This window comes from Tubulanus polymorphus, chromosome 6 (assembly GCF_964204645.1).
Source record: "Tubulanus polymorphus chromosome 6, tnTubPoly1.2, whole genome shotgun sequence".
Classification (NCBI taxonomy): Eukaryota; Metazoa; Nemertea; class Palaeonemertea; order Tubulaniformes; family Tubulanidae; genus Tubulanus; species Tubulanus polymorphus.
Window position 1 is genome coordinate 15,396,485 of NC_134030.1, and position 72,089 is coordinate 15,468,573.

At 37.0% G+C, this 72,089-nt stretch overlaps 2 protein-coding genes across 4 annotated transcripts; one reads left to right on the forward strand and one right to left on the reverse strand.

Moving 5' to 3' along the window:
• The first annotated feature begins 21,442 nt into the window (after nucleotides 1-21,442).
• LOC141907572 (uncharacterized) lies at nucleotides 21,443-24,160 on the forward strand. 3 transcript variants are annotated; one of them, XM_074797252.1, is made up of 9 exons: nucleotides 21,497-21,518; nucleotides 21,783-21,891; nucleotides 21,986-22,276; nucleotides 22,355-22,560; nucleotides 22,636-23,218; nucleotides 23,305-23,491; nucleotides 23,568-23,758; nucleotides 23,843-23,994; nucleotides 24,075-24,160. In XM_074797252.1, the coding sequence occupies exons 3-7, from the start codon at nucleotides 21,989-21,991 to the stop codon at nucleotides 23,642-23,644; spliced, it is 1,341 nt and encodes a 446-aa protein (XP_074653353.1). In that variant the 5' UTR covers nucleotides 21,497-21,518; nucleotides 21,783-21,891; nucleotides 21,986-21,988; the 3' UTR covers nucleotides 23,645-23,758; nucleotides 23,843-23,994; nucleotides 24,075-24,160. The 3 variants fall into 3 exon arrangements, with proteins under 3 accessions (XP_074653354.1, XP_074653353.1, XP_074653355.1); XM_074797254.1 differs by having other exon boundaries at nucleotides 21,986-22,132; XM_074797253.1 differs by lacking the exon at nucleotides 21,783-21,891 and having other exon boundaries at nucleotides 21,443-21,518.
• A 145-nt stretch (nucleotides 24,161-24,305) lies between these two features.
• Nucleotides 24,306-25,360, reverse strand: LOC141907770 (P2X purinoceptor 7-like). The gene is made up of 3 exons (XM_074797512.1): nucleotides 25,094-25,360; nucleotides 24,655-24,897; nucleotides 24,306-24,477 (listed from the first exon to the last, which is right to left on the reverse strand). The coding sequence occupies exons 1-3, from the start codon at nucleotides 25,327-25,329 to the stop codon at nucleotides 24,306-24,308; spliced, it is 651 nt and encodes a 216-aa protein (XP_074653613.1). The 5' UTR covers nucleotides 25,330-25,360.
• Nucleotides 25,361-72,089: the final 46,729 nt, after the last annotated feature.

Genomic DNA, 72,089 nt, shown 5'->3' on the forward strand with positions numbered 1-72,089 from the left:
GGGAAATATAATTGGTTATAATAATCTAATTAAAACTGCAACAATAAATAATTCATTTGGATTGAATGATATAGATAAAAAGATAATTACTGCTCCAAAATTAATGGAAGGTGAAAAAAATTAAAAACATATTCAATCAACTGAAACTAAAACTAATAATATTAAATTAAATAATGATTCTAAAATAAAAGATTATAATACATCAGAAGATATTAAAACTGATATTATTCAACATGATATGATTAAAACTAATGATGATAATAAATCCCATGAAAATGCTAAATTAGCTTTAACTTGTATAGGAATTGTTATAGGAGGAATATTATATTTTAAATTTTAATTTTTTTATTATATAAATGGATGTAGAAGGTGGAGAAGATATTGGAATGGATAATTTTGATGAACCTGGTATAACTGATGAACAACCACCTGATTTTGATGAAACAAGTTTTAATGATGGTAATGAGCCAGAATATAATAATAATTTGAATATACCTGATTATATTAAAAATGCGGAATCACAATTAAATCCTGAAAATTTAGACCCAGATTTAGTAAAACAAGATTTAGATAATTTAAACAAAATACCTAAATTAGAAGATTTAATTGAAAAATCTAAACTTAACATAAATGATGAAGACGTTGGACTTTTAGCAGATCAATTAAAATTTTTAGATAATGGTAAATGTTATTATCGTTTGAAAGATGATTATTATATTGATATCACTTATTAAAAAAAAATAATAACAAAATGAACTTTGAGAAAATTAGATCCAGATAGAATTAAAAGAATAAGTAATAGTAATGTAATAACTGATGTTATAAAACAAGAATTAACTGATAATGATATAGACGTATTTAAACAAAGAATTAATGAATTATTTGAAATAATCAAAAAGAAATCAGAAACAGAAACAAGTTCTGAACAGAATATAACTTCCAAAACTAGTAAACTTAAATCAAATAAAGTTTCAATTGAAAAACTTTTACCGAATGGATTAATTGATGCAACAGATCAACAATTAGAAGATTTAAATAATATATTTTCTGTTGAAGCAATTAGAGAAATTAAAAGTATAAGGCTTGCATCTGATGAAATTGCGCATGATAAAAGTATAAGAGATTTAAAAGTTAGAACTTTAGAAGATGAATTATTTAAATCAAGAAAAGAATCGGAACAACTAAAATTAGATTGAAGTTATTGAAGAAATTGAATTTAAAAAAAGAAATGCATATTTAGAAAAAGATGTTGATGATTTTAGAATATAACATAGAATTACAAAAAGAAGAAATTAAATTATTATTAAAATCATATGATTATAATATTAATAGATTAAAAGTTATTTTTAAAGATTTATTGATAAAACCAAATTCTAAAATATCATTGAAAGATAGAATAAAGTTATTATTTAAATTAGAAGGAATAACAATTCTTTCAATTCTAACAGCTGTAACTATGTTATTTACAACAATTGGTTTAGCAATATCAAATGCTTTTAAATCTACTCCTACTCTAAATAAACCGGATAAACCCCCGAATGATAATAATTCTATACAAGATAAAGTTAAAGATGGTTTAAAGAAATTAGCAAAATATTTATGGGAACTATCTAAAAATTATCTGCTGCAGCTTCACCAGGAATTATTGCATCAATTGTTGGTTTTATATTGAAATCTGCTGGGAATATTCTTAACTTTGCTGCTGAACATATTATTTTATTTTTAATTACAGTTGTAAGTGCTATTATTTTTGGGTTAGTGAATATGATATCAAAAAATATCAAGTAAACATGATTAAAAATAAATAATTAATTTTTTTGTTAAATAAATGAGTGGGAGTTATATAAGTCCTTCTAAGATTTCTAGAATATCTAATGCTATTAAAGCAGAAAGATCACATCATATTATTACTCATAATCCTTCAAATATTAATCCCGATGAAACTTTATATGTTAGAATCCCTCGATTAACACAAAATACTTTTTATGTTCCAAATAGTATTTATTTATCAGCTGATATAAAAGTAATTGGTCATGATAATAATTATGTTGTTGATAATGTTGGAAGATATTTGATTAAAAAATTAACTATAAAGATTGGTCCAGAAACAGTTTTCTCATTAGATGATTATAATTTATTTATGCATTATAAAGATTTATGGTTAACTAAAGAAAATAGAAATAATATGATATTTCAGGGTATTCAATCGGAAAACCATAATAAATTAAGATCAGGAGCTAATGACGCAATAGTAACTCGTGCCACAGATAATTTGATTAAAAAGATTTATGGAAGCAAATATAAAATTCCATTAGATTTTGAATTGATAAAAAATAATGCACCTTTATATAAATACGCAATTCAAGAAGATATTATATTTGAGATAACATTTGCTCCTGTAAATGAAATTGTATTATCTAGCGTTGTTAAAGATATGGGTTATAAATTATCGAATATATGTTTAGAATATGACACAGTAACTAATGAAAATATTGCTAGCACAATTCAAACTCAATACAATCAAGGATTTTCATTATTATATGATTATATTGATAAATTTAAAACTGTAACTATTAATGCAAATGATGAAATCATTAATGAGAATATTAACTTCCCAAGAAGATCTATTAAAGGTATATTAATATTTTTTACCATTGCAACATATTCTAATGGCGCAATAAAGGTAGATAATTATTATAATCCTGAAATAACAAAAGTAGAAATAACCATTGAAGGAATAGCAAATAAAATATTTTGTCAAGGAATGAGATTGATAGATCAGTGGCCAGAAATTAGAAAACATTTTATGAATGAAAAAGTAAAATCATTTGAAAATTGTAATATTAATCAAATTGATTATTATACCGGCAATAAATATGCATTATGGTTAGATTTTAGAACAACAGAGGATAATTCATTACATGGTTCTGGGAAAAAACTACAGAACACTAAAGATGGAATACAATTATTCATGAAAAAGAAAAGAGGAGACAAAAATTTTAAAATGCATATTTATATTATATCTGATGCACAATTAAATATTGTAAATTCACAATTAGATAGTATTCAATATTAGAAATATAAAGTTAAAATTAAGGATATATAAATGGGTGGTAAAAAAAACTCCTAATACTAAAGAACAATATTTAAGAAATTTATATTACAACCCTGAGAGTTCGGTTGCTTATTCTTCTACCAAAAATATATGGCGTCAAGTGAAACAAGATAAATTAGATAAGATAATCCCACAAAATTTAGTTAAATATAAAGATATAAATGAATTTAAGTTAGAACAACCAACATACACAACACATAAAAAAATTGTTAGAAAATATAAAACTCGTAAAACTATGGTAAGTTATGTAGATCAACAGTGGCAAGGAGATTTAATTGATATGAAAAATGTTAAGAAAGATAATGATGATTATTGGTGGTTATTGAATATAATTGATATTTCAGTCGTTATGTATGGAGTTTCCCACTTTATAGAAAAGATGCTGTACAAACATCAAATGTTTTAAGAAAATTTCTTTCGGATGATAAACTAAAACCAGAAAAAAATACAATTTGATGATGGAAAAGAGTTTGATAATTCACTTGTTCATGAACTCTTAGGTAATCATAATATTAAATATTTTTCAACAAAATCGGATAAAAAAGCAGCAGTTGTTGAACGATTTAATAGAACATTAAGAACAAGAATGTGGAAATATTTTACAGCAAATAATACTTTTAAATGGATTGATGTTTTACCAAAATTGATAGAAGGATATGATAATTCTTATCATTCTTCTATTGGAATGAAACCTATTGATGCTAGAAAACCTGAAAATGCTGAAATTGTTTGGAATAATTTATATGGTGCATTTCTTGTAGATGATTTTGGTGAACCTAAATTTAAAGTTGGTCAAAATGTTAGAATATCTAAGTATAAAAAGATATTTGACAAAGGATACGATCGAAATTTTACTAGGGAAATATATAAAATAAAAAAGGTAATAACAACAAAACCATATGTCTATAAATTAGAAGATTTAGATGGTGAAGAAGTTGATGGCTACTTTTACGAAGAAGAATTAAGTTTAACTACTGAAAATCTAGAACAAGAATATAAAATTGAAAAAGTATTAAAAACAAAAACTATTAAAAGAAAAAAATATTCTTTAGTAAAATGGGTTGGATGGCCAGATAAATTTAATGAATGGATATTATCGAGTAAAATTAAAAATATATAAATGAATAAGGAATTATTTATATTTGAGCCTCATAATATGTTAATATCTGGCGTAACAAATTTTGGAAAAACTTATTTTATATTAAATTTATTAGAAACTGTTTATGAAAACTATTTTGATAATATAGTATTATTTTGCCCAACATATGAATTTAATCAAACTTATGATAGAAATATTACTAGAAATAATAAATTTATTATATTAGATCCTAAAACAGTAAAAGAAAATTTAGATAATTGTATAAAAATAGCAATTGATATTTATAAAGGATCAAATACATAATTTATCATAGATGATTGCGCAAATTTACATGATTCAAAGAGAAAGTGAGTTATGTTATCTAGCTTTCTCTGGGAGACATTTTGGGATAACAACATGGGTTTTAAATCAAAAATATAATTCAATTGTTAAAGACTTTAGAGAAAACATTAGATTTCTAGTTTTATTCGACAATAAAGATAGAAAATCGATGAAAAATGCACTTGAGGAAAATGATATTATTCCACATGATTTACATAATGAATATATGGATAAGTTGAAAAATATTAAAAGATCAAAATTACTATTTAGATTACAACACCCATTTAAATATGAATTTATTTAAATTCAACTAGCTTGTTAATCTAGTTGAATTCTAGTTACATTCTAGTTGAATTCTAGTTATTGGTAGTTGTAACAAAAATCAACTAGATTTAACAATATTTTAACTAGCTTGTTAATCTAGTTTAATTCTAGTTACATTCTAGTTGAATTCTAGTTGTTAGTAGTTGAAACAAAAATCAGCTAGATTTAACAAGAAATAAACAAAAACAACAATATTTCAACTAGCTTGTTAATCTAGTTGAATTCTAGTTACATTCTAGTTGAATTCTAGTTGCAACATCACAACTAATTTTTTTGTTATATAAATGGTAGGTGAAAAGAAAGTAAAAACTAAAAATGGTGATGTTCCAATTGAAAAAACTTAAGATGATTTAGGAATAACAGAAACAAAATTAACTCCAGATGATGGTGCTTTAAATAATGTTACAACAAATAATAATTATGAATATTATCTTTATTGTAAACATCAATTAGAAATATTAATAGCATCTGGAAAATGTAAAAATTTTGTCGGTAAAAATTTAACTTATAATGAATTAGATACAATGAAATCAGATGAAATTATTAGATTATTTAAGATTTATGAAGCCGCGAGAACAGCTAGAATTAATGACGCGATATCAGAAAATGTAGTAAAAGGTTATAGTAAATTATGTAATTATACTACCAATTGAAGATGAAAATAGATTATATTCCGATTTAAAAATGATTATTTAGTTATGACTGAATTAAATAAATGGATTGGATATTTATCATTTCAATTAGGTGGATTTATGACATTATTATCAACTGGGGTTATAACATTTTCAAATATTGAAAGTAAAAATATTTCTATAATAAATGAGCGAGGTGGAAGAAGTGAAGAAAAAACCGAGATCACAGAAACAAATTGAATGGTCTCGGCAATTAGGAATTAAATCACAAGAATATGAAAAAGCTGTAAAAGAAAAAATAAGTAATAAAAATGTTAATAAAAATGGTGAAAATATTGTTATTTCTACTCCTTCTAATAATAGAATATTTGATAAATGTCTATATTTTACAGTTGGATTTGTAATTGTATTCATTTTGAGTGGGTGTAATTGGTATAAGAAATCAAATAAAATTCATGATATTAATAATTCTGAAACAACTGCTATCAAAAATGAAAATAATTCTGAAATTCCAAAATTGACAATTAAAAAAATGGATTAATATTTTAGAAAAAAAGCAAAAAAATAATTTTTTTTTAATTAATTGAATATTAATTGAATATCTCACTACATTTGTCTATCTATGCGGAGCAATTAAATTGTCCAGATAAGTTATTTCGGATTCTTAATATTCATTATTTTTATTAATTTATTTTTTTTAAATTAATCAACAATTTCTAAATCATGATGGCCATCTTCATGGCAATCTTTTAATTCCTCTGTACTCAATGAAACCCATTTATCAGGTAAAAATACTTTAAATTCTCGCGATGTACTAACATTACAGTAGCTTGAATTAGCTGATACTTTCTCTCCATATTTAGTTTTTATCTTTTCTAATTTCAATATTTTATGTTCAATTTCTTTTGTAACATCAACTAACTTTTTTATTTCAAATTGTTTTTTTGCTGGTTTTATTCTGTTATTTATTGTTGCTAAGAATGCTTTTCTATCTCCCATTTATTAGGAAAATAAATTACTTGTGGTGATGAGTGGTGTCTCGCCCTCTCGCCCTCTGATCTGAAACCCCACTTTTCCAATTACTTATATATGAATTATTTCAATCATACTTTACTAACACTTTTAATGTTTAAAAATCTAACTCGTACAAATATAAATATTGAAATAATGTTTAAAATATATCTATATATCTATTCTATAAGAGCTCGTTAATTACTGGTTACTTTTAGATCGAATAATCTATCAATTTATATGTTATTCATGTAAATTATGTTTATTTATGAATATTTTAAGAGTAATAGGGGTAATGGGCTTTCAGGTTAAAGGTTGAGAGGTTGAGAAATTTTCCAAATGTGAAATAATAATAATTTCTACTTGAATTAGGAGTGTACGCGACTAATTCAAATAGAAATTATTGTTATTTTCACATTTGGAAAATTTCTCGACCGTTCGACCTTTGACCTGAAAGCCCATTACCCCTATTACTCGCGTTAACTAAACATTTTTGAACAGAACGGTTGAAGATGAGTGTATAGATCAATAGAATGCATCATATTTTGAAATAAAATGAAAAAGTGTCAGTTACCCTTTAAGTTTCCATATCCCGAAAAGGCAGTTAATGCCATGCTGGCCTTAGGGGAGTCGCTGTTTCAGATAGGGTCCTTCCAGGATACGTGTTTGATAGCGATGCATGGAGAGCTGGAGGCGGTCAAGGACTCGGTTTCACAGGATAATCCCGATTTGGATCACATGGCAGATCGGATCGCTACTTTGGAGCGACTGCTGCAGGCTATGAGCCGGGCTGTCTGCCATCAGGCTCCTCTGGCTATTTGGCTTCAGGCAAATTTAGCCCTGTCGGTCAGGCATAGAATACCGGGAACTAGCGAATCTGATTTTTTATTAGATTATAAAGGCATACTAGAAAAAATAAATCATGAAAGAAAAGATATAATCATTGGGATGGACCAAAACTTGGACCTCTTCAAAACTGAAACCCACAGAAACACTGCTAGATTCCTTGATTTGAACCTCTCCTATGAAGTAATAGTTATCAATAATTAACTGAAGTTATTCCTATCCAGAGAGGTGATGATAAATCCCAAGCAACTAACTACAGGCCTGTCTTACTTTTACCCGTAATATCTAAAATACTAGAAAAAATAGTTCACAACAGGCTATATAACTTTTTTATTACGAACAACTTACTCTACAGCAGCCAATATGGGTGCAGAGAAAATCATTCAACTGCTCAAGCAATACTTGAATTACGTGGAAATATAATTAGTAGCTTCGACAATGGTAATAATACAATTGTAGTCTTCCTTGATCTGTCTAAAGCGTTTGACTCGCTCGATATCCCAACGTTAATATACGAATTAGATAAGTATGGAATAAGAGGAATTCCATTGCAATGGTTGAAAAGTTACCTCAGTGAGAATGTTTGTAAAGGTCAACGGAATTAAATCAAATCCAGCTTAAGTCGAATACGGAATTCCTCAAGGCTCTATACTCGGACCACTGCTTATTCTCATATATGTTAACGATACCCATCAAGTTTTAAAATCCTGTAAAAGTATATTATTCGCAGACGACACTAGCATATATATTATCGGAAAGAATCTTAACACTATTTTAAATCTTTTGAAAGATGACCTATCTACGCTGATCGATTGGTTCCACGCTAACAAATTAACAGTCAATTTCAAGAAAACTAATTGCATGATTTTTAGGCCCAGAAGTAAAAGTTTCCAAACAGATTTTAAATCTTCTGAAAGATGACCTATCTACGCTGATCGATTGGTTCCATGCTAACAAATTAACAGTCAATTTCAAGAAAACTAATTGCATGATTTTTAGGCCCAGAAGTAAAAGTTTCCAAACAGATATAGATCTCATATTCGGCACTGAGATCACTAAGATCAGTAAAACAGTGTAAATTTCTAGGAGTACTTATTGATGAAAATCTATTTTGTGAACAACAATTCAAACAAACCTGTTCAAAAATCAAAAGAAACTTGTATTTATTACGAAGAATAAAAAAATTTATACCTGCTTGGAGTAAGAAACTGCTGTATTATGGCTATATACATACACATTTATCCTATGCAGTGACATCATGGGGCATTCTTCTCTCATAAAAGCAAATAGACAACATTTTCAAATTGCTAAAAAGGGCAATCAGATATATCGATAACAGCCGCTATAATGCCCCCACATCACATTTACATTCAAATTTAGACCTCGCAAAAATTGGCTACAAATACTTCGAAGGAAAATTTCCCACGCCGATAAGAGCATTGTTCCAATATAACCAAGTAAACCACACACATAACACAAGATCAAGAAATTTTCCACAATCTGCCCGTCACAAAACGAATATGTTCAATAAATTGTTTCTTAACAAAGTTCCAGTCTTTTGGCAAACAATCGATAACACAATCAGAAAATCTCCATCAATTCATTCATTCACCAGGCTCTACAAAAAACAGCTCATCAATAGATATTGAATATTCATCCCGTCCCCCTAAAATATTCTATCATGGTATGTTTATGTCATATAATAGTTATTGTAGTATTACCATTATATGTTGTATGTTGTCTTGAAAATAGCTTACCATAGATAAGCCCTATAATATTGACATTTGTATCATTGTCATCATCCATTTCATAGTCACCGGGGCTCGTCCACTCTGTCCAGAGCTACATCCTTCAGGCTCTGGACGAGTCCTTCATAGTTCATTGTGGTATTTTGTAACTACCCGATTGATTAAGACATGTCTCTATAGGGCTCCATTAGGAACCTCGGATCGCTTATTCTCGGGATGAGGTTCGAAAGCCTTCGAGCATGTCCAAAAAATGGAGGAATCTAGGGCTAAGCCCAATTTCAGGATTCCGAAAAAGAGTGTATCCAACAATAATACCCAGCGAGTAGGCCTCCCTTCGACAGGGGAACTACCCAGGGCGCAGTTTAGGAGACCAGGCTGGTCTGGGTCCGACTCTAAGAATACAAAAGGGCAACGAATTCGGTCTCGTGGTAAAGGGAAAGGGTGTCGAATGACAAGTTTTTTAATCAATGCGAGAGACAATTGACTATTGGCGATTTGAAACATTCAGTACTATGGTTCCGTTTTAATGTTGATAAGTATTTTCTTAGTAGTACTATGTACATGTATGACAAAAATTGATAAATCAGGTGAAGTGGATTTTAGTAGTGTTCTGTTTCGTTCCGCAAATTACAGTTACCCCCTAGTGAAACTGTATTTCCCGGAACGGAACGGAACGAAGAAAATTAAATTATGTTCATGTATCAAGTATTAATAATTATCAATAGTATTAATAAATCGTCATCATTTGTGGGTATGACAGCAAATAAAGACATTTCTGATCCGATTACATTTTTACTTAACATGTATTTCATAGACGTTGTCGACATGTCCGGTTTTTTCCGTCAATTAACGTTCTCTCTACTTGGTGCTTACGACTTTATTTCGTCAATATTAGATATATTATAATAATTTACTTGTAAAAACTGAATTTCTTTCGTCACTTTCCATACATTAAATGGTACGTAGGTAAGCCGTAAGGCAAGAATGGTTAGGTTGATCACGTTGCAGATGTGGAAATTGGAAATATCCAAACTTGCATATTCTCTTTATTCGTATCAAAATCGCCGGCCCTCAAATAATAATAATAATAATAATTAGTGCTTATATAGCGCCTTTCCAATGAATGCTCAAAGCGCTGTCACTCAATTATTACCCAGCTTCTGTTACCAATCCAGTACATTCTTACTCTCCCTGGGGAGATGCAACACCGATACGCTGCAGAGCGATCAAGGCGTCGTCAGCCAGTAGCAATTGTGAATTAATGCCTTGCCTAAGGACACTACAGCACAGTCGGGGTTCGAACACACAACCTCCCGATTGGGGGGCGAGCACTCTACCACTAAGCCACACTGCTCCACAAAGATGCGAATTAAGTAGAGTTAGTGTAGAGTAGAGAGTTAAAAGTAGAGACTGTAATAAGAATTTCTGGTTCCGTTCCGTTCCGCAAATTACAGTTACCACCAGTGAAACTGTATTTCCCGGAACGGAACGGAACAAAGAAAATAAAATTATGTTAATGAATATTTACTTAGTAGTACTATGTATGATGACTAAAATAAATCATCATATGTAAAAATGGAAGTGGTTTTAATAAGTAGGGTTACGGACTTTGGAATTGGCCTTGCTGTAGCTTCTCACATTCTGCTGTCTGTACCAAAATTCTCAAACATTCACCTTTTGATGAGCGAAAACGGTAAGATGTAATATCCAATATCAATATCCCATATATTGTCTCTAAAGCTATAATGTATGTACATGCAACAGATTCTCGAACAAAAATGCCGTGACAAGGTCCTGACGACACATGGTGAATGAAGCCTGGACGATCATGACAATAAATATCAACGGTCCGTTTATCTAAGGAACGCTGTGGAAAGAAAGCAGTAGGCTGAATTCATCGAAAATATAGATGCACAACGGCCTGCAATTTGTCGAATCTAGCTCGATTTGCTTTTTGAAAATTACAGAGATTTTGTTAATAACCTGAAGAGCACTAATAGTAATGTAAAAATCACAAAAACGACCGATTCAATAGCAGAAAATGAGCTCTTTTAAATCTGAGTGAAAAATTGACTTCCACACAAAATTGCTAAAGTTTGCACTTATCCTCACCCCTGTCCATATCGGACAAAAAAACAATTAGCTTTGCTCTGGCTTAACAAAAGTAACCTGAATGAACAATGTCCGTAGAGAACATGGAATGATAGCCCAAATTGTTATCCATTAGTTTTGTCAATGATCACCTCTCCCCTTGAAGATGCATATAGAAATCCACCCTTGTCCGTAAAATTCCGAAGTTCCCAAAGCGGCTGCCTTTTATGAACAGCCCAATGGCAAGATCCGAAAACTGCAGACCAATTGCTTCTAATCCAATAGACTTTCTTTAAAGGTCATTGGCACATTGATTTTTATAAATTGGGTTTATGTGCTTATATGGTCCATATGCATATTTCAAACATTTCTCAATAGTTTTTAAACTGATATTCAAAATGTTTATTAAAAAAAACACTTTTATTGATTCGTGATGATCTGTGTTCGTTTCGCGGTCCCGACGATAGGGAGCGCTAGTATCGCATGAGCGAGTGACGTCATTTGATTCGGAAGTGCACACTCGTTCTACACTCGTTCTACTATTATACGGTTATTTTATTCTTCTTTTGTTACGTTTTACGGCTTCATAATGGTTTATTGTGTCGCCGGGAATTGAAAGAAGCATTCCTATAGCGTTCCGAGCGTGGAATCGTTTCACACGTTTCCTAAAGATATAAATTTTTAGCAAGTTTGTGGACGAAAGCGTGTGGACGAGAGAATTCATGGAAGCCGACTCCATATTCTCGACTGTGCTGCGAGCACTTCGACATAGAGTGTTTTATCGTTCCATCGACGATAGCCACTTCGATTGGCTATGTGCCTGGACAACGCAGGCTAAAACCGGGTTCTATACCGACGATTTTTACTAGGAATCCTATACCAGGTGGAATTCAGAAGCCGAAAAACAAAAGGAAAACAACGTCGAGAGCTAAACGTGAACGCGCATCGGTAAGTGGGGAAAATTAACTTTCGTAATTCAATGAGTTTTTCCAGTTTCTTCTATTTACATTTGTCTCTAGTGATTCTATAACCCTTTTCAAAACAAATAACCCGTGAAAATAATCCGCAGTAGTCAGTCTGTTTGGAAATGATAGTGTGGGACTCGAACTCGATCGTAATACACAGCTGGAAAAACCCACACTGCTAATTGGTTCCGGGTTATATTTACCGACGATTATTGCGAATCCACCGGGTTCTGTCGTAACAAACTACGTTTTTGTAGACTACACTACAGAAACGGCCTGTTATATAGTGTTTATTGGTTACTGAAGAGGGTTTTACCTGTAGCCGCGACGCCCGGAGCCTCCCTCGGAGAGGTGGGTGACTCAACGGAGAGGTGGCGCCAGGGTAGCGTTTACGGAATAAAGGATGGTACGATCTCAAAGTGTCCGAGTTCCAAGGCTTCTTCGTCAGGGCATGGCTACAAGGGTCCGCCTTCGTCGAACAATCCCGGGTAGTAGGACTGCAAAGGGGAAAAGTCATCCTCCGAAGGTTGATAAATGGACAGCGGCTGACTCAAGGGAAAAAGGGGTTCCACGAGGGCTAAAATAGTGTCAGAGGTGAGTGCGAATCGTACCCCACAACCCCATTGCTGGATGAATGGGTCACCAGACCAGTCAGGACGAGTGTCCGCCGTGTGATCAGTCAAGTCAGGGCCCTTGACAAGACGCGAGATCACACGGTCACCCGAGCACCGGCGCCTACTTCTCCTCTGGTATCCTCTGGTGTAAAGTGTCATTCCAAGTGCCTCCAGCACGTAGCTCTCGCAACCGGCTTCTTTGGCTTGCCCCAGCTTACTATGGACTCATGTGACACACAAATTAGGGGAATAAAAGGGACACAGGCCTCCTCCTCTACTCGCGACAGAGAAAACGAGAGTTTTAAAATTCAATATATATTAATAATATTTTCCAAATTTAACTCGTACGTTCATATAAATGAAATGTATATTATATTCTATAATTAAACAGAATAAACTTTTAAAAATCAACGTAGAAAACTTGCTCTGATTCATTATTTTTAACAATCTAATAAATAATCTAATTATTGCATTTGCCCGGAATTTAAAAAGGTCGAGCTTATTATGTCTACGGATATATACATAGATTAAGCTCAAAGATCATGTGTCAAGAAAAGAATTGACAGAACCGGGTCGCCGAGTTGACCCCGATAACGTTGAACTGACGGCATCTCAGAATTTATATATAGGTCGCCACGTTGACCTATATAAAACGAGATTTAATAGATCGCCAGGTTGATCTATTAAAGTCAAAAGGGAATCAAAGTGATTATAGGTCGCCAAGTTGACCCAGAGCACAAGATCATTAAGCAATAGTCTTCGTAACGAGGGTCCTACCCGACGCCAAGAGGACTCGGCGCCGGGTTGAACTACGTACCTCAGATAATTTGAGCGAACTCACTTTCTCAATTCAAAAAAATGCAAGGTGACGTCACGCTGCACTCAGCGCTGATTGGCTGAGTGCCACAATGACGTCAGGAATGCGAGCAACGTGACGTCACATTACAACAAAATGGCGGACATTAGAGCGAGAGGAGGTAATTTTTATATAAAACCTAATATAATTAAGTTATAAATGGACGGAACGATAAGAAAAATACGTGAAAACATTTTGATCCAAGGTTTATACATTCTGTACAAATTTCAAAGCGATACGATAATTTAAAGGTGTGGGAAATGATCGGACAAAATTGCAAAAAGGGGAGATTTAGAAAAGTTGCGCTAATTACCGCCCAAAACCGACCGACCATTTCCAACACCGGAAATACAAAACTATGATTTATAAAATCAACCACGCGCAGGGCGGCGGAGGAGCTTTGCAGAAGAAAACACCCCGAAAAACAACTACGGCAAGGGATTTTCCGCTACAAAGCCCCCCCACCAGCCCTGAACGTCCTCGTTCAGACGAGGCGACATAACAAAACATACAGGTTATACAATATAGAAAACATACAGGTTATACAATATAGAAAACATACAGGTTATACAATATATATGAGGGAAACGACGACAGTTCACGATACCAATTTTTGAATCATAGCGCTTTTCATCTCGTCTTGAATTTCGCAAAACTTGCAGGTGAATTTGTCTCCAGGCAAACCTTCTATTGAAATGACTCCGCCCCAGAGCTCATGACGATGGATAATGCGGTATGGTTTCCGAGGGTCGCTAACAGGTTCCGAAGGCTCGAGCGGTATCAGTTTGGGATAACTTTGCTTGGTCGCTGGAGCTTCTTCCGGTTGGTGAAGCTCAGGAAAAATTTTAAAAAGAGTGTCGTCGGCCATATCATCTAAAGTTAAAATTGGCATGTCGAGCGTATCTACGAGCGACGGATCTCGCGTGATAATTTTGCGGGCCGGATCTTCTAATGATACATTAACGGTCGCCTCCGAAACGCAACTTGTCGACGGGTTACAGACAATTTCGTTCGATTCCACGACGGACGGCGGTATGTTCTCACAATCGAGAAACGGCGTTGGTTTCTCAGCGGTCGATATCGTAGTATCGATATTTTCGGCGATCGCGATGGTCGATTGTAACAGAGGCGGCTTCGACTCTTGATTTTTGATCAAACGGATGAGTCCGGTATACTTCTTCTTGTTTGATATGAACATCGCCTCATGTTCTTTTTCGATATGAGTCATAATGACTTCTCGATCCTCCGAGCCGACAGCGCACATCATGCAACGATAAAATCGTGCATAAGCATATTTCGATTCGCCGAATCGGTTCTTATACGCCTCGCAGTGTAGGAAGTGTCGTTCCCTCTTGTATTTTCGAGAGAATTTGTGCTGACAATACCGACAGTACCATTGGCCGTCTTTTCTCGCGCCAGCACGGCGCCCCTTCGATATACACGACAACGTCTGATGATCGACCTTCATACTACAATGAAATAATAAAAACACAGTTTTTAATTATGTGACATCGGTTTCGTCAGTCCCAACCTAAACGTCGTGGTGGGAATACAGGGCGCCCAGTGCGGGTCTGATAAGGCTGCGACTCTGTAACATCGGGGCCATCTTCAGATAAAAGAGGGTTTACATCACATCGGCTCAACATATAGGTCTTGAGCCTATCACCATGTACGCATTTCTCTTTCCAGGAGGGAAGTTTGATGTGGAAAATAACATCGTTAAAGTTTTCTAAGACGTTACACGGGCCTGACCACAAGCACGACAGCTTCTTAGATTTACCCGATGGAACAGCAGGGGTGTACAACCAGACAGTAGAACCTATTGGAAACTTCGGTAATTGAGATTTAATGTCGTATTGAATTTTATTTCTTTTAGCACGTTTAAGAGTTTGGTTGCGGACTTCGTGAAATGACTCGGAAAAACGGTGTTTCATCTCTATGACATATTGACTACTCAAGACAGGAATTTCGCTGCGAGGGCCGCCAGTGATTACGTCAATGGGTAAGTCTACCTCGCGACCTAACATCAATCGGTTAGGACTGAACCCAGTTGCATCGTGTTGGTCCCAGTCCCTCATATTTTCCTCAACTTTGATGGATAAACACATTAGCAACGTCCGATTATAGCGTTCAATCATTCCGTTTGACTGCGGACGAAACGCTGTGCTCCTGGTCTTGTGTATCTGAAGTAATTCGCAGACTTCTGCCATTAATTTGGACTGAAAATTTCGTCCCTGGTCTGAGTGTATGATCCTTGGAACGCCGAACCGAGCAACAAATTCGTCTACAACTTTCCGAGCGCAAGTTATTGCTTCCTGGTTGGGAATTGCATATGCCTCGACCCATTTCGTAAAATAGTCGCCGACTACAAGTACGTATAAGTTTCCATCGTATGTTTCAGGCAATGGACCTAATATGTCCATCGAGACTCTTTCCATAGGCTGGCCTACGAGATAATTATTCATGGGTGCCTTCCGTCTATTTGAGGGTTTCTTTGAAGCGCATTTATCGCAGAGTTTACAAAAATTCTTCACGTCGTCATGGATACCGTACCAAAAGAAACGGTCGTGTACCAAAAAGAGAGTCTTTTTGACACCGAAATGTCCCCCGACTGAAGATTAGTGGATATGAACAAGAACTTGTTTCCTGAACGTCTCAGGTAAGATTAATAAAGTAGAGTCAGGGTAACCCTTTCTTCTCTTGATAATATATATGAGCCCCTCAATCATCTTCAGATCGTTCCAGTGGGTCCAATAAAATTTGCAGGCAACACCCTGTGAGGAAACTTGGTGCCATTTAGGCCGTTTGTCGTCGTCGACGTGTGTGAGGATCCACTCCAAGTCTCTCTCTTTCCTTTGTTCTTCTTTCATATTTTCGAGTGACCACTCAGTCGACGGTAAGAACTCGCTGTAGGAATAAGGCATGTCGTTGTGAATTGTCATTTTCTTAACTACTCGATTCCTTACAGATACTGGTGTTTGTTTTTCAGAACAGATTCCATCGATCCTCTCGCACTGACGACAGGGCATGCGCGATAGAGCATCCGCGTTACCATGGCTTCGACCCGGTCGGTGTATGATGTCGAACTGATATGCACTCAATAGAGATATCCAGCGAGCTACTTGTCCTTCGGGTTCTTTGAACGACATCAGCCATCTCAAGGACGAATGGTCGGTCCGGATAGTGAATTTCATGTCAGCGAGGTAATATTTGAACTGTTTTACAAAGGCTACGACAGCTAAAAGCTCTCTGCGGGTTACGCAATAGTTCCTCTCGGCCTTTGTCAAACAACGACTGGCACAGGCGATAATTCTTTCTTTTCCCTCTTGGACCTGGCTAACGACGCCTCCGATCGAAAATGCAGATGCATCGGTGTCAAGAATAAAAGGTAAACTTGGATCGGGGAAAGCCAGAACTGGTGAGTGGGTCAAAATCGACTTCAGCTCGCGGAAAGCTTCTTCGCATTGAGCATCCCATTTGAATTCTCTCCCCTTTTCCGTCAGACGATGAAGAGGTTTTGCAGTTTCAGCAAACCCTTGACAAAACGACCGATAATACGATGCTAAACCGAGGAAAGATCGAGTCTCTGTAACATTCTTAGGAGTGGGCCAATTCTGGATTATTTCGATTTTGTTTTCCGAACATGATATACCATCAGCGGATATGTGGTGCCCAAGAGAATGGACTGATGTTCTAAACAGCTCACATTTCTTAGGTTTTAATTTTAGGTTCGCCTGTCGCAGACGATTGAAGACAGTACGCAGGTTGGTCATCATCCCAAGGAAACTGCCCGCATGAACAATAACGTCGTCCAGGTAAACTAAAGCAATTTCCGGAATAAGACTTCTGAATACCTTTTCCATCAGCCTTTGAAATGTAGCACCACTATTCTTCAAGCCCATGGGCATCTTACGGAATTGATATAGGCCTTTCCCGCCCACAACGAAAGCTGTCTTTTCCTTAGAGTCTTTGTGAACCTTCACCTGCCAGTACCCTGATGCTAAATCGAGGGTACTGAGGTACTTCACGTCAGCTAGCGATCTGATAGTGTCGTTAATAAGGGGTAAAGGATAGCTATCTGCCTTGGTTAAAGCATTGACATCACGATAATCTAAACACAGTCGAATACTATTATCTGGCTTACGAACCACAACAATACTGCTGCACCATGGACTATCAGATTCTTCAATTACGTGTGCTTTCAGCATGTCATCGACTAACTTATTAACTTCTTCTTGTGTTGCAAGGGGCAACCGCCGAAAGCGTTGTTTTGTCGGAACAGCGTTACCTACGTTGATGACGTGAGAAGTCTCCGAGGCTTCTCCAAGATCTAGGCTGGAGGAGGCGAAAACATCCGAATATTCAGATAATAGGTGTTTCACATCTCGACATTCTTCGGCGGACAGACCTTCACAACTCCGGTGGTACAAATCTCTCAGAAATTCAGGTAATTGGTCATTCGACTTCGACGCATCTGATGTATTAGTTTCCGTATATATTTTCGAAATTTGTCCAATTACCCCTAAGGGTGTCCCCTTATGGATAATCTTCGGATGCGAACTAAGGTTCACCATTCGAACAGGAATACGACTACTATTTATATTTACAACCTCTTTGGCGACCAGTACTTCCGGTCCTAGCCTCCAGTTGTTACTAGATTCTATTAAACCCCATTGTCCAGGTGGTAATGTCGTCTTTACGTGACCCGACACCATGACTTCAGAATTCGGAGGTAAGACTATTTTCTCATCGTTACGTACATAGGCAGAATTCCGTTCGAGCTGGCCCGTCGGAATAGAAAAAGCTTGATTCCCTCGGCATGTCACAGTGCCGGTACCCGGATGGATATGGCAGTCATATGCGGTAAGGAAATCCATCCCTAGAATAGCATCATCTGTGATGTCAGCGACTATCACGTCCCACATTATATCAGAAGAAAAGAGACCTAACGGAACTCTAGCCGTCCCTGCGACATCCAGGGGGCTATTATCAGCAGTATATAAATTATACTTTGTCTTCTTCAAGGTGAGTTTCTTCTTTAGATTGATTTCAGAAAATAATTTCTTACTCCACACTGTGAAGTGGGCGCCCGTGTCTACTAAATACTTTGTGTCACGACCGAGAATTCTTGCAGATAAATGTATAGTTTCAGGTAAGATGTTCTCATATGAAAGAACCTTGATCTTTCCTGACTGATTAGATTTGATAGGTAGGTGAGGATGTGTCTGTCCGGGTGTTACCCCTTCCCTCTCAGGAGTAACGGCATCTAGTTTCCCTGCTTCTTCGCGTAATTCGGCTTGGGTTGTTCCCACGGTCTGTTGGGAGCCTGTCTTCGACCTCCGAGGAGGGGACAATTAATTCGGATGTGGCCTTGTTGGTCGCAGTTAAAACATCTTCGATTTTCTACAGAGGTCGGGTTCTGAGTTTTAATAGCCCGGACGTCGGCGGACAACCGGGTAACAGCATCCGTCAGTTGTCGGATAGCCCTGGAATCTTCAGAGTTCGCAGCAGGCGTTGAGGCGACCGCGTTTATTTGCGACCTGAAGTTCTCATGGTTACGAATGTTTTCCATTGCGTGAATGCTTTCTAATTCAAGTGCGTAGTTTACAAGTGCATCAAATGAGCATGTATCCTTCTGATACATGAGAATCCGGGTCTCGACTTCTGGGAGGGCTTCGATGAAATGGTTCCGACAGAGGCGTTCCCTCTGTTTTGGGGTCAAGTCAGGATAAGCTAGTCTTCCCATAGAAATGATCGTCTGACCAAGTTCCTTCAGTGATTCGCCTCGTTTGCGTCGACGAGATCGTAATTCGGCAAGGTGAATCTCTGCTCTATGACTCGGTCCGAATCTGCTCTCCAGGGCTGTACATAATTGGAAATAATTCGTTATCTCATCGCTTGTCAAATTGCAAGCGAACTGCCTTGCAGCGCCACGTAGGTGTGAAAATAACATGTCAGCTTTGGTCTGCGAGTCCCATCCATTCAGACGAGACACCGTCTCGAACGTTAAAAAGTAATCATTCCATGGTTCATCACCATTGTAACACTCAGGTTTCATTTTACAGGTCAAGATACGGGACATCTGACCTGAAACATCAGTGCGGGAAGATCGAGACCCATTCATCTCAACAGGTCGAGGAAACTCATCAATGACTGGAGCATCAGCGGGTCTAGGGACCCCGGCGTCAGGATAGTCTCCAGAACTTCGGTTTACGAACTCAGCAGGCGACAAAGCTCGTTCTCCTACGACTAAACTCTCGGAGCTACGACTCCGAGTAACACTTCTAGACATCCTACGAGTTTTACGACGACTCATAATTGTGTTCATAGTATTCTCGGACTATATGAAAACCTATCGTATTAGATAAGAGAAACGAGAGTCATTTCACGCGTCACGTCATTAAAATATGTTCCTACTTTATCTAATTATTTGTATGAATATTTAATTTAAACGCTGTCACGAGGAGGAGGCCTGCAAAAAAAAAAAAATAAAAAAAAATAAGGGAACCCAGGAGTCAGCCACCGAATAGTTGATCCTATCAATCCGTCACTCGTCATCAGCTAGCTTCAAGGATAGATACCACGTCAGTTTTATCACTGATCCCACCGCTGCCACCAATTTTGTAGCCGCGACGCCCGGAGCCTCCCTCGGAGAGGTGGGTGACTCAACGGAGAGGTGGCGCCAGGGTAGCGTTTACGGAATAAAGGATGGTACGATCTCAAAGTGTCCGAGTTCCAAGGCTTCTTCGTCAGGGCATGGCTACAAGGGTCCGCCTTCGTCGAACAATCCCGGGTAGTAGGACTGCAAAGGGGAAAAGTCATCCTCCGAAGGTTGATAAATGGACAGCGGCTGACTCAAGGGAAAAAGGGTTTCCACGAGAGCTAAAATAGTGTCAGAGGTGAGTGCGAATCGTACCCCACAACCCCATGGCTGGATGAATGGGTCCCCAGACCAGTCAGGACGAGTGTCCGCCGTGTGATCAGTCAAGTCAGGGCCCTTGACAAGACGCGAGATCACACGGTCACCCGAGCACCGGCGCCTACTTCTACTCTGGTATCCTCTGGTGTAAAGTGTCATTCCAAGTGCCTCCAGCACGTAGCTCTCGCAACCGGCTTCTTTGGCTTGCCCCAGCTTACTATGGACTCATGTGACACACAAATTGGGGGAATAAAAGGGACACAGGCCTCCTCCTCTACTCGCGACAGAGAAAACGAGAGTTTTAAAATTCAATATATATTAATAATATTTTCCAAATTTAACTCGTACGTTCATATAAATGAAATGTATATTATATTCTATAATTAAACAGAATAAACTTTTAAAAATCAACGTAGAAAACTTGCTCTGATTCATTATTTTTAACAATCTAATAAATAATCTAATTATTGCATTTGCTCGGAATTTAAAAAGGTCGAGCTTATTATGTCTACGGATATATACATAAATTAAGCTCAAAGATCATGTGTCAAGAAAAGAATTGACAGAACCGGGTCGCCGAGTTGACCCCGATAACGTTGAACTGACGGCATTTCAGAATTTATATATAGGTCGCCACGTTGACCTATATAAAACGAGATTTAATAGATCGCCAGGTTGATCTATTAAAGTCAAAAGGGAATCAAAGTGATTATAGGTCGCCAAGTTGACCCAGAGCACAAGATCATTAAGCAATAGTCTTCGTAACGAAGGTCCTACCCGACGCCAAGAGGACTCGGCGCCGGGTTGAACTACGTACCTCAGATAATTTGAGCGAACTCACTTTCTCAATTCAAAAAAATGCAAGGTGACGTCACGCTGCACTCAGCGCTGATTGGCTGAGTGCCACAATGACGTCAGGAATGCGAGCAACGTGACGTCACATTACAACAAAATGGCGGACATTAGAGCGAGAGGAGGTAATTTTTATATAAAACCTAATATAATTAAGTTATAAATGGACGGAACGATAAGAAAAATACGTGAAAACATTTTGATCCAAGGTTTATACATTCTGTACAAATTTCAAAGCGATACGATAATTTAAAGGTGTGGGAAATGATCGGACAAAATTGCAAAAAGGGGAGATTTAGAAAAGTTGCGCTAATTACCGCCCAAAACCGACCGACCATTTCCAACACCGGAAATACAAAACTATAATTTATAAAATCAACCACGCGCAGGGTGGCGGAGGAGCTTTGCAGAAGAAAACACCCCGAAAAACAACTACGGCAAGGGATTTTCCGCTACATACCGATGAAAATTGTGTGATTCATTTGACATTCGTTGACAGTCAGTAGTCATTTCATTAGGCCTACCCACCCATCAATCGAATTTGTTCTAAGCGACAATGATTTAATATAGGATTTAATATATGTTTTTATAGCTGATGAAGGAACTTTTCCCCGAAAATGTGAATGAGGATGAAATGGACAGAAACGAAGATGTGACGGATGACGTAACGATTCCTGTTTCCTCAACTGTCGAGGAGGAGGAGGGTCCTTCGTTTTCAGACATACTAACAAGCACTCCGGTGAATCCTGCCAAACGGTCACGACCTAACAGCCCAGATATTTTCAGGCCTAACGATCAAAAATCTACATCAACATTGACAACAATGTTGAATGTTGATGACAAAGCCCTGCCTTTTCGCACTCAATCGACTCAGATTTATATAGTTAGTGTGTTTTTGTGTTTGTACACTACTTTCCTATCAATACTTCGATTTATTTGTGATATTTTTCCTTTGGATTAGGCACGGAGAATGGCGAGCATTCAGTGTAGCATAAAACCAGCACAATCATCCCAACAATGTCAGGCAACTCCGCGAACAATGGATGTCGGTGTTCAGTGTCTGCTTTTGGTGGGTGAAGATGACGATGACGACGACGACGACGATGATGATTACATGGATGCTGATGATTTTAGAAATGATCCCACTTGGATTGTCGGTGGTGAGGAGTAAGTACATAAAATCTTAGAGCTGTATCCAAAAAATGAATACCGGGTAGTCATTAAAATATTTTTCATTTCTAGGGATTCTTTCACGGATGATTTGAGCAATGAAGATGATGATTGGAATGATGTTATTCATGCAGAAAACACATGTCCATTAATGCAGGAACAGTATTTATGTTTCTTCAGCTGCATCCAGACTCTTTTTCAAATATGTACCATCTGTCTGGCTTCATGTGAAATCGTCAAGAAGCGTGTCTTAGGATCTTGTCTCTGTGTAGAAACTCGATGTAAAGGCCCTGAAAAACATCAGAAAACTTGGTTTTCTCAACCTATGCACGGAAGGATGCCGCTGGGGAATCTTTCAATGGCAGCCGCCATTTACTTAAGTGATATTTGGCCCGCACGATTTCTTATGTGTGCGAATTTCAATATTTGCATGATTAAGCAGAGAGCATATTCAGTGATGCAGACTGCATATCTCATCCCTGCAATCTCGAAACTGTGGAAATCAAAACAACAGTCCATGTTTAATGAACTTAAATCAAAAAATCTCACGCTTGGGGGAGATGCCCGCTGTTGCTCTCCAGGACATACCGCCAAGTTTGGTTCGTATTCTCTAATGGACTTAGAAACAAACGTTCTAGACGTTCAGCTTGTCCAGGTGAATTATTAACTTCCCATCCACCAGTATTTCTCAAGTGGGGTTTGATATACAAGATAGATGTAGACGTTTTATTTTATTTGCAGTCCAGTGAAGTCACGAATTCTAATGCGATGGAACTCGAAGGGCTCAAGCGGTCCATTGAATTTTTGAAAACGAATGGCATGAAAATCTCCTCACTCGTGACTGACAGGCACATCCAAATAAGAAAATACATTCGCAAAGACTTACCCGATATTAAACACTGGTTTGATGTCTGGCATGTTTCAAAAGGTTAATATTCATAATTTTGCTTTGATGTCTTATCAGTGTGTATGAGCTCTATATTTTACATCTATATTTTCATAAGGAATATACAAGAAAATTGTAAATTTGTCAATAAAGAAGAACTGCAGTGTTGCAGGTGAACACCCGCCTAGTGAATGATATGAAGATTCTCTCTCCCGGTTAGCAGACATCGTCTGTCGAATCCTACCACAGAGTTGTGTGTTTCTTTGCCTCTAAATTTTTACATTACTTTTTTGATTCAATGCAAGCTAAGTATGTTTATTTTCAACTTCAAATCATAATTTATTTTTCATATTTTATAAGTTTGCAATGAAATGTTTGATTTTGAAATTTCAGATTGTTCTTATCAGTTTTGCATTTTAATGAGAATTCATCGAGAGATCAGGCAGTGAACAAGAAAACTGGTGAAGCGAGATGGAGTGTCTCCTACCCTAAATTCAAGGCTGGATTGCCCACCGCGAAAGAAGTAAAAACACCAGCAACATATGGCAAGTTTCTTCAGAAAACTTCAACAATGCAATAGACACCAATGTTGGCTTCCATTTATCATGAAGTACATTTTTTACAGAATACATATTGGAATTAATGGACAATGTGTGGACTATCAGGCTCGAAACAGGGACACACAAAAATGCTATACGCATGCGGCAAACCATCCAAGCCTGTAAAGGTACTCTTACTGATGTCTACGAGAAAACTGCTGAAAAGGAAGACATAGTGTTGGCCCATCGTAGTCGATTTAACTTACCTACGGCAAGTATTGAAAATTTGAATAAAATAAGAATTCAACATATTCAATTTATGAATCATTTAATGCTGGATATTGAAACCCCTTATACATATTATCTTGTGAGGGCCAGGTCATTCTTATTTTCGAAACAACACAAGATGGTAGAATCCGTCTATTCTCTTTGCCGAGTTTCTGCCACACCCACCGAACAAATCTCCTATATGCCACTAGTCTGTATAATCTGTAAAATAAACGCAAATTTTACAATTTTGTTTTGTTTATTTCCAGAACTGACTGAAGAATCCAAATCTTGCGCTGAATTGTGTTTTACACATTGAATTAAAATGTTTATACATATGAATGTTGATTTATAATTTTCTAAAATAAAATTTATTACAAATTATTTGAACCAACTTACTCGTGGACTGGTTCTTCATCTCCAATTGGTCCATTTAACTCACTATATTCATAGAATGACACCGTTAAAACATCTGCTTCAAGGCAGTTCACAATGAAGCCATGAGTTTCTGTAATACAGCTACAGTTCGACTTTTCCATGATATACTGCAGTATTGGTATTTCCCGACAACAGATACACTCTTCAGCTGTCTGCATAGTACTGCATAAATACACTCGCGTTGTGCTGCATCTACAAGAGCACCTGAAAAATATTGTTGCATTGTTTATTATTAGGTTTCGATCCACATTATAGTACCAACGGCGAAGTGCACCTTTTACAGAATCCGCACATTTCTCGGTCTATTAGTTCGGTTAATTCACTTTTTCCACTATTTACTACTGTACGCTTCGTGTGATTTTTTGATTTGATAGCAATAGAATTTAAGTTAAAATATTACCAGTCAAGGTTATCAATCCTCAAAGAATGATCATCTTCGCTTTCCGTAGATGAATCGGAATCGGTATCGGTCGGACCAGGAGTTTGTTCAGCATGTTCAGTACCGGTGCCGGTATTATCTTCTGGGCGCACGACTGGTTCAAACTGATACGGCAATACTTCCCATTTGCGAATCGACACTTCAGGTATTGCATCATCATCTAAGTCGCTACTAGACGTGTTTTGATCGGACGACATTTTAAAATTACCGGGAAAATATGCCACGTGAAATGCGAATACACGATGGAGAGCTTGTTTGTTATGAACCACGCTTGCACTTCCGAATCAAATGACGTCACTCGCAATAGGCTGCGTGGCGCCGCCTATCGGAACTCTGTAGAACTTACGTCATGTAAACATACGATTGAAAGCGACGGAAATATGAACACAAAAATTAGAAAATATGTCGCATGCAGTGACATCTGAGAGATTTTAATGTTGCTATTATATATTTTAAACCTATATATTGACAATGAATGCACACAAAAATAACGTGCTAATGACCTTTAAGGACTCCTATACCATGTCAGATGTGGTGATTTCAGTTATACATGTACAGAGACTATGATAATCACAATCCCCTATATTGAAGCTTAGATTTCAATAAAGCAAGCTGCTGTACGTCAAGCGAAATACCTATCTTCAGTAGGGCATTCCAAAAGTACGGGTGTCTCTTCAGAAGGCAGTGCTTTGAAATGCAATAATAACGGGTGGCCATCTTGTTATAAGTTGGTACCATTGCTGTCGTACCGTCATCACGTTTTTCAGGTCTGTAATAACGCTCTTGATGTGAAATGACAATGTTTGTAGGTGAGATAGCTTTTAGTGGAACCGAACATTTGCAACTTCGCAGACAGGATTTTTTTTCTTGATTTCCTTGTTCAACACTAAATGAAATGGTTCCTCATTATGCCAAATTTCCCTAAATAAAAATGGGCGTTGCACATTAAGGTCAACACTGCTGTTTGTACCACAAACTTCACTTGGTGCCTCAGTCACCATAATGGGTTGTGCAGAAACATTATTCTTTCCTCGTCTTCGTTTAGATCCCTTTTCTCCGACATAATTTGATTTTGGTTCAGTTGCATTTCTGTTTTGTATGTATAATTCGTTAATACGTACTGGAGCTCACCCCGAGATTCACTGGAGACTAGTACATGACAGCACAGTTTTATTTTGACGTACTCGCGACAGCTGCAAGTATAACTTTTGCCATGCTTGACGATGAAGGTTTTTCCGTTTTCAGGGACGATGGACACATCTTTATGTAATTTTTTTTCACTGCCAAGAATGAACTCAGCACGATCCCAAATGGATCGAATGACATGAACAGCGACAACTTAGCTGGTCTACTTCTGATGGTTGAATAGACAATTTTTTTCTATTGTTTGCGTTATCACTCGGTAATTCAAATTTCATGTCCAATACTTTTTTTATATACCGCTGACGCTGGTGGCATGTCACCTGTTGCCACTTTGCTTCCGAGACTGCAAGATGTTGGAAATCTGGAGAAAGTCTGTATTCACCTTGGCAATATAAGGTCTTCACCAACTCCTGCCTTTGAGGTTTCACAATGTTTTCATAAACATAGTCAAATAACATGCTTAGTTCTACTTTTGTCTTCCGACCGCCGACTTCAGAACATTATTGATGGCTTCAGCACGCTGATTACAAAACTTTGATGGAGGGTCACCTAATCCTGCGGCTATTCTTGCATCTTTGCCCATGTTCAAAAGTAATGTATCTTTCAGAGATCGAACCCGGAGATTTGTACTATTCATGTATTCTACAAACTTATCTGGCCAAGTTGATGCCAATTTCTTAAACTCGCTTTCGAATTCCTGTTTATTACAATCAACCAGGCCTCCAACTCTCCGATCAGACTTTTCATCGCCCAATATTGATTTTATTATTTTTGACGCTTTGATGTCATCAATACCTAGTTTTTTTAATTCCGCAGCAAGATCTGAATGGACATAAACAAAGCACCGTAATTTAATGCTTGTGCTGTTTCCGCTTATCGGGAACACTGACCCCATACCAGCTCTCCATCAGTCCCATAAATAAGGCTTTGTACTGCAGCAAAATGCTTAAGCTGGCTGGCCAAGTATGTGTAATCTTCTGTGGCCTTCGTAGTGCTGGTCATGCATGCTGCAAACGTGGTTGGATGAACTTCTGGCCGGTCCTTCTGGACAAACATAGGGTGTCCATAACTGCACACCGTAGTATATTATTATTATTATGTTTTATTTCAGACATATGTCCATATAACAAATTTTTTTACAAAAATATTATAATGATAAATATACAAAATACATAGCACTGTTTTAAGGACACGACTTTATTATGTGTACAGTATCCTGTCCCATGTTTTAAATAGTGATGAAAAGTAGAATGAAATTGAGCTAGAGATCGATCGAACAAGAGTGTTTGGATGAGACAGAATACCGGATTTAAAAGAGTAGACTATTTTGCGGTAAATCTCGCCGAAGCTTTTCACATGATTATTGAAAAACATTGCGGAAGCACTACACCCCGGTTCAAAATGATGCAGGCGCCTGAACGCATTATTGAAACACACACGTAAGCGGTTGTAAGTTTGTTTAGAAAAATTTGACCAAATAGGCATACTATAAAAAGACGTACAATAGCTAGAAAACAGTTTATTTTTCACAACATTGCTGCAGGAAGAAAATTTACGGATAATAGAATTTGCACGGATGCAGAGCAATTTGGTTTGATAATTCATGTCTGCATCATCAGATAAAGCAAATGAAATGTAATATCCTAGATATTTTAAAATCATTTACATATTTTATGAGGCAATTATTCATATACACTGGCGGCACAACATTGCCATAGAAAACGAAGCCAGATGGCTTAAAAACTATACACTGAGTTTTATCTATATTAAATGTTATGTCATGCTGGCTTGCATAGTTATTACAAATATTGATTAGAGTTTGTAGACCCTTTGCAGACGGACAAAAAATGCAAATGTCGTCGGCATATATTAAATGATTTATTAGAGTACCATAGTTTATGCAGCCGATATTGAAAGAATTGAGTTTGACACTAAGGTCATTTGAATATTTAGATAATAATAAGAACGCAACTATCACAATCTTCGTGATGATAATGAGTTTATTTACATGTTCAAACGTTTCAATCGATTTCGACTCATCTCTTCGAGTCCTTTTCAAGAAATGACATGAAAAGATACAAACTATGTATAGTATACTGTTACTAATTACAGAGAATATCATGCAGGCGTGAAGTGGCCTAGTTTACAAAGTACAAATGGGTTATAAACATATCAAAATACGTTCAGTAAAAATGAGACACCATGTGTGGAAAGTTGTTTGTTAATACTTGGTTTTTTGGATTTTATATATAATGCCTCTTTGATGGTGATTTCAAAGTCATTTTTTCCAGAATCAACGATTGAAAAGTTGTTTTTTAAAAATTTGATGCACAATTTATACATGATGTTAAATGTTCCTTAATTGCTGAAGGTGAAGTTCCATGCTCCTTTACCCTTTTGGCCAAATGTCGCATTGTTTTACCAATGTATGTGTTATTTGCATCACGCAAACATTTAAATTTATAAATAACATTGGCCAACAAGGGTGAAGGAGTATGGGACTTAAGTGAAAAGTAGTTCCTAATTTTGAAAGAAGTAAAGACAATACGAATATCCACGTTGAAATATTGTTTGAATAGACTCTTGAGTTTTCTGCTAAATATAATCGAAGGGAGGCCTATGTAAGGAACGAAAAAAAGTGTTTCGACCTTATCTTCCCTGACCATACTAGCGGGAGTAACATCACTACATTTGCTATTCAAAAATCTTCTAAGACACGAATTAAACAAATCTTGTGGGTAGCCATTTTTGTGGAAAACGTTTTTTAGGAAATCAATTTCTTGTGAAAAAACAAACCAACTACTGCTTATGGTATATGCTCTATGGAGCAGACATTGGATTAAACCAAATTTCCATTTTTGAGGACACATAGCTGAAAAGTTTAGAATCAAGCTAGTGTAAGTTGATTTTCTAAATACATGAGAAGTGAAGGTACCATCATCCGTTGCTGGGAGCGAAATATACGTATCTAGAAATGGAAGTGTAGACGGCCCTATTTCTGAAGTAAATTTAAGATTAGGGTGTAGTGCATTTAGTTTCTCCAGGAAAGATGCATGTATTGAATCACGTCTGAGTACACAGAAAATATCATCAACATAACGTAGGTATAACGATGGCGCGAAACTTTTCCCTGAACAATCATCTAGCAGCTTAGATTCAAAATAAGCCAAACAGAAATTAGCCATAGTGGGCCCTAGAGGGCTGCCCATTGTAACTCCATCTACCTGTCGAAAAATCTTTCGCGATACATAAAGATTCCACTTGTTGCTATTTTCATAAGTTGTTTAAAGGTAGCCTTATCAAAATCTGGTTTAGTAGTCGATCCATAGATATGGTCTGCTATAATATTGATAGTTTGTCCCAATGGTACATCAGTAAAAAGTGACACGATATCAAAGCTGATCAGTATATCAGTAGGTTTGAAATAGAATTGTTTCAATCGCTCCAAAAAACTGGAGGTACTGTCTAGCATGTAATTAGAAGGAATATGTGGTTTGATAATATTGTCAAGGTATTGATACACCGGTCACAATCCTCTCTTTAATCGTTATCTATTAAATACTTGAGTAAGGCCCTGGCGAGAGAACGTGTCCGTGCACAAATCCGAATGAATAAATTGAAATACCGGATGATAATATTGAAGATAATATATTTTATTTACCTTGAACAAAGAATGATTTTCCTAATCCCTATTGTATATGAATCCCTATCGTTCCGAAGCTTCTCCTGTCCTGCTGTCGACACTCGTCTTACTAAGGTACAGATTCTCCCGATTGACTGCTCTCTCAAGATGCGGGTCCTTTTTATAGAAAGAATCGGCATTCTTAAAATACCGACTCTCCCACTCGACTTTTTGGCAAGGAGCAGCAACCTTACTGTCATGACTGTTTTGGTCATATAGAATTTGGCCTTAATGATTCGCTGATCTAAAATTATTTTCAAAACTGATTTGCTAAACTAACTTTTTCCTTCCAACCCTCCTGTCATGACGCGTTGTGATTTACTCACTCCTTGCTAGTCGTTGTTGAGAGAGCAGCTATTGTCTGTGAATTACCAACGAGCGCATACAGACAACAGAAACTTCAGACAGCTAGTTTTAACATTTAACACAAATTAATTTTTCTAAAACATTAGCGATTATTAACAATTTGTTCTTTAACAACATCTAGATTACTCAAATTTAATATCTTTTCAAAACTTTGTTTTCTTTTCTAATTACAGTACAAATTCATTGTTTCTTTTTTAATTATTATAATTAACTACGATTCGGAATACATTGTGATTGATTATCAATTCTTAAATTATTTGAAATACTTATACTAATTATTTTATCTACAATTTAACTAATTCTATTTTAATACAGGATAAGCAAAACAACCACATCTTCATAAACTTCCGGTTTTTCCTTTTACGGAAAATAGCCGGGAATATCATCAAGTATCAGCGTGATCCCTTCACGAGCCTCATTATAAATACACTCCATTGTTACGACCCAACCAAATATGGTTCCAACTATTTAAAAGTTTTATATAAAGATTTTCTGAATGTTTGCCAGATCTCACAGCAGAAGAACCGAGAAAGAATTGTTGTTTATAGACTGATTTATGGTTTGCGTTGGTAGATGAAAGCATCAAACAAGAACTTTCGTAATTCTTACTACTAGTACATTCTTGTCTGACGGCTTTAACGTAACCCCCACGCATACGGAAACAACATTAAGAACATTTCTAAATACTACGAACATTTTCAAATACTACGAAAATCTATCTTTGGATCAACACTCCCTATCCAGTTTAAATTTCGTCCCGAAATTTTGAATTTAAACCAACTCGTGAATATCCCGCTGATACCTCTAGAACAAATCCTGAAAAAGAACATTAGTAAACAATTCATTATAACGAGTAACTATTTCTTAGAGTTCGACACTACAACGCGTATTAAAGTTCATGATATAGTTTATCATAAAACCGCATTTAAAGTTCTGGATACCCAATCGGAAAAAAGTTCATTCGAGACCGCTGTCCCCGCACACTAAACAGTCGAAAGTTAAGCACAAAACAGTTCACAGTTTGAGTTTTGAATTTACCGCGAAGTGACGCAACAGCTACCAGACACAACAAGGTACGTCATGGACGGACGAATGACGTCATCCACCGCAGTTCCTCGCAGCGCGTACTGCTACGTTGATAGTACGGCAAAACGCATTTATGTTCAGCTGATACTTGCTCGCTATTCATAGACGCTATAGTACTACGGTTACTATATCGGAGTCTTTTCTCCACAGTTAATATAGAAACGGAACAGTAATGTATTCGCATCTTACGGCTTGAGCGAACAACATTCCATCGAATGTTGTATGTAACTACACGGGAGCCATCTTGAACACACTCGGCTTTACTCCGCTAAAATGTCTACGGAAATTATCACTTTTCTTCATATTTCGTATCGCGTTGGCCAGGTGTCTTTGTCCACCCTTCATCACTTAAGTTTGTGAGTATATAGCAAGTCTTCGAGAGTGACAAACACCACTACCAATGGCCAGAATCGCATGACTAATCATGGAGCATGATTCCATCCCGTTGAAACGGCAACGCCCTAGATCGTTGTTGTAGGCTGTATATAGTTGTTCATTTTTCCTCGTTAATTGACGAATCGGTGAATTAATATCACCCATCTCGGCCAGAGCATACCAGTTGCTGGTTTTTCAAACTATCAGTTGCGACGAATAGAGTTTCAGGATACCTCCCAACAAGTCCCCATCTCCATATGGTCACTATCAGGGGGGTACTCATCAACATCTATTGCGGTTGACAGAAGAAGGCATTCTTCCATCTTAGTGCTATCGTATCTTCGGCGGTCTCATTCCAACACATCCGATACGGGTATCCTACAATTAATATGGTAATAATACAGAGATTATTCAAACATATACGAATTAACAGTATTTATTCAAACAGTATTTGTTTCATTGTTATTATTAACAATAACTTCTTTTTTTTCGCAATAATAATTTATGACTTTTCTTTAAACTATCGATAATAAGTACCGGATACTTTAATAGTCAGGCTAAAGCCGATGTCATGTCAATTACAATTATTAATATCAGCAATTGTCACGATTATCCTTATTTCCGTAACTCATGACCAGGCCATGAGTTCACTAACGAACTAAGTATTATGATACTAAATTTTCATATTTCTTATGTAATGATATCTTAATCACTTACTACTATAAATCAAAACTTTCTGATAATTCAACAGGACATACGCATCCTGATTCAACTATTAATTAGATTATACTTACGACTAATAATACAACTAATTCAATTTTGACACGGAGCGCACCCGGGCGCCCTCGTCATAATATTTGAATTTTAATTTCAATACAAATATGGATACAGTCTACTGGTATCAGCCAACATAGAATTCCTGGGAATTCCTACCGAATAATCCGGAGGCAATAAACACGTTCCCAAATGTTTTGATACTTTCTCAGTTTGTATCAAAAATATTGCCAATTTCTGGTCCTTGAGTCCTGAAAAATGATAAATTTACAGCGCAAAATCGTACAAACGTGTCAATTATACTTCTAAACACTTTATTTGCGGACCAGTTTATGAATTGAGCGTGGGCCATAGAGCGCTATATCCGCCTGTGATCTCGACTTTCAATTTATTACGTAAGCTATTCGTGAACAAAATGCGGCCGGCGCACAATAGAAACTTCGCTCTATGTATTCTTTCATTACCGCCGACAAAGAGGACCGATATTTCGCAAATTGGATTCGGGAGGTTTAAACCTCCCAAGGTCAAATCACTAAAATTGTGACCTTCGTGGAAATTATCTAAAAAGCCGATGGTAATCAAATTTAGCAGAACCTTTTACCCAAACGTTCAATGGTTTGAAAATCTTTCAATGGCATTCCTAAGTATTTGATGAAAGTTGAGAAATCATAAGATATTCATATAACCATGGACTCTAAAACCTAAATCATATAAGAGTCCCCGATATAAACAAAAAAACTTCGCATAACGAAGAAGCAAAAATTCGAATCTGATTCATCTGTTTGGAATTGATTCTTATGAAATGGAAACAAATGCGTGAGCACTACTCATTCATTCAATTTACTTTGCGGCTTTACAACGGCTATTTCACTGGTTCTGCGTGATGAGATAATTCTGATTAAAGTTATTGTATTAATTTCTATATGTATATACGTAATGATACTCTTTCTGAATAAAGGATGCACGTTATTCGAATCCCCACCATTGTTCTCTACAATGTACGTTAATCAAACTCACGATAAAACCAGAGCCAAAACCATGGACTCAAAAACGAAGAATCCGTGGTCAAACATACAATTCTAATTTCCCCGTTAGTTCACTGATGCCGTCAGTTTCTATCGAATGCAAGGATTCTAGCCAATCAGAGAGGCGCATGTACACATCCATTGGCATGTTAGTTATAGTACAACTTAGACAATAATCAAGGTTCGAGCCAATGTCAGTAACTAGAATATGTTCTTTCATCAAATACAAATAACTCAGCAGTAGTCAGTTAGTTGAGTTTGTTTGACTTGATTTGTATTTCATCAATCAATCTATTTCATTTTATTTTAAAGTACAAACTAAACGCTTGAATTGCTTATAACACGACCAGGTATGAATTAGAATAGATCGGCTTAATATTTCGAATGCAAATTTGGCGTTTAAGCAATCGGAAATTCGAAGTGCTTGAGAAATTTTTCAATACGCACATTACTTCGAATAGCGATAAGTTCATTGACACATGTGACCATTGTTGTGTTACTTTCGATAGCGAGTCGAATAAGCTATGCGACAGCTAACGACAGCACAATCGCAATATCAACAGAAGTTCATTTTATCCTACATGATGAGGCTAAATTCAGTGAAATCGATCGTGTTCTGAAATATATATTTTCCTGGATACATGTTGTTTATTGTAGCTATTCTATGCGGTTTTACATTAACCTGCTATAACATATTGACCGTTTTCAAGAACCCAAAAATTACAATTTTCTGGGTATCTGTTTTTTTTTCAAAAACAACCCAAACCCGAAATTGTGTACAGTTAGTACGCAGCGTATATACTGTCGGATTAGAGAATATTGAAAAAACTTAGAAAAAGTTCAGTGAAGGAAAATAAGCTCAGCAGTGACAAATTGTCATTTCATCCCCTGCACGTGATTAATTGATGTCCAAATATCTTCTACCGTGAAAACTCTGCATTTAGCGTCAAACGAATTTTTGTATACGTATCTCAGGATGCATGCTCTTCAAAAAGGTAGCCTATTAGGAAAAAACTTACCCGGTAAAATCCTAATTTGTCCTAAACGATATTCCAACTATTATTTTGTTAATTATTCAACTATCATCACTAACTGGGTAAGTTAGTTGAACTTACATAAAGATATTTCATTAGGGACACTTCAATTTCACACCATTCAATATCATAAGGGAACAAAATTCTTTGAAACTTGGTAGTTCTTAAGACTAGGTTTTGTTTCCGAAATTTACTAAATGTACCAATTCTAATAATTCACTCATTGAAGCTTCTATATATAAAAAGCGAAAGCTCGTGCGTCGGAATAAATAGTTAACCTTTAAACTACTACTCGTCTCTTCATTTAAATTCAAATAATATAAGTCTTTATTGATTCTTTTTTGTTGAAATATGCATAACTTTATCTGGGCAAATTTCTATATTCTGTCAAGTCATGGACTCTAAAACGATTTAGACATTAAAACGTTTTAGAGTCCATGGTCAAGGTATTTTGGCTATAACGAATATGACTAACTCCCTGGGGCAACGATGTGGGTGATGAAATGATCTCTCCCATTGTAATCCCACCATTTAATTACTCATTGTATAACAACTCTCACAATTAAGCCTCGGACTCTTAAACGAATTATGAGTGCATGCTTTAGTATAGGCTCTGATATAGAGCATATTGTCTTGATTTAGAACATGTATGCATAAACTCTAGGCTGCAAAGAAATACGTTTTCAGCGGCTCTAATCGAGTTAAATTTTTCGTGATAGATTAACACAGAAAGGCGACACCCAATCGCTGCTTATTGACATTAGGCACAAGTCACTGTTATGTTCATTAGTAAAACTAATATAGAATGAATAAGTGAGGAGGGGAAATGTATAAATTAAATTTATAAATGAATTTATAAGAATTTAGCATGCATCGGAGTGCACTTAAATTGGATTATTACAAAATAACTCACTTCAAAATTTATGATATTGTTTCATTGATATTTATTACTTTAAAGCAATTCACTTTAAGAACTTTGGTCAACAATAAGTCTGACCTGCAAATCAAATCATCGGGAGACAAAATACTGTTTCAAAAAATTATATTGCTAATACATGCCTAATCTTAACCTTTCGCCATAAACCTACTGGATTTAGAGCCTGGGGCATTTTAGATGGTTGTAGGTAGAAATCCCCTAGGTAAAATCCTCACCTGACGATTTTTCAAGAACATTTGAAAGCACGATATTTATTCAAACATATTCCTCCACAATACAACTGCAATATATTTGAACTGTGCATTGAACTATTTTGTTGAAATAAATCTTTAAATAAATTCATAGAATAAATGAAATTAATGAACTTTTTATTCATACTACCTTTTCATATTTTTATTCATACTATCTTTTCATATTTTTATTCATACTATCTTTTAATTCGAAATAAATAACTCTTTTTTACTTGTGGTATAGTATGCTTATGATATGGATTCGATTTACGTATCAATATGTTCATGTTGACAGGGGCCTGATGATGGCTAATAGCATTAGCCGAAACATTGCTCGTAGAACATTTGATTTTTAGCTGAATTCATTGTGGGATTTGTCTCATTATTCACCATACACGGATATTGTGTATTTTCTTCTCATTTTCATGTTGGTTTTGAACAACTTAAATTTTGCGATTCTAATACCTTATTAACTTTAGATGACAGTAATACCTTCAATTTACATTTAACATATGATCACTGCTGAAAGTGTAATAAGGAATATATATTTACTCCAGTGACAATATTTTGATTCAAAGATTTAATTCAATCATCTAGTCTGAGTCTTTATGGTAAAACTTCTGGCTAACCAAGAGCTAACCGAATTCCGACAATAGAAGGTGGTCGCTTGAAAATTAGTTAATTTACGCAACAGGAATCTATCTTGATTTCAAGGGCACTTCAATTAATCGTTTCAATAGTGACCACTGTAAATTAGCCAGTAGTTTAAATGACCGAATTCAATCAACCGATTCGTATCCTAAGAATGAGAATTGTATCTAACCACAGTAGTTATTCCTCATCAAACGTTCGGTCATCATATTATACATCTATACATCATTACTATCATCTTCAGTTAATAGAAGTGCAATAAAATCTAGAATCTATGAGTTGAGATTTTTTAAACATAATAAATTGTGTTGATTTTATGTTAGTTAAATCAAATATTGGGAATATTTTACCGGGGGATTTTCACTTTGGGGATAATAACCTAAATTATTTTATATCATCGGTTTTCATTAAGAAAAAAAAAACAACTATTAATCTTAACTACACTTATTTTATTCCTTTTGGAACATTAAGATTCTTTCATTGAATTTAATATGTTATTTCGTACAATAGTTCATCACAGTGCGTCATTCACGCTTAAATGTACAAAACTTCTTTACAGAGTTCAAAATATAAACCAGCAATCTCATCTCAAGCATGTACTAGCGCTGACGCTATGGGATAAAACCAAGTCTCGATTCATTGCCTAAAATGTGGGTACATTCATTCAAATCAGGACTAAAATACGCTTATATGAATATCTTGCATGATATCATTTTACATTACGGGTGTCTCATAGGCCTGGTTTTACTTGTACATTGTCATCAATTAATTAAACATCCCAAGTAACTTCGTTATTTACTTATGGCTTAATCACTGGTATTCAATAGCTAGTCGGCTATAGAAAGACTAACCCGATAAAATTCCATTAACCGTTCGTCCAGGGTCGAACACTCGCGGGTTAATTCGCAACGATTTTAAAGAAAGAAAATGATTGCATGAAATCTAGTTTTCGTATCAATCGGCGTCCAATCTCTTAAACCATCCTAAACACAGTAGTTTAGTAGTTTGTGTCTATTTACTTTTGCTGATGTCATTTAACATAACAATGGAAATGTATTCGTTTATTTGGAAATTATATGAAGATATGGAGTAATCATGTGACAAATCAAATCATTACTGCAAGGCAAAACATAGCGCACTTCAGATATATGATATGGCCTTAAAGACTTTTCATATATTAACAGTCCAGTTTAACGTCTATTGATATGAATAGTTCAGTTTTGATATGACTGTCGCAACAGTTGGAATAAAACGTATGAAATCTAGGAGCATTTATCTCATGAAATTTAGATTTGAGATAATTGTATTGTATTGTATGAGGATTAAACATTTCAATGGCTGGTGATTATTTGTGATGAAATAATCAGTGAGATGGACTGTTGATGTAGCCCTGATTGAGGCACTCGGGTCAAATAATATTTTTAGATACAACAGTGCATTTGTTAAAGCAGAACACATGATTTTAAACTAAATATAAGTAGCTAAACCGTTAATTTTCATTCCTAACTTTTTCATCACTCCCGATTATCAAAAATAATTCAACAGTTTGATTAACGGATAGTTGCAGTTAACAACATTTCTATCTGATAGAGAAGGTATACAGGTATACAGAGGAACAAGAAAAGAACATCCAACTAGACACTGAAAAATCTTTATTCGGGTTTTTTACCAGGGGCCTTTACCTTGGGGTATATTTAACTAGGGGATTTTTACTGAAAGGGACCTTTACGGGGCGAGTTTTTACCCGATCACATCGATTATTGAATGACATGTTCGATAAAATCATGACAAAAACTGGTATCACTGGTACAATTTGCTAATTTTCGCTATTCGGGTGGTTCTGTAGATTATTGGCTATACCGTTGGTAACTGAATAGCTATTTGTATTACTGATCGGACTGTGATGTGAAAATATAGCTTTGACAAAACCACAACGAGAAATGAATCAAATGCAATATTTGACTCGAAAACGAGCTTAACCATGGATTCAGTAACGTTTTTTTACAGTCCATGGCTGAAATGACGCTATTGAAAAAATCAATGAGAAATACTGCCTCCGATTTTTATGACGAAAATATAGGAATGAATTCCGAACAGAATCAAATCAGGTTGTTCTTATTGGTATTGTGTATACATTTCATTTATTAGATATTTCAAGTAATTCGTGTAATTAGGAAAAACTCGATCCAATAATGGGTTTTTCTTTCGGTTTTAAGTAATTTACAACTTACCAAATATGGACTTCATGGTTTGACATTAAAACCAGTGAGCATTATGGTATCAAGTTCAACCAAAATTGATTACGATCGGCCTTTCGTAGAATCTCCCTGAAGGTCACAATTTTAGTAAATTGACCTTGGGAGGTTTAAACCTCCCGAATCCAATTAGCAAAAAATCGGTCCTCTATGTCGGCGACAATAAAAGTACCCTGCGCGTAACTTTCTATTGTGCGCCTGCCGCGTTTTGGGCACGAGTAGCTTACGTAATCTTAATTGAAAGTTGAGATCACAGGCAGATATTGAGGTCTATGGCCCACACAAAACATCATAAATTGGTCAGGAAATAAAGTGTTTTGTGGTATAGATGACACGTTTGTACGATTTTACACTGTAAATTTATCATTTTTCAGGACTTTCAGGACCTAAAATCAGCAATATTTTTGATACAAACTGAGAAAGTATCAAAACATTTGAGAACGCGTTAATAGCCCATCACCAGGAGGAGCTGTGAGTGCCAGTACACCGGGCCCACGTTCAGTCTGGGCCTCATCATCTATTACTACGATCTCGGGCTCCACTGACGAAACTGTCAGCTGAGTCGCTTCTCGTAATTCAGTACTAAAAGAACGATACACCGCGACAACCACTACCTTACTCGGAACTGATACGAGCTGTCTCATCGTGAAAAGACTCGTGAAAAGACTAACCCGTAGGGGCACCGAGCAAGACGTCGGCAGATTGTACATCGTTCCTTGCGAACAAGTCAGTTGCTTAGTCTGCCAGGTTAAGTTCAAGCGGGCGACTCCACAAATGACCCGTAATGCAACCTTAGTGAGAGCTGGAGGTTCAAAACGACATCTCGTTTCACAACCGGACAAGTCCAATGTCTGAATTCCATTCTTAAGTCTTATGGCTAACCTAACCGGATATTTCCCCGGTGAACAAGGTGCAGGCAAACAGTGTCGGCACCTGTAGCACATAGCACGCAATAAAGGTCTGAACACAATTATAACTATACCTACTACAATAACTAAGAACAGGACGACATCGACGCGCCCGCCGAGAGACCAATAGCAAGCCAAGTGAGCCACCCTGTACCGGTTCCAGACGAAATAACAGGTTCAGAATGATCAAATAAAGCGTCTGCTTGCGATCGGTACAGTTTAGCGTCAGTTTGAACGGTTCTTGCTAACTTTTTGAAATCCATGCTAAATTTAGTGTCCACCGCAGCCACTTTTGACCAGTTATTAGCCTTGAAATCCAGACTAGGCAGCGGTGCGTATGGCGTTCCCTGGAACATTGTTGCTCCAGTAACGTTGGACACTACATTCTTTGAAAAGAAACTATGTAGGACCGGTAAATTAACAGCGTGCGCAATGGTCACCGTGTCTTGGTTAATACATTTGTTAATTCTACCGGGCACAAAAAATTTTGATCCACGCAATGCACATGCACACCCAATTTCTACCAAACAAAAACGACATGCTTTTATTGCTTTTGGTGACTCGCCCTGCAGACCTCATACCGTATGTGGCATAATGCTAGCACCTGTGAGGGTTTATCGAAGAAAAGGCTACTCAGGCATGATTCTACGGTTGCTTCGCGCATGGACACGCGCTGCCGGCAAGTCATCACATCGGTTCCATGACAAGTAGCAAATATATCGTGACCCATTTCAGTGTAGTAACTACCGTCCCTAGTAGCGCCAAAATAAGGGGCTGTACCAACAATCATTGAAGTGTTATAGGACGTTGCGTTTATTGGCACTGGCATTAAGACAACCGAGTATAAATCAAAATATGTCTGACTAGATTGCAAGGGGATTTTGATCGATATGTAAACAAATTTATCGGTCTTAGTAAAGCACACATCCTTAACTATGTAATAATAGCCTACATCCCTATTAGCTATTGAAAACCCAGAATGCATCCTATTTAATTTTTCGGACACATCGTCAAGAACCTTCGAAACCATTTTTGGATTAACCAGGGCTCTAGACAAATATCCCTCCAATAACTTTTCAACCCCCTGCAACCACTCACTGGAAACTGCCGTCAGTCGTACCACTAGGATGATATTTCTTATTGTCATCTCAGACGCTAATGCTAGCATACTCGCATCGACACTTTGCTTTAGCAGTGTCGTTCGAATTGATTTAAGTTCTTTTGAATTGGCCACGTATGCAGAGGTCAGGCTGCTGATTCGTTTGTCAGTCGCATTAATAAATGAAGAGAGTGTCCCCTGTATGTGGGTGATTTGATCCGAATTCAACTTGACTATTTTTTCTACTTTTTTTACGTGATTTTCTACTTGCTGGACTTCATCTTCGGTAGCAGTACCGAACAAGGAAGACGAAATCGATCCGATAAATGAAAGTGGTGCACGTTTGACCCTGCGCCCACTGGCGTGTCGTTTCTTTCGTGAGTCGGTATCTGCAGCATCGGGTATCATTTGTCTCATATCAGCCAATTGTCCCCTGATATGGGTCAACGTGTCTAACTGTAGGCGATGCGCCTCACGAAACATTTCCAAATAGCCGGAGCAGTGAGAACGAAGTTCTGGCTGGACAAGAGAACAGCGTAGCCGCAAGCCTTTACTCGGGGGGTCATTAACAACTAGCCATGGTATAGCGAACGTGTGAAACCAGGCACTGTCGCCATTATGGACTCCACCAATCCGATGAAAGGCGACACCATAGTTTGGCCTCAAGACCGTCGAGGACATCAGACAATAGGCCGACGATCATATGGCCACCAAGATTACGACAATTTGCATCCTGAAAAATAGGGATAGCAATAATCAGTAATCTCGAAACCACGTACTAGTCGTCTCTTTCTCGACGTCTCTTCTTATTTTTACGAGTTTTTCGCTTCACTTTAGCGGCATGGTCATCCCAATAGGCTCGAATGATTTCAGGAGGCAGGTTTTCGGCTGGCTCAAACGTGTTCTCATTATCGTCATAGCCAACCCATTTTATAAGATATTTCAGAATGCCTTTCTCTTTTTTGTGACGAATCACTCGTTCTACGTAATAGATTGGCTCAACCGGATTCGCAGGCTTATTTTGATCGCCCGGATCATCCGGTGCGAGCACAGGCCTCTCCTCAGGTTTATCCCTGTCCTCCCTGTCAATAGGTGGATTCTCAGGTATGTCGTCCTCAAGCGGCCTAATGTCCGTTGAAAAGAAATGCTTCATTCTATTACAATGTACTGGGACGGCCAACTCTTGATTCCTCTCATTCTCCAATATGAAAGATACAGAAGAAATCTGTCGGACAATTCGATAAGGGCCCGTCCATTGATGAAGCAATTTCTTACTTAGCCTCTTTATTTTCTTTGGAGTGAATAGCAACACTTGATCACCTACTGCGAAATTTGGAGGAACGGCAGTCCTGTCGAAACGTTCCTTCATCTTCTCCTGCGCCTTTTTGATATTAGCCTTGGCCAACTTTCTGGCCTCTTTCAACTTTGGCAACATTGCTTGGACAAAGCCTCCTGCATCAAAGTAAACGTCCCTCGGATTAAGTAAAGCAACGTCCATCGGCAACCTCGGTTCTCGGCCATACGTGAGGTAGAATGGCGAGTATTGCGACGTATCGGAAGCTGGACTTACCCGATATGCAAATAGAATGGGGTAAAGGTATTCGTCCCAATCGGTTTGGCGTTCATTGCAGTAAATGCTCAGAGCCTTGACAATCACAAGATTCATGTGCTCGACTTGTCCCTGAGTTTGTGGTCTATACGCACTGGACCGTGCCCGTGGCGTATTACATAGCCGCGAAACCTCGCTGACTAATTTACTCAGGAAATTTGTTCCGCGATCGCTCTGCAAGACAGAGGGCGCCCCATGGCGATAAATGATTTGTTCATAGAAGATCGTAGCGACCGTCGTGGCTTCTTGATTAGGCATAGCAAAAGCTTCAACCCACTTTGTAAGATAGTCGACAAAGACCAATATGTATTTATTTCCCGAGTCCGTTGTTGGAAAAGGACCACAGACATCCATTGAGACTCTATCCTACGGCCCTGTGACAGCTATGGGGTTAACCGGGGCCCTAATGGGCTTCCCTGGCTGATTCTTAGTCGCACAGTCCTTACAGGATTTAATCCAATTTTCAACGTCTCGATACATACCACGCCAGTAATACCTTGCTCGCAAGGTTTCGTAGGTCCGTTTGTGACCCAAGTGACCGCCAGTCATTGAATCATGACCAGCCTCTAACATTTCCGCATACATTCTTTTAGGTATGACCAACTGACGAGGCCCATCAGCCTATATTTTCTTTTTAGAGTCTACATGGTAAAGAACTCCATCATCATCAACAAAGAAGTAGTCTGACTGCAAGATAATTCTTCGGGCTTCCTTGTCATCATCTGGCAAGGTACCATCAAGTAAATAGTCTATAAGACACACTAATTGTAAATCAGACCGCTGGAGCTCGCCCATGTTCACGGGCACAGGCCGTCATTGTCAGCCTCGAGAGCACACGTGTCAATAGTGTCTTCCATACTATCAGAAATGGGATACGGGCGACGAGAGAGCCCATCGGCGTTCCCGTTTGCCTTGCTGGACGATGCGATATGGAGTAGTCAAATTGCTCTAAGTAGAGTGCAATACGGCCAACACGACCCGAAAGTGTTTTCATGGTCTGAAGATACCGTAAGCAACTGTGGTCTGTGATAATCTCAAAATGATATCCCCGTAAGCAGGGTTCAAACTTTTTGACTCCTGCTGCAACAGCTAAGAGTTCACGGTCCGTTGTAGAATAAGTTTTCTCCGCTTTATTCAATCCTCGCCCCGCATATGCAATTGCTCTTTCTTGCCCATCCTAGACCTGCGCCAGTACCATGCCGTTACCTTCATCGGAGGCATCAGTATATAATAAAAATGGCGATGCCCCATAAATGGGGAAGGCCAATACTGGGGCTTCGAGCATCGCTTGCTTAAGGGTGTCGAAAGCCTGTTGACAAGAAGCGTCCCATCTATACGGCACGCCTTTCTTAGTCAACTGGTGTAAGGGGGCGGCGATAGAGCTGTAACCTCTACAAAAACGCCGATAATAATTGGTGAACCCCAGAAAACTTCGTAGTTCTTTTTAAGTCGTGGGGACAGGCCATTCCTGTACGGCTGCTACCTTTTCCGGGTCAGTAGCGATCCCGTCCTTTGATATTCGATGTCCAAGGAAGTCAATGGTTTTGACCGCAAACCGACATTTCTTGGGATTTAGGCGAAGGCCTGACTCACGAAATCGATCGAAAATTTGAGCCAGGTGAATTAAATGACCATCAAAAGAATTCGAGTAACAGATAATATCGTCCAAATATACTAGACAAAATATCCCAACCAAGTCTCTCAGCAGACCGCCAGTCAACCTCTGAAAGGTAGATGGCGCCGATTTCAGACCAAATGGGAGTACCTTAAATTCCAAAAGAGACGAACTGTGTTATAAAAGCAGTCTTATCCCTACTGGCCTCGTCAACTTCAACTTGCCAGTAGCCACTCAGAAAATCAAGTGAGCTAAAGAATGTAGGTGCCGCTTGACCAACCTGAGCCAAGAGATCATCGATTCTAGGCAGGGGAAAAGAGTCTGAACGGGTGACAGCATTCAATCCCCGATAGTCAACACAGAATCTCCACTTAACCTCTCCGTCCGGGCTCTTTTTCCGAACGAGAACGATCGGGGCAGCCCATGGGCTAGTACCATGTACTATCCCCATGTCTAACATTTGTTTGACATGCGTGTCAATAACTTCTTGCATGGCCGGAGAGGCTCTATAAGGCCTTTTCCGAATTGGGGCCGCGTCCCCTGTGTCAATGACGTGTTTGACTAAGTCAGTTTTACCAAGTTCGTCCGGTGTTCGTGCAAAAATGTCCCGATACGATCGTATTAGTTCAAGAAGTTTCGCTTTCTGTGATGGGGAAAGGTCCGAGTCTGACATATCTATTTCCGGTATCCCAATGTCAGCAGATGTCTGAGGGTAGTCCACATGAGTGACAGACACCTCTGGAGGTCGGGTCATCTGTCCCGAATTCCCTTCATTCTTCAGGGATTGGTCAAGTGACCACCCATCTGTCCATAAGTGGCCAAGACACATATCCTCATAGAGGGTGACATGTCGTGACGCGGGATTCATGACCCGAACTGGAATTCCTGATTGCGTAACGTCGTTTACTGACCTTGCACTCATAAGATCATGTGCCCTTAATTGATTTGCCGGCTCAAAGACTGCCACCGATGCTTGTGTCCTGTCAATCGATTATTTTCCGTCTATGATGACCTCACATGAGGGGGGAATGACAGTCATTCGCGTAACCTTGACGGACGAAGACTTGCCCAAATTGACAGTATTGTTGAAGTAAATTGCATCGGCCCCTGGTAACAAAAGGGCCTTTCTTGCATAATCAATAACTGCCTGGTTTTGTTCTAAGAAATCAGCTCCAAGAATTACATCGGACGTGATACCGTCTACCACGTACATAGAGTGCGTAATTTCCAAATTGCCTAACACAAAATCCACAGAAATAACTCCTCTCAGGTCAAATTTAGTTCCATCTACCCCACGGGCAGATTGGAATTGACCCACCTGCAAAGGGCCATTTGACATCTGAGGATGAGTCGTAAAATAATCATTCGATAATACAGAGATTTCGGCGCCCGTGTCGATCAAAATACTTAACGGTGTCCCCGAATGGCTACCTGTCACTCGGTTAGCGACAGTTGCCATGATTGACGGGGAATAAACCTCTTGTTCAATAGGAATATTCTGACTAGAAAGAGACCCTATGTCGTTGGTTGGCGTGTTACCTAAAGTCGTCGTAATAGGTGGAAGTTGTTCCTGACAGTGAATAGTAGGTTGAAACTCGGAGTTCGAATCTCCTATTCCAACATTGTCGTTGGTTGGCATAATCGGTTTAGACGTTGGGACAACCTGACCTCTGTCCTGTACGTTGGACATTTCATTACCGATTGGTTGATGAAACCCGCTGGTATTCGAGGTGACAGGACGATCCTGTTCTTTTTCGAATAACTGACAACAATTTTCCGATGTTGACACCTGATTTGATACATTTGATACGACAGTCTCCGTATCATGATGATCATTACGACATTCCGACCGTGAAATGTTATTACTTAAATCAACTGACACTAGGTCACATTGTACCGCTGATTCGGAGGTTACCGGGTACTTATACTGATCAGGAGTGCGTTCGTGACAATTCAATTGAGACTTCTTATCTCTAAAAAGGTCATCTTCTGCCGAATCCGTCGGACCATTAACCCCTCTAGGGTGTAACCTATCAACACTAATATTGTCACCCGAGCACGCCATATCTGCACGTACCTCCTGCAATTCAACCGGATCGCTAAATGTGACCCTCCTGTGTCTTTCTACAGGCTCTCTAGTAACCGACAACTGGGAATTATTCCTCCAGCTGTCCTCAAAATTGGATCCCCGATCCATATAAAAATTTCCATCAAACGACAACTGGGTATTGTCCCTCCAGCTGTCCCCAAAGTTACGATCTTGAATGTCATAAACGTCATCGGCACCCCATGAAGGAGTGTAATCAATAAACTTATTTAAATGTAAAGGTTCATTGTCATCTAAGTAATCTGCATTACAGTTCCCCTCAGGTTCAAAATAAAGAGAAAATGAGTCAGCTAGCATGTTGCCCTGATCAAATGACATGTCGAATATATCATCCCTATCGTCCTCAAAATAATCATCAACATCATCAAAAATATAATCGTCAATTACTGGACTGTCATCGTCATATCTATGATATGAATATGAGTCGTCCCACCAAAAATCACTCCTTATCGCCGAATCGGGCGAGGGCTCTGTTGACCATTCATTGCGCGACCCCACCCTTGTCGGTCTATAGGATGAGGTCTCCTCGTTTCCCTGACTAATGTTCGATTAGCCCCTTGGGAGCCACGCCCAATATTCTGTGGCCGAAAGTGACCCCTACTAGCATTTTGGGGACGGCGATTATCACGCTGAAATGCGTCCCGGTTTGGTGACCTTTGTTGGTCGTAACGCCACGTCGGGCAATTCCTGGCGTAATGACCAGGGGCGTGACATTGAAAGCACGCCACCTGGCCATCCTGTGACCTTTGTGACGGGCGGCTTTCGCTATAAAATGTGGCTCTATCATTCCACTGAGTAGGGCAGACTTCTGGATGTCCATAATTTGGCGGAACATGTCCCGTAATTCAGCCATAACGTCACCCATCGCTTTATTTGGTTCGGTCCCAATTTGCGATACCTTGGGAGACGACAGAGCTTTACGTTGTTCGATATGCTCCGCCATTCTGGCTGCCTCCCATGCATCCCTAAATGTCGTCGGACGCTGTGACAACAGGTAGACAGAGATGTCAGGGCGAGAGTTGTTAATTAGTAACATCTTTTTCTGGTGGTCCGAAAATTTCAAACTCGAGGCCACACGATCAATCTCTTCCGCAAACCTATCGACCGGTTGTGTCTCCCCCTGTCGCATCGTCGTCAAAGCCGACTCCTTGACCAAAGCCCACGAGGTGGGGCTAAATTGCGCGCAAAACGCACGGACAATATTTTCCCAGGGAGTGACAACTTTGCCACCGGCCGCATCGGTTCCCTGATCAATGCGGAGGTCATTGAATAGAACTAGGGCTGGGCCAGCCAAAAACCAATATAATTGCTTCTTTTTTGCAATTTCGTCCCAGCCCCTCTGAACCAATCAGAGACGCACTGACTATCTCGTCCCGTGAATTTGGGGAGCATAGAAAAATTCATAAAAGCGGTGGCCGTGTCCACCTGCTCGCGTAGGCCTGAGAGGGCCTCCAGGACCGTGTTATCATTAACGGGGGGATGACCCTGTGGAACCCCTTCGGCAGGGGGTTGCCCCTGCAAGCCGCCCGCACCGTCCTGCCCGTATGCAGTGCCGCTTCTAGTAGCCATAATATTGTTGAAACGGAGTAATTCTAATTATATTTAAGTATTTCTATACTACTATGTTAAATACTAAACTCGATCCTGATGATCGGCCCAACAAAGCAGCTGTTTCCAAATGCGGTCAATGTCCGCCACAGTCAACTCTTCGTTTGACGACGACAAAAGAATGTCGTCAATCCCCTCAAAATTCCACGAAAAGGAAGGGCTGGGGACAGACTGCTTCTCTAAAAATGGCTTAAACACTGACCAGGTGAAAGATCTAATGGCTGGTCAACCGCAGACACACCCAAGGACAGGTCCAGTGGGAAAATTTGTACAGATGTGCCCAAAGATCCGCCCAACAATTGCCCAGCTGCAGTTGTGTCAACAGACGATGGTCTATCCGCCAACAATGGGGACAGGTCTAATGGCTGCTCTGTGTCCAATGGACGTTCGGCATCCCCTGTAGGTGAATCAGGTGGCACCGAACAACAGCACGAAAAACTCGAGCAGCCTGAGGTCGAACCAGCCGATGAAGCCCGCGTGATAAGCCGGTCAGTCCCTATCGGGCTACCACGGTTCGAATCCGTACCCGATGAATTCAGAGTGGGGAAAGAGGGTGCTGAGGGCGGACAAGTGCACCGTATCCGGTCGTAAAAGACTGCTAGCGTTGGGCACGTGCAGTATAAACAAGTGTCTTTTAACTCAAAGTCCGTTAGCTGGGAATACGGAGTCCCACTATTGTCCCTAGAAGGTGACCGTGCTGCAGCTATTGATGTCGGAGCTGCGGGTGTCAAGCGCACCGCAACGAGACACCTCTTTCGGGGTGGGGCACCCAAATAACCAGCGCTACGGCGTTTGGTTGTAACCCTTACCGTTATCGGCCCCGACATAAACAATTGATAATAATATTAATAGAAAGAAAATGTATGATCATCAGTGTTAAGCAATCTAGAATCCCTCAAAGTCACTCAAAGTAGCCGTATACCCGCGACCTGTCGGCTACCAATATGTTGTGATCAGGGATATCGCACAAACTAAAATCCCCCTGATCCCAGAAAGACGTATCGCTATCGGTTAATCCACCGGGTGGAGGGTTCGAATCCCTCACTGGCTGTCCCACAGCCCCGACGGTGGTGGTACCTTTGGTGCTGGTTGGGTTCGATTCCCACAGCGGCTCCCTTAGATGGGCCGGTATTTCCCACCTAGACTTGGGAGCTGGCGAAAGTGTATGTGTTTTATAAACCGTAGCCCCGCAGTGACCACACTTCAACCCAACCGACATATAAAACAATAGTGAAATATTAAAATAGCAAACCAATTATAAATTAAATTTGGTTGTATAATAATTAAATCATTAATCGATAATTAAATACTTAAATGATAATATTAAACCAATTTAAAAATAGTAATAAATAATTAATTAACAATTAAATACTTGAATGATAATATTAAGAAAATTGACGCCCTCTAGCCAACTCTATTTAAGCTGGGCAAAGAAAATAACCATTCGCGTCTTTATCCCCAAAAATGAAGTCGTTCGGGTTCGCGAAATCCCGAAAAAAGTGTACCCAGAACGGGTCGAACTTGTCTGGCACCTTAACCAGCCGTACTCTGCGCCGGCGTTCCGAGGGGTTCAAATCCCCAAAGGTGACCAGAGCTGGCGCCTCGTGCTGTGTAGCACGTTGGTTTGGTTCCCACAAGGGCTCAGCGGAGGCGACCGAGGTGAGCGGTGGGTTCGTATCCCACAATAGCTCCTGATTATCTTCAATCAAACCCAATGCCTTTGGTATCGGTGGGTTAGAATCCCACAAAGGCTCCCGGTGCTCTTCCGGTATTTCGAAAGGCTTAATCGGTGGGTTCGAATCCCACAATGGTTCCCGATACTCCTCCGGGATCTGAAATGGTCGTGCACGGGGTGGGTTCGAATCCCACAATGCCTGTGTCGGCCTGTTTACTGGAGTGCGGCGCTTCTTTGAGAAAGCGTTCTTCGCACCACAGTGTGAACAAATAAAAATTCGAACCATTAAAATTAATAAATTTCAAATAATAAAAGCTTGACACAATAATTAATCAATACGGTTTCGGCACCAGTGATACACCGGTCACAATCCTCTCTTTAATCGTTATCTATAAAATACTTGAGTAAGGCCCTGGCGAGAGAACGTGTCCGTGCACAAATCCGAATGAATAAATTGAAATAACGGATGATAATATTGAAGATAATATATTTTATTTACCTTGAACAAAGAATGATTTTCCTAATCCCTATTGCATATGAATCCCTATCGTTCCGAAGCTTCTCCTGTCCTGCTGTCGACACTCGTCTTACTAAGGTACAGATTCTCCCGATTGACTGCTCTCTCAAGATGCGGGTCCCTTTTATAGAAAGAATCGGCATTCTTAAAATACCGACTCTCCCACTCGACTTTTTGGCAAGGAGCAACAACCTTACTGTCATGACTGTTTTGGTCATATAGAATTTGGCCTTAATGATTCGCTGATCTAAAATTATTTTCAAAACTGATTTGCTAAACTAACTTTTTCCTTCCAACCCTCCTGTCATGACGCGTTGTGATTTACTCACTCCTTGCTAGTCGTTGTTGAGAGAGCAGCTATAGCTCCGTTCCATCTTACATGATATTGTTGAGTTCTATACCAAAATAAAAGTATCCTAATCAACCTACTATTAATTTTTAGTCTCCTTAAGAACGAATAAACAATGTTGAGTTGAATGACGCTTTTTAAAACCGAACTGATTGTCGGTGGTAATTAACAGATCCTCACAAATAAATAAAACTATTTTCTCAAACACTTTAGATATGACTGTCACTAAAGCTATGGGCCTGTAATTACTAACACTGGACATATCCCCAGTCTTGTTTTTTGGTATTGGATTAATTATAACTTTTGAGAGACGTTGGGGAAAAAACGAGTGTTGTAGCATAAATGTAAAACACATTGACAGTAATATAACGATAATCGGTGACGCATTTACTAGACTTTCAGCTTGCAAATTATCAATACCTGGAGCTTTTCCAGTTTTAATTGACTTTATTGCACGATCCACGTCGTGGGGCGAAATCACGAGGTGGTCATCTAAACTAGAAGAGAGAAATTCCTCTACATCTGATCTATTTCTATCATTAGTAACGGAGTTAAACAATTTCTGATAATGATCTCTCCATAATTCGGTTATTTCCTTATCACCAGTAGCGTGATCGATAGACGTTGATACAGGTGCGCACTTATTATTGAAACATTTAACTTTGTTCAAGAATTGACACGGGTCCTTGGCGTATAGGCTATTTGCTAAAGAATCGGATTTAAAAGTTTCCTCCTGTGTCCTACATTTTCGCAACGCCAGCTTGAAACGCGATCTCAGTAAGCGCATGCGTTGGTATTCATAGCCTTTTTTTGGACTACCGACTGTACGCCATGCCAGGAATGCTTCCCTGGCACGCTCATGATCTTCTCGCAGTAAGTCGTTCCATCCCGGTATATTGAATTGGTTTTCAGTATGTGCGGTAATGCTCGATATGTCATGTTGCGCAGACTGAATTGCGTCAATGATGTTTCCGTAAAAAGTATCAACAGCGATCAAATGAGTAGGATTGGCACAGCTATGGTCTTTACAGCATATTAGTTCTGAAGGGATTGTGATTGCTGACAGATTGTCGTCTGTTTTAAGTTTATATCGCGAGATTTCAGTATCAGATAGTTTGCCCCATCGAACACAACGGTTCGTTGACCCATCTGTTTTCGTCGATGGAATTTGTTTGACTTTTTTTGACAGCGAAAGCTCGAAACACAGGGGTCTATGATCGGAGATAATATATTGATATTTAACTTCGTACTTTGTTATTTTTCGATAAATCTGATAACTAGTCAGAATGTGATCCAGCCATGATGTTGTTCCATGCGCATCACTAATAAACGTATAGGTATCTGGTGAGAGATTTTCTAGGTCGGCAGAAATAAGACTGTGATCCTCGGTAAAGCGTCGGAGAATATTTCCAAAGTTGGCAGACGGTGACGCGTTAAAGTCTCCCATTACCAAGAAATGAGCGCATGTTGATTCGTCGATTATACTTTTAATTTTACACAGATAATCTTTAAATAGCGGCACGTTTTCGACAGTATCGGTCGGCAGGTAGACACAAAGAATGAGGATGTCTCCACCTGCGTCGTTAAGTTTGATTCCGATAATTTTCGGATCACCATATGATATTCGATGTATTTTCGGAGTTAGACATTTGCGCCATAGAAAGGCTGTGCCGCCGTATGGACGGCCAACCAAAATATCACGAGAAGTATCGACTGCAGATTCCCCAAAATGAGTGAAATTGGGGTGGACCTTGTCCATGAAATTAAGATCTTGGGGTAAAAGCCAGTGTTCTTGAAGAAGAACGATATCACTTTCGTTACAAAGTTTGTTTACATCTAAGATGTTGTTTTTCAGAGAGTGACAGTTGAGCGTCGCTATTCTAATTGTGTTCGTACCAGTCGTTGTCGTATCGTTCATATTGCTGTCCATATTGGTGATCATACCTGTGTTCATCATCTGACATTTCATAGCCTTGCCACCACGCGTCTCTGTTTTCTGTTTTCTGTAGTTGTACATCTCTGTCTTGTCTCGGTTTTCAAAATCTTTTTATGAATGTATATTGCGGCCACATTTCAAGGTTCGTGACCTGTTCGTAATTCCCGCCAGGTATTTTAACCCTGAAGGAGGAGTAAGTATCATATTTGGTCTTAAGTTTTGTGCACCAAGAATTAATGCCGCACTGTTCCCGTATGTGGTTCGAGACATCATCGGCCGTAGTTCCAGGTCGCAAGCGGGTGATAAACAGCTCGACTGGGGGCTTTGCGCGGTGCACTCCCTGTATCTTAAAGCTCTTCTCAGTTTTTTTCGGATGATTCGATTTTCGACGCTGGCGATTAACTTCAGTCCAAGGGGTTGCTTCATCGTCAGTGTGAGGATCAGTCTGCCCATGTTTAACGACATCGCTATAAGTAAGACCGGCAGCAAAGTCTTGCAGGTTCGATTGATTCGGCACAGGGAATGACTGTGGCCGAAATTCGGGAGGTTATCTTACAGTTGTGCTTTCTAACGTTTTCGTATCCGGAAGACTAACAGTCGCACTGCATTGGACCGTAGTCTCTGGTGTGAGTACTGGCATATCATGATCTGGAATAATAACAGTTTTGTTGTGGTTCTCTACAGCACTTATATCAGCATTCATACTGGTCAGTTGGAGTTGGAGCGAAGTTATAGTCTTTTGAAGGTCTTTCATTTGTTGTGATAGCGAAGAGACGTCCGTGTGACGTCCATCTAGTTTTGGTAGTTTAAGTCGCTCACTGAGGAAACTCGGTAGAATATTTTTATCAGTCGATACAATCAGTAGAAACATATCTTCTAGATTTTTAAGGGACTTATTCGGGCCCTGGCGTTTCCTAATTCGCGTTTCCGCTGGGTCAGTTTCACAGACTTTTAATAGAATCGATTTTGCTAGTTCAATCTCAGTATCCGAAAAAGAATCGACGCACATTTTGACCAATACGTCCTGTTTGAATGTGTCAAGGTTATTGTAGAGAAAGCATAACAGATCATTTACTATAATGTTTCCGGTCCTAATATTGTTGCATAGGTGACATGAGTGCGTGTCATTGTTCCGCAGTTCAGCAGATTCTTCTTGCCCGTTTGGACAGGGGCAGTTAAGAATTGCTGCATTGCCGTTGCAGGTAACAGTTGTCATGTTTATTCATGCGTAACCAATCGTTGACCGTATATCGTGTATGTATTACGAACGATTATATACACGTCTTGCAGTAATTGTAGAAATTGGCAAAGTCAACGAAACACAGTTAATAACACAGTATTTGCGAAACAATATCAAAAATAGTATATAGGAAGCACAGTCACCTTTTTTCGCGATTGAGAGTTTGCAGGTCTTCAACAAATTAAATCCCTCTGGTCGGAATTTAACATTTTCCAGTTTAACCTCCAAATATAACACTTAGCGAAGTTCCCGAATCTCCGTTTTCACATGACAGTCAAAGTTTTAATCCAAATGTCCCGTTTTCACATGACAGTCAAAGTTTTAATCCAAATGTCCACTACGGTTGTTTCAGAGCTTCAAAGTCTTGTTTTGACATCAGATTCAAGTACTTATAAGACCGAAGTTCAAAAAGCGACCAACACTTGCCGCAATTATTATTATTCAATCAGAAGTAATATAATATAGAAGCGGCCAACCTTGTAGGTCATATCTATTTGTAGTCTAGATTTATAACTTGATGATGGCGTACAATATTTTGCGATTCCAGCTAGGCAACATGATGAAGCAGCAAAAGTGTTAGGCGAAACACTGTCAGTCCGCCTTGCGAATGAACTATCCCTCAAAAAGTCACCACAGTGAAGATCAGATAAGAGTCTACCATAGTCTGCTGGATGACTTGTGGATTTTTTTGAAATAAGTTTTGGGTTACCCCGTTGACAGTTATATACCTGTTGACGATTTCGAGGAATGTCACCGGGACTATTGCTTAACAGATTTACAGATCATGACTAATTGCTTACGACATTTTGGTGATTTTTCTTCCGCAAGTTTTCCTATCTTATTAAATACACTTGGCTTCGTTCTGTTATACGGCTCTTTTCGTTTTTTCGCATTGCCATGTGGCTTTTCATAAGGGGCCATTTGCAAATACTGTACAATGGCATATCTGTGAAGACCATTTCTTGAGTATACCCTAGATATAATCCGTTTGGTCAATTGGTTTTCAGCATATTGCCTCTTGAGTTTTATTTTAAAAATTCCGTCTATATCAGCTTCACCTGCCATCTCATCTAGATCATCAATGTCAACTTTACCCCGACTTAACATTTTAACTTGGCTGATTTTCATATTTCATGGTCAAATTCTACCTCAACCAAACTAGATGGAGATGACACTTTGTCATAAGTACCGCTACTATCTGATGTAAGATCACTATCGCACACTGACTCTAGATCAATTACAAAAACGGAATAACAATTATTTTAAATTACATAGTCAATGAAATTACACTCAAATCAAGCGTGATAACCAGTAGACGAACCACTGTCAACAGTATGGTCACTACAGTCTTCCAACGAATCCAGAGAGCTTGTTACTTCTTTGATGTTATTTGATTCAGCAAAATCAGTTGGTCGAGATTTCCGATTCTCGGTTTGCAGTAACGCACCTTCGTCAACAGTATGGTCACTACAGTCTTCCAACGAATCCAGAGAGCTTGTTACTTCTTTGATGTTATTTGATTCAGCAAAATCAGTTGGTCGAGATTTCCGATTCTCGGTTTGTACTAACGCACCTTTGTCAACAGTATAGTCACCGCAGTCCTCCAACGAATCCAGAGAGCTTGTTACGTCTTCGATGTTATTTGATTCTCGGTTACCACAAGTAACGTGCCTTTGTCATCAGTATCGTCACCGAAGTCTGCCAACGAATCTAGAGAGCTTGTTAATACTTCTACGTTGTTTAATACAGCGGACTCATTTGGTCGAGACTCCCGATTCTTTTTTCGGGGAAGTAATGAACCTTTATCAAAGGTATGGTCACCACAGACAACCAATGAATCCAAGGAATCTATGTTGCTTGATACAGAAGAAGTACGTGGTTCCGGTTGAGGATCCAGATTCCCTGATTGAGGTAACTGTGTAAACGGTTCCTGAACTTCGCTGAAAAAGCTGAAACACTGAAAAGCCGAACCGCTGAAATAAAAACGCTGAAATTTCAGGGAATTTCTGAAAAACGCTGAAATTTCAGGGAATTCCCGAAAAACGCTGAAATCGTGCGAGGTACCGACAATACACGTTTTGAAATGTTTTCCGGGCCGGTGTCCGCTGAGGAGTCCTGAACCGTGTTTTATGCTCTAGCTTCGGTTACAGAGACATGCCTTAAGGTCGTCGTCATGATCGACTTGATCGATTGCGGATTGCGTGGATTGTTAGATGTGTTTTTTGCCATAGTTTTATGTGCATATACCGGTACGATCTAACAATGAAGTTAGCACTTCATTTGAATAAATTCTTAATTACAGTAATATTAATTCACAATATTTTTTCTTATGTTTGGTGATTTCTTGCAACTTATCATTGCCAAGTCTCATACAAGAAGTAGCTGAATGAAAGTACAGTTAGGCTGAACCTGATAACCCAAATTAAGTGCTAGCATGGAACTAAAGATTATTTTGATTCTATTTTCGGTGTCATTGAAATTCGTTAATAAAGGTTCAACCGTCATAGTATACTGTACTTAGCATTGCTACGATTGGGTGCCATATTTCTACAATTTCTACAAGGAGGAAGGAGTCTTTAAGTGTCTTTGTTCCCTGGTAGGGTACGGGGTAAAACCTGGTTTACTTTCTCTTTCGACTTGCCGGAGACTACTATCTGCAATGTATTGCATGCTTTGATTTGTCTGGCCTATAGGAGTCGAACGATATTTTCCCATACACAGGCTTGGCTTTAGTGTAGATGAAGGCTAGGCACTGCACATTGTGGATTGACTGGAACTCTTAACTCACAAAATTAAACGAGTCAACAAGAAAGATCCAATAATTGGACGTTTGTCTAACTATATTATTTAACAGCTTGAAATAATACATAACACATTCTGCAAGAGTACACAAAGGAAATCAGTTCTTACATTATATCAGAATCAATAGTTCGCTTAACTCTGGCTAGAATTCTGGTTCCATTGCTTCATATTCTAATGAAATCCACTAGCATACTTTAGAATATCGCTTAGCTTAAGACTAAAAATTTGGTACCAGGAAACAGGGAAGAAAAAGTGGGTGTACTGTACATTCGCAATTGACTTATTTCTCTCTGGTTGAATAAAGTTATTATTGAAATAGCATTCGAATAGCCATTTTAAAATTTTTTAAAATTGTGTCGTTCAGCTATCCTGCTGCAAATACCGCAGTTGAAGTTTACTGGTGCCAGTTGATTTCTCAGTATCTCAAAAAATTTGCACATTCTAAAGCCTAGCGCACATCGACACTGCGATTGGGGACAACTAGTTGCAAGGCAGTTTTCGGCGCATGAGAGGAACTGGCTGGATACGATCAGTTGCTTGAATGTGTCGATGTGAGCGAGCTTACGATTGGTAAGCGTCGATCTATCTCCAGTTCCAGCCAGTTGCCCATGTTCTACTTTTGAGCAACTGGCAAATCGCAGTCATATCCGTCGATGTGCTCGCTCTGGATCTCGACGATCGACATGCGCCATGCAGTTGCTGCAACTGACCGGTTGTAACTAGATTTCGATGTGCGCGGGGTAATCATTTATAAAACTAGCTGTCAAATTTAATTTACCTCCTTCAGAGAATACCATGACATAGTCCGTCGCCCATCAACGTGTTGACAAAAGAAAAGTTGCTTCATGTTTTATACATGAACGTTCAAATAAGATATTTTGCGTCTTGCAGGGAATATTGAGCATAGTGTTTAAGTTGGCTTGCACGGTTTGTTGATGGGTTTTCCTCATTATGCTGCCTGTATGCATTAAAAATCCGGATTTCAAGCGAATTAATTTGTCCAACAAGTGGCCCTCTAGAAGTATACTCCACACATACTGTCCATGCATGTCTCTGTAACCGAAGGTAGAGACTAAAACACGGTTCAGGACTCGGCAGCAGACACCGGCCCGGAAAATATTTCAAAACGTGTATTGTTGGTACATAGCACGATTTCAGCGTTTTTCGGGAATTCCCTGAAATTTCGGCGTTTTGCAGAAATTCCCTGAAATTTCAGCGTTTTTATTTCAGCGTTTCAGTGATTCAGCCTTTTCAGCGAAGTTCAGGAACCGCTGTGTAAAAGACGATCCATCACATGATACATCTGTAATGAGAAAAGACCAATATTTTTTGATAGACATCAAAACAAAACGGGACTATTTAAGAGCAAGGACAAAACAAACAAAAATATTTTTCGGATCAGCGGTGGGGTATTTTTAAGTCTAGAAATTGAGAAACAAAATTTATCTTTTGTAGCCGTTCCCATGGTCGTTATGCTTACCTGAAGTACTTTGATCTATAAAAACCAATTCTACGCTCAAGCATGTATTTTCCTCCCTGGCAATTCTCTTGACAATCCATTTACTTATAACGTTCACAGTCTGACTAAATATAACAGCACCGTTTCCATTACCTCCAAATGTGGTATTGAGGGGGTGAGTATCGACGATGAAGATCTTTTTTCCTTCCACAATGACAAGAAGACTGTAGGGCGGACAGGTCAAAATAAAAGATCTGCATGTCGAATCAGTACAATACATCTGCAAAACTTCTTCGAACTGAGTTTGGAACCGAGCTTTGGTTGTGATGCCATTAAGAACTGTTAGAATTCCCTTACAGCTAAATAGTCTGTTTTGGCTTAAGATTTCTGCAGCATCTTCAACTGTGTACATGCGTCTGTGATCACGTACACTGCTGTGGATAGATGGAAAATTTAGTATTTTATCGGTGGTCACTTCTTTTATGACGTCAACCTTTAAAACAGAAGGAATATTTTGAACATCTGCGGCCGTAAGCAAACAAAGAAATGTGCACGCATTCACTGTTCCATCGTGTGTTTCTCTCGATAACTGTCCGTAGTCCAGAAGAGCAATGCTTAATTGTTCCAGGTATGAAACTTGACTTATGGGAAGATGGTGTATTTCAGGGAATTCGCCGTCAACCTGAAGATATAATTGTAAACACATGAAACGAAAACCAAAGGAATAGTTGAAAAATAGATTCTGCCCTCGTGTATTGCGTTACAGAAACGTACAGAATGGAATGTTTCCTCTTGACACTCATTGGATGCGTAGTGGACCGTAGTACCAGCGCTTGGAAACCCCTGCCACAGAAAATCCAGACACTAGAATGATTACAGAATTACCTATTTTGAATAATTTCGAACTGACCTGTTGCAGTTCCAGCCTACAACGCCTCAGTGAACTGACCGTTTGTCTGGTTCAAGAGGATCCTTTCAAATATGTTTCCCCTACTCCCTAAAAGTAACGATAGGTCACAATTATAAGGGGTCGGATTATTTGATTAGTAAATGCAATTTACTGCAAGTCGACGGGGTATAAAACATCGAGAAAATTGCATTATTTTTTTCTACACGTAAATCAATCCCGGTGAAATAAGAAAGGGTATAACCCTTACGATAAAAAATATATATTGTTATCACTTTAAAATTGATACAGCTTTTCATTAAATCCATACGTTATATATTTGTAATATAAAGAGTGAGTTGGCATGAGCTGAATACAAAACTAATGGCGGCATAGATTTGTTGTCAATCTTAGTCATTATGATTTATGTGAGATGGTGTTTTTACAGATTTTAGGTCACCGGATGCTTGAAATACTGCTATAAAGCTGTTATATGACCATTTTTCACGAATGTTTATATTGTCACGTATCACTGCACATCTCAAAAACATATGTGGTGGTTAGCAAGACTTCTGCCAGTAATTTCAAAACCGTTCTATATACTTTCCAGTGGAGTTTTCAAAATGATGTTTTGGAAGCTGCAGCTGTCGCGGTAATAGTTGCTATTACGAAGTAACTATTGAAAAAGGTTTCGTTAGAATTAAATCAAAAATATGTTTTATTTCGTATAGAATGGAGACGAATGGAAGTAAAGCTCACGGTCGAAATGAGGCGCAGCGTGACATCTTTAAAAACCATTGCCCATCGTATTCGAAAACGTATTACTTAAAATGCACTGGCCGAAATTGGGTATTGAAATAAGTGAAAATGGACAGAGGCATCTGACTTGTGATGGATCGATATAAAATGAATGAGTGTTATGTCATACCACTGTAGCGGAAAATCCCTTGCCGTAGTTGTTTTTCGGGGTGTTTTCTTCTGCAAAGCTCCTCCGCCGCCCTGCGCGTGGTTGATTTTATAAATTATAGTTTTGTATTTCCGGTGTTGGAAATGGTCGGTCGGTTTTGGGCGGTAATTAGCGCAACTTTTCTAAATCTCCCCTTTTTGCAATTTTGTCCGATCATTTCCCACACCTTTAAATTATCGTATCGCTTTGAAATTTGTACAGAATGTATAAACCTTGGATCAAAATGTTTTCACGTATTTTTCTTATCGTTCCGTCCATTTATAACTTAATTATATTAGGTTTTATATAAAAATTACCTCCTCTCGCTCTAATGTCCGCCATTTTGTTGTAATGTGACGTCACGTTGCTCGCATTCCTGACGTCATTGTGGCACTCAGCCAATCAGCGCTGAGTGCAGCGTGACGTCACCTTGCACTTTTTTTTGAATTGAGAAAGTGAGTTCGCTCAAATTATCTGAGGTACGTAGTTCAACCCGGCGCCGAGTCCTCTTGGCGTCGGGTAGGACCCTCGTTACGAAGTCTATTGCTTAATGATCTTGTGCTCTGGGTCAACTTGGCGACCTATAATCACTTTGATTCCCTTTTGACTTTAATAGATCAACCTGGCGATCTATTAAATCTCGTTTTATATAGGTCAACGTGGCGACCTATATATAAATTCCGAGATGCCGTCAGTTCAACGTTATCGGGGTCAACTCGGCGACCCGGTTCTGTCAATTCTTTTCTTGACACATGATCTTTGAGCTTAATTTATGTATATATCCGTAGACATAATAAGCTCGACCTTTTTAAATTCCGGGCAAATGCAATAATTAGATTATTTATTAGATTGTTAAAAATAATGAATCAGAGCAAGTTTTCTACGTTGATTTTTAAAAGTTTATTCTGTTTAATTATAGAATATAATATACATTTCATTTATATGAACGTACGAGTTAAATTTGGAAAATATTATTAATATATATTGAATTTTAAAACTCTCGTTTTCTCTGTCGCGAGTAGAGGAGGAGGCCTGTGTCCCTTTTATTCCCCTAATTTGTGTGTCACATGAGTCCATAGTAAGCTGGGGCAAGCCAAAGAAGCCGGTTGCGAGAGCTACGTGCTGGAGGCACTTGGAATGACACTTTACACCAGAGGATACCAGAGGAAAAGTAGGCGCCGGTGCTCGGGTGACCGTGTGATCTCGCGTCTTGTCAAGGGCCCTGACTTGACTGATCACACGGCGGACACTCGTCCTGACTGGTCTGGTGACCCATTCATCCAGCCATGGGGTTGTGGGGTACGATTCGCACTCACCTCTGACACTATTTTAGCCCTCGTGGAACCCCTTTTTCCCTTGAGTCAGCCGCTGTCCATTTATCAACCTTCGGAGGATGACTTTTCCCCTTTGCAGTCCTACTACCCGGGATTGTTCGACGAAAGCGGACCCTTGTAGCCATGCCCTGACGAAGAAGCCTTGGAACTCGGACACTTTGAGATCGTACCATCCTTTATTCCGTAAACGCTACCCTGGCGCCACCTCTCCGTTGAGTCACCCACCTCTCCGAGGGAGGCTCCGGGCGTCGCGGCTACACCACATACATTGATTTGGTGAGTAGAGACATTTTATAGTCTCGCGGAACGTGACAAAAGAACTTGTAGGGCGCTTGTTTTATTTAAAAAATTTAATATTTTCTTGTAAAATAGAACAATATTTAAATTGGGGTTTCTCGTGCTTTACCGCAATATTCTCAGCGGTACAAAAATAGTTACAAAATTAGCTCCGTTGTGAATATTCGTCAGTTGAAATTTAGAACTTCAAATTAAACTCGTTTTTAAAATAGATGGCATGGTAACTAGAAAAGTGTACTCACCTAATCCAGAGAATCCGTCTACCAAAATCCAACGAGCCAATCCTGAATATCCTCAGTAGCACTAGCATAGAGTGTAAAATGCGTCGGTAGTCCATCAATAATGAAACAAGCATGTGTGTCCACAAAGGGGTGGTGGGTGTGGGTTGCAACAACAACCCCCTTTCGAGCAAAATTGCCCTTTTTGAAATGATATACGCAATTTTTCCACTATGACGACAATTGAGATTTAGAATATCGGCACTATTATTTCAAGGAAGACTTTTAACCTCTACAAAACGAGTACCGGGTACACATGTATTATGTGTTTGTTATACGGACTGTATTATGGTTAAAAAATGATACCCTGTTTCTCAACTTTGCTGATCTTACACTAACTTGACCCGACCGGCCGCCTATCCAGGGGCGGATCTAGAGCCCAATTTAGGGGGGGGGGCACCTCATAAATGTAGCTATGATGATACTGTATTGACACCGAGCAGCGTTGGCGTGAGACGTTCCTACCCTTCGCGCCGCAGGCGCGAAGCTCCTGTGGGGGGTCTGGAAAATTTTTGAAATTTAACTCTGTTTTTGGGCCATTTCCTGCATTCTGAGGCAAGAATTCATGAAAAATACTACACAGCGCGTTGTTAATATTAAGCGAGTGGCGGGAGGTCGGTCGAAAAAAACGATCTTCACTTAAAGTAGGGACGGGGCCCGGGCCCCCTCCCTAGATCCGCGCCTGCTATCTACACTGTAAATTACTTTTTTAAATCATGATCAGGCATACAATAACCGACCGGGTGTTTGAACTTTTCCGAATCACAAAATCACAATCGGTTGGAAATACGCTGATTAATAAAATTTACTGACGGGACATTCTACCGCTATAATGAAGCTATTTCTCAGTGCGTTTAGCCCGTTCGCGGTTTTGAATGCGTTATCCTCTTAATTGTTAGGACTAATATTTTACATCCATATGTATAAATAGTAGTGTAGCCATGGAACGACCCTATGATGGCACGAAAAAAAACAATGTAGTGTTATCTAACCGTCAATCATTACGTCGTATAGTTTTAAAAGTTGGACCGTTCCGTCTATCTCAATTGCAAATTTTATATATTTTTTTTGCATACATTTGGCTACTAATTGTTTAAGTGACTTGATCGAATTCGGCGATATTCGAACACCGTAACAGACCGGGCAGCTATATAAATGAACTGATTACAAATTTTATTGCGATTTACAAAATGACGGAGAAACATCATGCTTTAGCGTAAGTTATAAAATGTTATGGCCCTCTCTTAAAGAGAATTCAAATTTAAAGAGAGAAGGTGTCCGCAGAATATCTAAAATATTTATTCCCTGTATTTCCAGTCATTATACGACTTTCTTTGTTTGTGCGTTTATTTCTTTTAAAAATAATACTCATTATCCCGGGAGTCGGACAATATTACAAATGGCGTCCCTATCGATAAGAACTTATGCATGCACGTCATCAACCATTTTTTTGTAAGATAAATGGCATCTGCAATTATAACTAGTATAGGATTGGCAATTGTTAACGCTTTAGCATTTAAAGGTCGTGGTTATTTATTTAAACATATTGATAAAAATGGTTCATTAACCGAGCAAAAAGACATAATTAATTAGAAAAATATAATAAAGCAGCAGAAGAATGTAGAGAAAAAAGACAAAATTATTGAGATTATATTAGTAAAGAATTATAGAATCAGAAAATTTCACATAGAGACTTCATCAGTTGATGAAGCGATGAGTTTATAAAATCAATATTTAAATCAGTAACAAATCGTGAAAAATTACATTTGTACGAACCTAAATTATCAGATTATTATACACTGAGTAAAGAAAAACAACAATATGAAATAATTTGGATTTTAGGTGGAACAATTATTGTTATATTTGTTGCTTATAAATTTACTAATAAGTAATTTTTTTCACAATATAAATGGAAGATAAAATTGATGGGGTTAATATTATTCCTCATGATATAGATAAATCTAAATTAAAATCATATTTAGAAAAACAAATATTAGAATTTGAAATACATTTGAAAGTTAAAAAGAGAAAATATTTAAAAAGTAAAATTATATATTATTTCATTATTAGTGATTCTGTTACAGTTAGTTCTGTATTAACATTTTTAGCAATACTCAGTCCATTAACACATTAGGTACATCAATTGGCGTTTTAGGTTTAGGTTCTAGTGTTTTAATCGGAATAAGTTCAAAAATTAAGCATAAAAAGTAATAAAGAAAAAATAAAATCTGATATAAAAGAAATTAATGAATAAGAAAATGCATTAGATTATATAATTAGTTTAAATTGAAATATAACAATTGAAGAACACGATAAATTATTTAAAGAATTAATTAATTATTGACTTTTTTATTATATAAATGGTAGATAATGTTTATTATGCAACAACAGGATGTGGAAGAAGTTGGAATAATCATTTAAGTAAATTAGATGAAAATTTAAATTATTCCGATTTGAAATGATTTCATACATATTTTCAAATCAGAATTATTTTAAATGACTTAGAATGTCCCTTACAGGGATCAAAATATTTTAATGAAATAAATAACGATATTAACCTAAGTTTGATAAAATATGTAATGAATATAATATAAATATAAATAATTTTGATTTAAAGCTCATGGTAAATTGCATGGTGTTGGTGAACAGAATGAAATAATGAGTATCAATTATATGCACGTCATAATTATAAAATTGATAATGATAATGGTTGGATTAATTGTATTTTAGAAAATAGTGAAGGTTTTACAAAATCGGGCATACAGCGAATAAAGCAATCTATTAGAATATATCTTATTTGCATATTAACTAATTTGTATACTAATTTGTATATTAGGATCACAATTTTAAAGATCACCAATAGTTGGAAATAATAATACCTCATTTGATACAAAAACACAATTTGAAATTCTATTTGAAGATGCAATTCATAATGATAAAAATATATCAATTCCAGAAAATATAGTAAGATATCAAAATTGTTTAGATAAATCTCATGTAAGATTAAATTATTGTATAGGGCTTAATCCATTAATTATATCTAATGATTTAGTTTTGAAAATAGAAAATATGATTGGGTATAATAATTTGATTAAGACTGCCGGAATGAATAATAAATTTGGATTAAATTATATTAATAAAAATACTGCTCCGAAATTAATGGAAGAAAATAAAAACGTATTCAATCAACTGAAATTAAAACTCAAAATAACAAATTAAATGATAATAATTTTAAACCAGATTGTAATACTACAGAAAATAATAAAACTGATAATATTTAGCAAAAGTTAACTTAAGAAATTAGAAAAAGTATGATATTCCAAGAGTATGAATTCAAACAGAAAATCAAAATAGATTCAGATCGAAGCTAATAATGCAATAATAACTAATGCCGCGGATAATTTAATCAAAACGATCTATGGAAGTAAATATAAAATTCCATTAGACTTTGATTTAATAAGTAATAATGCACCTTTATAAAAATATGTAATTCAAGAAGATATTATATTTAAAATAACTTTTGCAACTGTGAATAAAGTTTTATTAGCATTGGTTGACGTATATGACGTCATGCCAATGCTAGTAAAATGGATCAGAAATAGTAGTACGAAAAAATAGCGCCGACTCTTCTCATTTTCATAGTAACTTCAAACTGTCACTCCGTTCACGTAAAACATTAGAAACAGCTGAAAATGATTAAAAATGTTTCAATTATTCCCCACAACATAGCGTCGCCAGATTTCTGATTTAATGGTCCAAAAAATTATTCGATCGCATTTTTCTCGTTCATTATCTGGTAGATGAGAGCGGGTTAAACAATCGCGTTGCGATATGTCCGCATTGACATTGGAAGTAAAGAATGGGGAACAGCCTGTTCTGAATAGAAAAAGATAAAATTACGCACTCGGCAGAGATTCGCTTTGTAATGCGCGCCGGGAAAAATACCTTTTATTATCTTTTCCATGCGTTAAACCACAGCGATTGAATTTACGCGTTGTTTGTCGTAAATTGCAATATTGCGATGGTTATTTGCCACTGCTGTAGTTTTTTGGAATTGAATCGAGCGGCCTCGGTAGCTCAATGAGATAAGGCGTGATGCTGTTGAATCCACTATCAATGCTGAGTGACAAGTGGGTCCGAGTCCTGCTGGCTGCGAACAGTTTGCGGGCAACACTTCAAAGGCCGTACCGTATTGAGGTTAAATGAACAATCCAATAGGAATAGTCTTGGGAAACCAAGATCCAAACGACGTACGTAAAGCCAAACAAACAAAAAGACAAACAAACAATCATCAGCCGGCCTCAGTGACACCAACGCCAGCATCGCTCTCTGCGACGTTTTGCATGCGTACATGCGGGTCTTGCAATTTCATTCAGAAAAATCGTTCTGTTTTTGTTTTCATTATTCAGTGGGGCCTAACAGTTCATGCGTAAAATTCCTGCCAGTCGGCCATCTTGATTCTGACAGGGCCAGTTTTTGGGCTGAAGATGTTGTCTAGGGTAGATACATGTATAAACCAAATATCAAGACATTACCTTGAAGCGTCTTCAAAACTTCCCAAAATAACTGGATTCCGTCTACGGACGGACGGACGGACGGACGAGTAATAGGGGTTTAGTTGTTCTATACCAAAGGTCGAAGGGTCGAAAAATAAATTCTCGCACACTCGAAATTATTTTTCGACCATTCAACCTTTGTTATAGAACAACTAAACCCCTATTACTTCTATATAATCACGAGTTTCATAAATTTACAAGCATCAACACGCTGAGTATTGCGTAATACATGTTGATTCTAGATGGATGGTTCTAGAAAACTACATTAGCCAATCACAGTTGAGTATTACTCTAGCCAATCACAGTTGAGTATTCCCTATTACTCTATCCAATCACAGTTGAGTATTCCCTATTACTCTAGCCATCATTAGCCATCATAATTTACAAGCCTCAACACGCAGCTGGGTTTTCCCCACTATTGAGTAGTATAAAAACGACGCACACGTGGTAGGCTTATACGTGGCGGCGGGACGCGTTGAGAGTTAAGTGTTATATTCAATTTGAATAAAAAATTTGATATTAAAATGGAGAGTAAACAAGTACACAGTGAGAACAACAAATCATTCTTAGATCATAAAAGATACTTCAAATGCTAAATCAGTAGATTATAAATTCAAAAAGTTAACAGAATTAACAATTCATAAGAAATATCTAATTACAAATATTGATACAGTTACTAATAGATATGGAGATAAATTAGTTATCCACTTAGAATATGAAGGATTAAAAGGAAATAAATATAAATTCAGAACATATTTACCAGATAGATTGCATAGATTATCAAGTGAAGATTTAGAAGAATTATGTTCTGGTGATTTCTATTTCATATATAAGGGTAAGAATGAAAAAGGGCACCATGAAATAGATTTCGAATAAAATATGTAAAATAAATGGTAGAATTAAAAGAATACAGAATATTTGTTGATTCAAGAAGACTGACAAATCATAAATCTCATAATTTACTAGTACAATTAGGTAGAGAATTTAAGAATTGTGTAGATTTAAAATTAGTAAATACTAGTTTATGTAACTCATTTTACAATATATCGGATAAAAGTATTGAACATAGAGTCTTTTTAATTCATGACAGAAATAAGAATAGATGGTTTCATCATTATCTAAAACCAGGATTATATAATTTAGAAACATTAGCTCAAGAAATTAATAAAAGAGCACGCTCAAAAATGGGTGCATCTGCTGGATTTTGATTAAGACTTATTAAAAGTGATAGCTCTGATAAAGTAAGAATACAATTAGGAAATGAAGACCAACATCAATTTCTAGTTAAAAAACCTTTAGCTAAAATTTTAGGAATAACCCAGATGTAAGGATACGTAATGCTGATGCTACACCAAACTTAATACCCTTTACACATTTTTATATTCATTGCAATTTAATTGAACCTACAAAGACATTTGAAGCAACTAAAGATACAATTTGTAGTTCTGGTTTATTGAATATTTTACCATTGAAGAATGTTAAAGAATTTGGAACGCAAATAAATTATAATTTAGCTGAGTGTGATTTCAAACCATGCATTCCTCAATTTAATAATTTTAGATTAGAAATTAGAAATCACAATGGATATTTAATTGATTTGAATAACTTTCCTGTAATTCATGAATTAGTTATAAGATGTAAAGAGTAATTTTTCACTATATAAATATGAATATAACTGTTGGACCGAGTATATGTTTTGGGTTTGATTTTAAACATGGTAAAGAAATGAGAATTAAACTTAATGATGTAATTACTGATATTAAACGTCAATCATTTAATAATGCATCAATGATTAATAAAGGAAATTATAATATAGAAAAAGTAATTGATTTAATCAAAACACCTTTAGAATATTATGAATTAAATGAAGATGGAATTATCGATGATATTAAAAACATATTATCTAAAATATATGATAATCATAAAAGTAGTAATAAAAAAATGTTGAAATAATTATCACTAAGATAACTAAATATTTTGAAGAAGGTGATTTTATGATGAGTGGATAATAACTGGTTTATATAATGGAGCATTACTATCAGTTGGAACTGTTGGTTATTCAATGGTATTTAAAAAAGTATTTAAAATGGGAAGTGTTAATGTTGATAGATTTGATATAAATGATATTTTAAAATTAACATTAGCAGTAACCCTATCTAATTTAACTATTGATTATTTGGAAAAACTAAGATATATTCCTCCCATATAAATGCGTAATTTTTTTGCTAAATAAATGGCATCTGCAATTATAACTATTATAGGGTCAGCAATTGTTAACGCTTTAGCATTTACTGGTGGTGGATATTTATTTAAACATATTGATTCCTAAATAGTTCATTAGGAGAACAAAGAAGACATAACTTAGCATTAGAGAAATACAATAAAGAAGCAGAAGAAAATAAAGAAAAGAGGCAAAACTATATGGATTACATCAATAAAGAATTATATAATCAGAAAATTATACATAGAGATTTTCAATCAGTCAATGATGCAATGAGTTTATATAACGCAGTAACAAATAAAGAAAAATTACATCTATACAAACCTAAATTATCAGATTATTATACCCCAAGTAGTGAACAACAAAAATATGAAATAATTTGGATTTTAGGTGGATTAGTTATTGTTATATTTGTTGTATATAAATTTACTAATTAGTAATTTCTTTTCTAAATAAATGGATGATAAAGTTGATAATATTTATATTATTCCTCATGATATAAATAAAACTAAATTGAAATTATATTTGGAAAAACAAATGTTAGAATTTGAAAATGAATATAAGATAAAAAAGAAAAAATATTTAAAATCTAAAATTATATATTATTTTATTATTAGTGGTTCAGTTACAATAAGTTCTGTTATAACATTTCTAGCAATATTCTCACCATTAACACCTTTAGCAATATTAATTGGTGTGTTAGGATTAAGTTCAAGTGTTAACCGGAATGAGTTCAAAATTAAATATAAAAAGTAATAACGAAAAAATAAAATCTAATATAAAAGAAATTAATAAATTGGAAAATACATTAGATTATATAATGAGTTTAAATGGTAATATAACAGTTGAAGAACAGGATAAATTATTAAAAGAATAAATGCATTATTAATTTTTTTATTATATAAATGGCAGAAAGCTTTCCAAAAGCTTTTCAATATGATAAATCAATTAAATATAATATTCCAGCAATAGATTTTAATAAAGATATTTCATATAGAAATGAAGTTTTGAATTCATTAATTAATTTAGATATTTATGTTACTGAAACTTATAATTTCAATGCAAAAATGGAAAATATATTTCATGTATATTTAATTAATTTAAAAAAATTGAAAGATGAAAAACAATGGTTTTTAAAATCTAATATGAAATATTGGCAGAACCAATTTTGCAGTTTATTGTGCTACAACAGGATGTGGAATAAGTTGGAATGACCATTTGAATAATTCTAAATATAAATTAATTCAAAGTTTATTTAGATTCCATACATACTTTCAGATAAGATTAATATTAAATGAAATAGAGACCCCTTTACCAGGATCTAGATATTTTAAAGAATTAGATAATGATATTAATTTGTCAAAGTTTTATAAAATTTGTAATGAATTTAATATAGATATAAATAATTCTGATTTTAGAACAAACTTGGAACAATAAAGATCACTTCCTTGCCCTAAAAAGATTGCAGAATATTGTACACTTCCCATACCATCCAATACTTTTTATAATATCTATAATAATAAATTAGGTTATGGTAAAAAAGAAACTAAGGATTTAGAAACATTAAATTTCAATAAATTACCGACATTTTATGATCATTTAAAACAAGAAAACAATAATGGTTGGGTTTATTTTATTTTAGATAATAGTGAAGGATTTACGAAAGCTGGTATACAAAGAATAAATCAATCAATTAGAACTTATTTAATGTGTATTCTAGGTGCACAAGTTGAAACAAGATCCCCAATAATTGGAAATTTAAATACATCATTTGATACACAAAAACAATTCAAAGTTTTATTTGAAGATTCCATTCATAATGATAAAAATAGATCGATTCCAGAAAATATGGTTAGGTAACAAAATTATTTAGATAAATCTCATGTAAGATTAAATTATTGTATAGGGCCCAATTTATTAATTATTCTGATGATTTAATATTAAAGATGGGAAATATAATTGGTTATAATAATTTGATTAAAACTGCAACAATAAATAATAAGTTTGGATTGAATGATATAAATAAAAAGATTATCACTGCTCCAAAATTAATGGAAGGTGACAAAATTAAAAAACATATTCAATCAACTGAAACTAAAACTAAGAATATCAAATTAAATAATAATTCTAAAATAAAAGATTACAATACGTCAGAAAATATAAAAACTGATATTATTCAACATGAAATAATTAAAACTAATAATGATAACAAATCACATTAAAATACGAAATTAGCTATAACTTGTATAGGAATTGTAATAGGAGGAATATTATATTTTAAATTTTAATTTTCTATTATATAAATGGATGAAGAAATTCCATTGTATGACATGGATCCTTTAGATGAACCTGGTATAAGTGATGAACCACAACCTGAATTTAATGAAACTAATATTGATAATGATGATGGATCAGCATTTAATACTAATTTAGGTGATGATGATTCTAGTGGGCCTATATTGTATGATTATGATGAATTTAAAGATGATACTGAAACAGATGAAATATTAAAAAATTATTTAGAATCCCACTATGAGATAATAATTAAAACTAGACCAGAAAGAACAGATCTAATTAATAGATTAGAAAGAACAGAAAACCCTGAATTGAAAAAAGAATTATTATACATAAAACATAGTGTAACAAATATAGTTATTGAAGAATTATTACCAAAAAAATATAACAGATAACATTGAACCAGAAGATATTTCAGAACAAATTAGAGAAGATGGTCCACATTTCATGAATAATTTAGAATTTAAAAATGATTCATCGTATTATAATGTTGAACTAAATAACAAAACTGTATCAATTCAATTATCTAAAATGGGACCAGAAGATCTGTACCATCCTGAAATGCGAGCAAGATCTTCAATTGAACATTCAAAAGGTGGTAAAGAATTTCTCAAAATTATATGGAATGCAATCGATAGAATAAATGAAGAAGAACCAGATCCGAATATTGATATTAACAAATATTCACCATTTAAAAATCCAAATTTAAATCCTACTTATGTTGATCCAGAAATGGAAGAGTATGGAGATCGATTAGATAAATTAAGATCTTCAACACCAGAACCATCGAGAAGAGATATCCAACAAATTGATAATGATTCAAGTCAATTACAATTAGTAAAACATTTTGATAGCCTATTAGATACAGTTCTTTCATTTGAAGAAGAGATGAATAGTATTTTAGATACACCTGGTACTGAACCTGGAACAAATCAAATAGAACATTTATTAAAAAAGGATTACTTGATTTAAATGAGGAACAATTAAAAATATCTCCTGAACAAGCACGTAGAGAAATTAAAGGTATGCAAGAATCAGCTGGTGAAATTGCTTATATTAAGATGATATTTTCTAAAATAACCATGTTAGAAAAATAATTAACTGATACCAATGAAGAATTAAAACAATTAGAATTAAATAAAGATCTTCAAGTAATTGATGAAGCTGAATATGAATGCAGAAAGTTAGCTTTAGAAAAAGAAATTGATGATTTAAAATATAACAAAGAATTACAGGAAAAAGAAATAGATATATTATTGAAATCATATGATCTTAATCATATTAAAAAATTAAAAGTTATTTTTAAAGATTTAATAATAAAACCAGATTCTAATATATCATTGAAAGATAATGTTATACCTTCTACATCGAATGATGATAGGATTGAACTTGATATCAAAACCAAAAAGACAAATGAAAAATATTGTGACGTATGTAAGAAATATATATCATATAAAAATAGGGCAACTCATAAGAAATAAAAGAAACATGTAGAAAAAGAAAAGAATAATAATATCATAGATTATGTTAATACAATTGAAACTAATGATACCATAGATAATATAACGGATAATGTCGATACAATTGAAACTAATGATAATGAAACAATTGATGATTCTAAAAAACATTGTAATATTTGTGATTTAGATATTTCTAAAAGTA

Excerpts from the sequence above, each read along its gene's own strand:
- LOC141907770 (XM_074797512.1), bottom strand. The coding sequence starts at position 25,329 with ATGTCGTCCGATCAAAACACGTCTAGTAGCGACTTAGATGATGATGCA. Across the intron at positions 24,898-25,093 it reads AGGATTGATAACCTTGACTG|GTGCTCTTGTAGATGCAGCA; the intron begins GTAATATTTTAA and ends AATATTTTTCAG. Across the intron at positions 24,478-24,654 it reads GATGAAGAACCAGTCCACGA|ATTATACAGACTAGTGGCAT; the intron begins GTAAGTTGGTTC and ends TTTATTTTACAG.
- LOC141907572 (XM_074797253.1), top strand. The coding sequence starts at position 21,989 with ATGAAGGAACTTTTCCCCGAAAATGTGAATGAGGATGAAATGGACAGA. Across the intron at positions 22,561-22,635 it reads TGGATTGTCGGTGGTGAGGA|GGATTCTTTCACGGATGATT; the intron begins GTAAGTACATAA and ends TTTCATTTCTAG. Across the intron at positions 23,492-23,567 it reads TGTCTGGCATGTTTCAAAAG|GAATATACAAGAAAATTGTA; the intron begins GTTAATATTCAT and ends TATTTTCATAAG.